This window comes from Rutidosis leptorrhynchoides, chromosome 3 (genome assembly GCF_046630445.1).
Source record: "Rutidosis leptorrhynchoides isolate AG116_Rl617_1_P2 chromosome 3, CSIRO_AGI_Rlap_v1, whole genome shotgun sequence".
Classification (NCBI taxonomy): Eukaryota; Viridiplantae; Streptophyta; class Magnoliopsida; order Asterales; family Asteraceae; genus Rutidosis; species Rutidosis leptorrhynchoides.
Window position 1 is genome coordinate 181252352 of NC_092335.1, and position 72089 is coordinate 181324440.

Below are 72089 nucleotides of genomic sequence, written 5' to 3' on the forward strand. Positions count from 1 at the left end.
AATTATATATATTTACCTTTAATTAACATTATAACTTATGGTATTATTACAACTTACACTTTAAAAATTAATGTTGACTATGTTTGACCAAAGTTGACTTTTGCGTTGACTTTCGGTTGACTTTGACTTTCAGTTGACTTTTGTTGACTTTCTAATTAAGGAAACTTCCCTAACTTAAAAACTTTCTAAAAATAGAAACTTTCTAAATATGGAAACTTTCTAAATTTGGAAACTTTCCAAAAATAGAAACTTTCCTAAAATAGAAACTTTCCAAAAATAGAAACTTTCCTAAAATAGAAACTTTCCAAAAATAGAAACTTTCCAAAAATGGAAACCTGCTAAAAATAGAAACTTTCTAAAAATAGAAAGTGTGTGACCGTACGCTGTTTCGATCAAACCGATGCATGTTGAGTGTTGTTCTATGTCTACTTGCAACATATACAATAGCTACCATACTAAGATTTGACCTAAGTTAGTTATTTATATCGACCTGCTTTATTTATAGGTCGGCGTTGTGATCATTCCTGATCACTTTACTTCTTTTGCTGTGATCATTCCTGATCACTTTACTTCTTTTGCTGTTCGCTTATTTGTGTGGTTACTTCGTTTGCTATTAAGGTGAGTTATAGTCCCATTTTTCTACTTTAACTCTTTTGGGATGAGAATACATGCAATTTATTTTATATTTTGGACACAAGTGAAAGTTGATTTAAATTATTCATTGTGAGTTGAACAAAAATATTCCCTAGTCTGGTAACTGTAATCACTGGTTTCTACTAGTGAACGCGAATCCTACGGATAGATCTATCGGGTTTGACAACCCCATTTCGAGCTAGTCGCGCTAGCAATTTATAATCGGAATGTTTAGTACTTCGTATTTTGTTGTAGATACACTTGTTCGGTGTATATTATTTATTGTGTTTGGCAAGGGTAAATAAAGGGTTAAGTGGTTACCAGGTGGCTCACGGAAAATGGAATAATGTTTTATTATATGTTTTCTAGCATATAATTTTGTGGTCCAACAAGGAGTTTTTATGTTTTCAAACATAAATTTTTATGGTTTAAATTAAATATTGTTTGTAATATTAAACCTATAATTCACTCAACATTTTTGTTGACAGTTACTCGCATGTTTTATTCTCAGGTTCATGATTGATTGCTTCCGCTGTGCTTAGAGATTCTGCATATTTATGATGGCAGCTTTCGTTAAACATTAATTTGCATTCTATTTTGATACATTTAATAATGGATGTTGTTGACTTTGTTTAGGTCAACTTTTGGTTAAGTAATAGTGTATGGTTTTTCTAAACTTACATATTTTGATAGGTTTCCTTTATAGGAAATCATTTTTAAATAAAGAATGCAAGGTTATTTATTAAATTCATATAGAGTTATGATCAAGCTGTGGGACCAAGATAACGATGGTCGTCAAGTGTACTTTGACGGGTCGTTAAAGTTGGTATCAGAGCCTTGGTTGTAGGGAATTAGGCTGCATTGATGTCGTTACCCGAGTCAATAGGGTGCATTAGTGAGTCTAGTCTACAGCCCGGCCTATAATATATTATTATATGTGATTATTTGTATCGTATTGGTATGTATATTGTTATCATACATACATTCCAATTATGTTCTGAATCCGGGAGGAACTCCCATTCCGACTTAAACGAACTCTCCGACTCATGCGAACTTATCCTTATAAGAACACCTTGGGTAGTGAAACCGAGGGATGTCATTCTTGACTTCTGAAATTCTCGACATTTCTAAGTCATCTGTTATGGTTAAGTATATATAATGTTTGAGTTATATTACGCGAGATGTCATTCTTGACTTCTAAATGCTTGACATTTCAATGTCAGCTATTATGTTTAGGTATATAACATTCTTGTTATATTACGTGCCTTTGTGCCGTTGTGCCTATGTGCTTTGGTTTTTGAACCGGAAAATGTCATTCTTGACTTTTAGAGATTCTTGGTACTTTGAAGACATTTTTATGTCATCGTTACTCATATCCATTACTTATGATGTTTTTATCTCTTGTGTTATCCTTAGCACATTGTTTAAGAAATTGTTTTAGAGAAATTGTGTGGAAATCTGAGGTTGATCGCGTGTCCTGACCTCATGTGGTGCTATTGGAATGGAACTATGAATTAGTGAAATATAATGGCGTCAGGCCAACGTGATTATATTACGTTAATTCATAAAGAAGTCCCAATATTGTGACATGAGGAATAGAAAGCGAGTCAAAGAAAATTTTTACACCACTCATAAATTCCGATGTATTACATGGGTAGGGAATATATTCATTATCTTATTTGTTGATATACGAGGAGCTTGTTTTAACCAGATTATCTATTTCATGCTCTATCTTTCATAACTCACTTGTTAGCAACAGCTTCGCTCGGGAACAGTTTTGGCCCAAGGACTTATGTCCTGATAATAGTCAAAACAACATTTAACTCATTGGTTTTGATGACCTCGTAACAATTGTTGGTCAAATGTCGCACGACGATTCAGGTCATTTACTCGATCTTTCACAATCTTACTTCATTTTGTAACCTCTGAAATACAGATACTCTGTTTATCATCGGGAGTTTTACACATTTGTTTAATTGGGTGGTTCTCGCGGATTTATGGACGAATAGAAGTAATGAAATATTTTGTCATGTATACAATTTATAAAATCGTATATGTACGTATGGATTCAAATGAATAAGTTTATCTTAACCTATTTTGATTAGTACATACTAAATTATACCTTCAAAATTATTTTAAAACGACACCTTTATTGAGTTGTTTAATTAAGTCAGATTATTTTATATAAAATGGTACACATTGTACGTACTTCTAAATTACTAAGAACTTCGTTCCGTTTATGTTGTCACATCAAACGTTTAAAGCTTTTTCAAAACTCCTTTGATTAATTTTATCAACTTTTCGCATTACCCTACAGAGTGTCTGGATCACAGTTCTTCTCATCCTCGGTTTAAGGATGAAACTTACCATTAAGTTCATTGATAGAAACTCTTACGCCACTTTGGATTCCGATTTTATAAAATTTGTTGGAAAGTCTTTGCGCTCATAAAATTTTCCCTCTTATGGTTGGACATGGCCGAAACACGGACCGATAAATCAATTTTCTGGGATACGCTCGGTAGTCACCCTATTGTAGAAAAGGCACTAGGTGGGTTTCTACCCCAACTGTTGTTATAGTGGGTATCATGGATATATATTACACTAGACCGTTTGAGGAGTTTCTACTCTCAATATTCGCTGTCAACCGCAACACCCTCGTAAACATCAATCCTAGGATTCAATACTTTGAGGTGCACGAAATTATTTTTGGAGATTCATCCCACCTGGAGTTGGCCATTATTTATAACCCATGATTCGCGTTCTTTTCATCCGCACATAAATTTAAGAATATGGATGAATCCTAGATTTCCTCACTCATTGTACAAGGAAGTACACTCTCGTTGAAATATCACACCTTTCGTACGTCTTCCTTTCGGAAATGTAATGAAAATTTACTTTGAAGTCCATGATCCTTGTTATCTCCTTTGAGAGAATTGCCTTAAATATCTATGCCACTTATGTGACTACTCCATATATTTCTTCCTTCATTGTTGCAACTATATTTCATTCGTCCCAGTTCGTCCCCTTGGGGAGCTCCTATTTTGTTTGTCAAGAAGAAAGATGGTTCATTCCGATTGTGTATTGATTATCGCAAGTTAAACAAGCGTACTATTAAGAATCGTTACCCTTTTCCGAGAATTGATGATCTGTTCGATCAACTTCAAGGTTCGTCCATTTATTCTAAGATTGATCTTCAATCTGGTTATCACCAATTACGCGCTAGAGAAACTGATATTTCGAAAACCGCTTTCCGTACCCGTTATGGTCACTACGAATTTCTTGTTATGCCGTCTGGATTGACTAACGCACCTGCTGTGTTCACGGACCTCATGAACCGTGTGTGCAGACCCTATCTAGACACATTCGTTATCGTTTTCATCAACGACATCCTTATTTATTCCAAGAGTGATGAAGAGCACGAAGAACATTTGAAGTTGGTGCTTGATTTGTTGAGAAAAGAAGAATAGTACGCTAAGTTCTCTAAGTGTGCTTTCTGGTTAAGAGAAGTTCAATTTCTTGGACATATTATTAGTAAACATGGAATACAAGTTGACCCTGCTAAGATTGAGGCGATTGAAAAGTGGGAAATTTCCGAAAACCCCCACTCAGATTCGTCAGTTTCTAGAGTTGGCAGGTTACTAAAGAATGTTCATTCAAGATTTCTCTCGTATAGCGGAACCTCTGACTGCTTTAACACACAAGGGGAAGAAGTATGAGTGGAAGGATGAACAAGTGACTGCTTTTCAAATTTTGAAGAAGAAGTTGACTACCGCTCCAATATTATCACTACTTGAGGGTAATGATGATTTGTTTATCTATTGTGATGCTTCGTGTCAAGACTTTGGTTGTGTTTTGATGCAACAAAAGAAAGTCATTGCTTACGCGTGACGTCAGTTGAAGATTCGTGAACAGAATTATACAACCCATGATGTAGAATTGGGAGCTGTTGTGTTCGCACTCTAGAATTGGAGACATTACTTTTATGGGGTCAAATGTACATTGTACACTGATCACAAAAGTCTTCAACATAACTTTGATAAAAGATAGTAGTATATGAGGTAGCGAAGATGGGTGGAATTGTTGAACGGTTTTGATTGTGAACTCCTTTAACCATTCCGGGGAAAGGCCAATGTTGTGGCCATTGCATTAAGTCAAAAAGAGAGAATTGAACCTCGTAGGTTTAGGGCCTTGAATATGACCATTTGAACAAACCTCGCAAGGCAGATTCTTGCAGCTCAATAAGAAGCCTTGAAGGAGAAGAATTTTGTAACGGGAAGGTCCGAGGCTTGAGTAAATAGTTAGAGGTATGAACCGATGGTACTCGGTATTTTGCGAGACATCTTTGGGTTCCGAAATTTTGTGATTTGCGACAACTTATTCTAGATGAAGCTCATAAATCTGGGTACTCTATTCATCCTGGTTCAGGAAAGATGTATCATGATCTTAAGGAGCTGTATTGGTGGCCTAATTTGAAAGCTGATGTGGCTACGTATGTGGCTAAGTGTTTGATCTGTGTTAAGGTTAAAGCTGAACATCAGAAACCGTCTGGACTTTTGGTGCAACCTGATATTCCCGAGTGGAAGTAGGAAGGTATTACAACGGATTTTATTACGAAGTTACTGAGAGTTGTGGGTGGTTATGATACCATTTGGGTGATTGTTGACCGACTCACACAATCAGCTCATTTCTTACCGATTAAGGAAACAGATTCGAAGGAGAAGCTCACTCATTTATATTTGCAGGAGATTGTTTCTAGACATGGTGTTCCCGTATCTATTATTTCGGACCGAGACAGTCGATTTACATCGAGGTTTTGGCAGTCCTTACAAGATGCTTTGGGGACTAAATTGGATATGAGCACCGCTTATCACCCACAGTCGGATGGTGAGAGTGAAAGGACCATCCAAACGTTGAAAGGCCTGTTGAGGGCATGCGAAATTGATTTTGGTAATGGTTGGGATAGATACTTACCGTTAGCTAAATTTTCTTATAACAACAAGTTATCATGCAAGTATTAAAGCCGCACTGTTTGAAGCTCTGTATGGTAGGAAGTGTAGGTCTCCTGTCTATTAGAATGAGGTTGGGGATGCTCAACTCACAGGTCCAGAAATTATTCATGAGACTACCGAGGAGATTGTACAGATTAAGGAGAGATTGAATACCGCCAGGAGTCGGCAAAAGAGTTACGCCGATGTTAGAAGGAACGATATTGAATTTCAGGTTGGTGATCGTGTTATGTTGAGGGTATCACCTTGAAAGGGCGTAATACGTTTTGGTAAAAGGGGAAAGTGAATCCTCATTTTGTTGGACCGTTTGAGATTATTGAGAGAGTTGGACCCGTGGCTTATCATTTGAAATTGCCACAACAACTCAGTACTGTTTATTACGTTTTTCATGTATCGAATTTGAAGAAGTGTTTGGCCGAGGCCGATGAAACTATTCCTCTGGAGGAACTTCATGTTGGTAAGCAACTTCATTTTATTGAGGAACCTGTTGAAATTATGGATCGAGAGGTTAAGACTCTTAAGCAGGGTAGAATTCCTATCGTCCGAGTTAGATGGAATGCTAGACGCGGACCCGAGTTCACTTGGGAACGTGAAGATTAGATGAGGCAGAAGTACCCGCATTTGTTCCCAGATGCCGAGTCAACCCCTGCACCTGCTTAAATTTCGGGATGAAATTTCCGTAACGGGAAGGTACTGTAACGACCCTACTTTTTCCGTTATCTTTTACCGTTAACTATTTAACGACCGTTAACTGTTATTCGTGCCACGTCATTTCTATGACCTATATTATTATTTTTGTAATAATATATTAATTATTATGTGTTATATGAATATTTGTATTCATATCTTTAATTGTACGTTTCTACGTGTCGCGGATTTCTATCCGGCGAATCTTTTCGGTTTTCAAACCAACTGTCGAGCTTTTGGGATTTCTAGTTCTAATTATTTTAAATATGATATTTTAATGTCATATGATCATATTTAGTGTTTATATATTTTATTCGTCGCGTATTTGTTATCTCTCCGAAAAATCAATCGCGTAGTAGCATTTTCGCATTTCAGGCTTCGTTCGAGCTTTCGGGCCACAAGCAATTGCAAGTAACATAAAAATGGGCCAAGAGGGACCCACCCATGTATGGGGGACGGCCTAAATCTCCCAAGGGAGGGGGAGGACTTGTTTTGCCAATTTCTTGAACTTGATTTAATCTTAAACCTAAATCACTACTTCATTTTTCCAAAACACATTTTATTTTTTTCTCTCTTCCTCTCTTTTTCTCTCCTAGGGCTGCCATTTTTCTCATCCTCATCATCTTCAATTGATCATCATCTAGAGCTTGGATCAAAGGGCTTTTAACATCAACGCGTTCCTCTCGTTCTCCTCTACATGTTCATATCCTTCAATTCTTGATTAGGGTATAAACCCTAACCCTAACTTTTTGATTTTTCTTTAATTTTACTGTTTTTATATGTTATATTTATAGTATGATGATTATATGTTATTGTATTGTTGATAATATGCGTAGAAATGCTCGTTAATTCATGTTTTCGGTTTGATTGATTTGGGACAGCGGTTTGTTTTATTGTTTCTGTAAACACAACTGATATAAAAGTAAAATTAAAGTGTCTAGATGAGTTCCTCTCATCAATACATTAATTTTAGACTCCGGATTCATGTTATTTCAATTCCCGGAACATAAGTTATGATCAAAATGTTGTTTAATTGAAATTAAAATATGAAAACGAATTGGTACAGGTATGGTCTGACTTTGTGACCATTTTTAGAGTCTTTAGGGTGTACTAGTGTGTTAGGATTGATGATTGGATGAACATTCATGTTCGGGTCATCGAAATCCGAGCCACGGATCACCCGTTATGACTAAAACATGTTTTTAAACGGATTAAAGATCCAAATTGAGTAATGGCTGTAAGTCACGACTTGGTGGCTGTTTTTGAGATGTTCTTGAGCACACTAAGGTGTCAGGTGGGTTGGTTAGGCGAAGATATATATAAGACTCGCCGAAAACTGATTCCCGGGGCTCAAGTTATGATCCGATGAACTTTTAATTAAAACTTATGGTTATGAAATAAGACTTATGATATGAATAATGATTTTCATTATTAATAAATTACTTATGATATATAAGTAATTATTTTAATTTAAGACTTATGATATACATATTTATTATATCATTTATTAATTAATTATGATTAATGAAACTTTAATTAAACTTATGATTAATAATACTTTTATTATTAATGAAAAGTACTTATGGTAAGTATTAAACTTATATTATGAGGTGATTATAATAAGACTTATAATAAGAATTAATTGATTATTTAATTATTATAAGATTTAATTATTATTTAATTATAATTTAATTATTAAATACTTATGATTTAATGATTATAATTAGAAACTTATGATATGATTAATAATTCATTATTAATTAATAATACTTATGATATGATTTAAAACCTATTATTAATTAATAATACTTATATTATGATTAATATTTAATTAATTAATTAAATACTTATGTTATATTAATTATAACATTTAAACTTATGTTAACTTTAAAAATTCATTTTAATTTAATTAAACTTATGTTATGATATAATTATACATATTTACCTTTAATTAACATTATAACTTATGGTATTATTACAACTTACACTTTAAAAATTAATGTTGACTATGTTTGACCAAAGTTGACTTTTGTGTTGACTTTCGGTTGACTTTGACTTTCAGTTGACTTTTGTTGACTTTCTAATTAAGGAAACTTCCCTAACTTAAAAACTTTCTAAAAATAGAAACTTTCTAAATATGGAAACTTTCTAAATTTGGAAACTTTCCAAAAATAGAAACTTTCCTAAAATAGAAACTTTCCAAAAATAGAAACTTTCCTAAAATAGAAACTTTCCAAAAATAGAAACTTTCCAAAAATGGAAACCTGCTAAAAATAGAAACTTTCTAAAAATAGAAAGTGTGTGACCGTACGCTGTTCCGATCAAACCGATGCATGTTGAGTGTTGTTCTATGTCTACTTGCAACATATACAATAGCTACCATACTAAGATTTGACCTAAGTTAGTTATTTATATCGACCTGCTTTATTTATAGGTCGGCATTGTGATCATTCCTGATCACTTTACTTCTTTTGCTGTGATCATTCCTGATCACTTTACTTCTTTTGCTGTTCGCTTATTTGTGTGGTTACTTCGTTTGCTATTAAGGTGAGTTATAGTCCCATTTTTCTACTTTAACTCTTTTGGGATGAGAATACATGCAATTTATTTTATATTTTGGACACAAGTGAAAGTTGATTTAAATTATTCATTGTGAGTTGAACAAAAATATTCCCTAGTCTGGTAACTGTAATCACTGGTTTCTACTAGTGAACGCGAATCCTACGGATAGATCTATCGGGTTTGACAACCCCATTTCGAGCTAGTCGCGCTAGCAATTTATAATCGGAATGTTTAGTACTTCGTATTTTGTTGTAGATACACTTGTTCGGTGTATATTATTTATTGTGTTTGGCAAGGGTAAATAAAGGGTTAAGTGGCTACCAGGTGGCTCACGGAAAATGGAATAATGTTTTATTATATGTTTTCTAGCATATAATTTTGTGGTCCAACAAGGAGTTTTTATGTTTTCAAACATAAATTTTTATGGTTTAAATTAAATATTGTTTGTAATATTAAACCTATAATTCACTCAACATTTTTGTTGACAGTTACTCGCATGTTTTATTCTCAGGTTCATGATTAATTTCTTCCGCTGTGCTTAGAGAGTCTGCATATTTATGATGGCAGCTTTTGTTAAACATTAATTTGCATTCTATTTTGATACATATAATAGTGGATGTTGTTGACTTTGTTTAGGTCAACTTTTGGTTAAGTAATAGTGTATGGTTTTTCTAAACTTACATATTTTGATAGGTTTCCTTTATAGGAAATCATTTTTAAATAAAGAATGCAAGGTTATTTATTAAATTCATATAGAGTTATGATCAAGCTGTGGGACCAAGATAACGATGGTCGTCAAGTGTACTTTGACGGGTCGTTAAAGTAACTCCCCCAGTTTCCTCTCATTATTCTGATTAGCAAGTTGACCAATTTGTTTCTCCAAATTTTGAAAAGCCGCTTGTTGATTTCGAAACATTTGATCGTTCTTCTCATTGTTTTGAGTAACAGTGGTAACAAGCTGAGTTTGAGACATCACAAGCTTCTCGATCATAGCTTCAAGGTTGGACTTTTTCTCTTCGGCTTAGGGTTTCTGAAAATACCCGGGAGCTTGATGTTGATATCCTCCACTAGAACCTGGCTGGAACCTCGAACCTTGATTACCTTGAGGATTATAGGGATTGTTGAAATTCCTATTAAACTGCGCACGTCTCTGAAACTGATTATTGTTCTGTTGACTAATATAAGCGATCTCTTCTTTCTGATTCATAGTCAAACCCATATCACAATCTTTTCCTAAATGTAATCCCCTACAATAATCACAACCAACCTTAATACCATGCATGTCCTTCTCCAACTTCTCCAAGTGTCCACCAAATTTGTCTAACTTAGCATTAATAGACCCATAATCATCAAACGCACCAGTGGTTTCGGTTCTCTTAACTGACGCTGAACTAGTTGACTCATGATATTGATGCCATTCGTGAGTGTAGGCGGCTTGCTTTTCAATAATCTCTAGTGCCTCTTCTTCTGTCTTATCCATCAAAGTCCCACCTGCTGCTTGATCAATACTCTGACGAGTTGGGATGTCACACCCCTTATAGAAAATCTGGACCTTTTGTAAATCATTCAACCTGTGTTGCAGACACGAGTGTAACATATTAGAATAACGGTCCCAAGCATCAAACAATGTCTCACTGCTCTTTTGTCTGAATTGAGAAATATCTGCTTGAAGTCTAGCAGCTCGAGACGCAGGAAAAAACTTTGATAAGAACTTATCTACCAACGTATCCCAAGAGGTAATCGCTCCTTCTGGTTGCTTATCTAACCAACTCTTAGCTTCTCCCTTAATAGTCCAGGAAAAAAGCCTCGTCTTGATCGAAGTATTGGCAACCTCATGCAGCTTAAATAAGTGGCAAACATCATTGAAAATATGAAGATGCTCGTTAGCATCCTCACCATCCTTTCCATGAAATTGGCAATCCGAAGAAATCAAACTCAGGATCGGCCCTATGATTTGGAAAGGCTGAGTGATGTTTGGTTGAGTAATCGAATTGCCTTGGCCCCCTCGGGTGGCCTTCAACTTTTTGCCATAGTCTAAGGACGATTTGGTTGATCAGCTTGGTCAGCCATATCTTCAGTCTCGAAAAGATCTAATGAAACGTAAGATTCTTCTTCTTCTCTTATTTCAGGTGGTGTATCGGGCACCACAGACTCAGAACTACTACCCAAATTAATTATATTAGAACTCGACGAAAAAGATGAATCCACTGTAGACTGTTGCTCTTGACTTAACGCTCTGAATAACTCTCTTTCGGGTTCTGCAAATGGTTGAAGAATCGGAGAATTAGAAGAACGCGTATGTGGCATGCACTACCTGTTATCTGCGAAATCACAACTAACAACTGATTAAACGCACCGATTCAACTGAGAATAAATGAAAAGAAATAATAAACTATAACTAAAACTAAACTAAGAACAGTTAGATAACAATCTTAATTTTTGACACAACTGTCCCCGGAAGCGGCGCCAAAAACTTGATGTGTAAAATCTAATATATAATTTATCTCTGGAAAATGCCGGTTTAAAGATTACTACACACTAACGGGCAGTGTACCCGATCGTGCAATAGTATAAAGTTGGTAATTCCGAAATCATTCCAAGGACAGTTTAAAAGTGAGAACTAAGATTGCAACTAATAAAAATAAACTAAGTTAATCTATGAAAATTGAAAGTACGAGATAATTTGTTTTGTGGCTATTTAACGATTAGCCAAATCAAAGATAGATTAAAAATAAAAGACAATATTTTTTGTGTTTTTAAGTTTATAAGAATTAAATGCAGACTCAACAAAAAGTAAAGATATTTGAATTCAATAGTTAAAAGAATGTTCGCCTAGATCTCCTATTCGCAGTGTCGGATGATTTTTTATTAAGCACTAGTTCAATTTATCAATACATGCAACTGCAGAGTCGGTTTACCCAGAGTTCTCTTTTAGCAAACACGTCAAACTAGGATTTATTGGCTTAGGGTTCCCTTTCACCAAAGACCTCTTTCATTTGTGACTTAGTAATTAACTAATTATAAGATTAAGATTCAATTGGTTACGCGTTCGCTCCACACAATTCACCCCTATTTTGTTCAATCTATGTTACCCAGTTTACCCCCTTGGTCCAGTAAGCACCCAATTGGTTAAGACAAATCAATTGAAAACTAGTGTACTAAATTGAAAGAGGGTTCCCTTTATTCAAACAAGATCACTAATCAAGCCTAGTAACAATAATCAAATCCCATAAGAATGGTTCTTAATCAAAACTCATAATTATCATGCATTAATCAATAAAACATTAAAGTATCATCCAAACACATACAAATATTCAATCTAGACAAACATTAAAAAAGCTTAGCCAATAATCATGGCTAAAACCAAAATCACAAATAAACAATTAAGAGTATTCATAATGATGATAAGAATTAAACCTAATGAAAATTGTGTTCTTGATTGATAAACGGATCGAGACGCGTTTCCAGAATGATTGATGCGTTAGAATGACCTTGGGATTCCCCAAAAATCACCTTGGTTCGTCAAAAAACTGCTGGAATTTGTCTGGATGCAAAAGTGATTATTCGGGTAAAAATTCGGCCTTTAAATAGGTAAAAATCTGACCCCGGCTGAAAGTGGAGCGGCGCTCCACATATGGAACGGCGCTCCACATATGGAGCGGCGCTCCATATGCTGTATTCTTGATCCTGGCCTTTTTAAAAGCTCTCGAACTGTTTTTCCTGCCTACTGGAGCGGCGCTCCATGTTTTGGAGCGGCGCTCCAGACCCCATTTTGCTAAATCGGACTGTAAAACTCATAAAATCACTCATTTTTGAACCAAACTCGAATCGAACCAACCTCTTTCACTCGTTTTCATAGAAAATCACTAAAACCATCAAATATCTTCAAAATTCATCTCCTTGGTCTTAGAACTTGAACTTTCACAACATTCACCGAAATAACACCAAATCGTATCCAAAGGGACCAAAATGTGCCCGATATCGCTAAGAAAAACGCGTACGAAATATGCTATATCAAAGAGCAAGTTTAAATATGGTCGGAAATTTCCGGGTTGTCACATTAAATTTCTCAGTTCGCCAAAAATCACAACCGTCAGTCATTTAATCCTTTTAACTCGACGATAGGGGTGGAAACGGAGTGGGGTGGGGGTGGGGCACGCGGCCCCAGTGAATTTAAAATTTTCAAGCCTAAAAATTTGTATTTTCATATTTTGCCTCTAAAGCCTCCATATTTTAGTCCCGAATAAAGCTTTCATATTTTGCCCAAAAGCTACTATATTTTGCCCAAAAAGTTGCAATGAATGTGAATGCTTTTAAAAAAATTCGCCACCGGTGAAAAAAATTCTAGTTCCGTCACTGTTCGATGACAAATTTGATTTAATGTTCTCTCTTACCTCTTAGACCACGTATGATAGTGGCGTTGATGTGGAGCGGATGAGAGTTACATTTAGCTTATGTCTGTGACGAGTTAAGTATGGTGGTTAGAATGATAAAGGTTGTTGAGAGCGTTTGTGGGTGATGTGGTAAAATATAATTGGAGGCTTGATTAAAAAGTTATGAAAAATGTAGGAAAAGTATTAAAAATAATCAAAATTGCTTCTTACTTCATATGTTTTACATCGACAAACATCTCAAAAAGATTAACCTCAAACACTCCACTACAGACGTTTGTGAGTGCCACATCAAAGACGCCCCATTATCCATAAATTTAATGAGTCAATTTTTTTCCCATACCTCTTACTATCAACTTTTTCGTATACGAACATCATTCTATACCTTTTTAATAACCCGACTTTTTCCGTTACTATCATTACTTGTCCGTTAAGTATTTAACGGTGATTACTTATACTTTATGTGTTTGATAGAATTAAATTCATATTTGATCCTAGTGGATTACTTGGATTAATATGTTATATTAATTTATGAACTTGTTTCGGATAACGAAATACCTAGAAAACGACACGATTAAGATAATCGCCTAGAAAGCTTTTCAGTTTACGGAACTCAGAAAAACGATAAAATAATTATTTTTAATAATTATTGACTTTATGAAAAATATATTTAATATATTATATATTTAATGAATTAAACTTGGTGGGATGCGTTTCAACGACTAGTTAACGTTCCGGAGATTTGGTACGGTTAACGGCACTCGAAATGGACCGCGCGCGTACAAGAAAATAACGAAACGAATGATATTTCACTTTTAATAATTATTTTATGTAATTATTATATTTTAAACATACTTTCAATTTGTTAGAATTTATAAAGATTAAGAACGCGAGAAATTAACGTTTATCGATCCGGTTTGCGTTTTCGGCTAATGACACTTAATGAGTACACTTAGGAAACTTGTCTAGCAACATTTGTGAGCCTATGGACCCCTTTAAAGGGCCATTCAGCCGAATACTTCCCCCCACCCCTTAGTGGATTTGTTTTGGGCTAAGATTATCACTAGTCTTTTAATTAGGCCCTAATGACTAGACTATAAAAGGAAATTTATCACTACATTCTACCCTAAACCCTTTTGGTCAACTTTTCCCTCTTCCCCATCCCCTATTCACATTGATCTCAGCCCCCAAGCACACCATCATCAAACTTCAAAATTAGAACAAGTCACGTGCTTCAAAGTTGTTGCTTTTGTCGTTCTACACGCGTACATGCTTGCAATTTGTGTTTTTAAGGTATAATTGATAACCTAATCTTATTAGATCCGATTTTTGTTCAATTACATGGTGTACAAGAGTCTAGTGCTCAATTGATTACGTTTAGAGTTATCGTTAATCGTTAATTTGCTCGATTGTTGTCTTTGTTATGAAAACCGAATTTGATGGTTATGAATTTTATTATGTTAGTTTATGTACTGATCATATAATGTATCTAGATGTATAGATCTCGAAAAATTAATAAATTTGGACTTTGGATTTGCATGATTTCGTTACCGGATGCTTAAGTTATGATTAATTAAAGTTCCGTTAGGGTTTCACATGTAATCCGAATTTTTTGAGTTGCATGCTTTGTGTTTTAGTTCATATAAAGTGTACCACTGTATTCCTTGTGAAAATTTTTGCAATTTAGACTTAAGATTTGCATCAAAAGGTTATATAATGCTCCCGTTATGTCAAAATGAAGATTTGATTTTTAAAGTGAGCTGAATCGGTTTTCAAAGTTACATAAAAATTTCTAGAGTGAACTAGGAATTGATTGATAGTTTGATATTCTGGAATATGTTATTTTAAGTGTTACTTGACATGTTTCATTTATATGAGAACTTGCGAGAACGTGATTTGCCATGAGATATATGCTCGTCTTTCAGATTTGTCCGGTTGATGATAATAAACTGATGAGTCTGTAAAGGTTTGCAAAACTGTACAAATTGGCGAAAGCAATGTTTCTGCTTATTTTATCACTAAAACTTTGAGATGTTTTAAGATGACTCCAATTGGCTGTTCATCAAAATCTATTTTATACATTTTTTGAGAAATGTTTAAAAACTGACGCGCGGGCAGAAATTGCTGTAACGAACTATGATTTGACCCTTTCTGATATGGGACTTTTATTTATCGTATGAGGCTTTGGCGGGACTTTTTAGAATCAATTTTAAGTGTAGTTATGATTTAAAGTTTTTCATGATTTAATGATTTATGTGATATGATCTATAGTTGAATCTTTCTACGACGTACGAATTTCTAAGGCATGCTTTAAGGTGCAAAAGTGCAATATGCTTAATTATGACTTGTAAAGTGATATTTGACCTAGGTTTGGCTTGTTGACCATGTTTGCATGACCTACTGATATGTTTGACTTTAGTTGACCACTTTGACCGAGTTGACTTTAGGGTTGACTTTGGTTGACTTGCTTGGATTAGTTGACTTTTACTTGTTCGTTGAGTCAGTCTGAGCACTAAGACTTTGCGTACACTATGGGTTGACATAGTTTGACCTATAAGTGTATACTTAAGATGATTTACTTGTTTAGGTTTCATTGTTCAGTCGAGATGGTTCGACAATCGTACATTTTGCTAAGATAATTACAAGTGCTTTTGCTAAGGTGAGTCTACAGTCCCTTTTTCAGCAACATTTTTGGGATGAGATAACATGCAGCTTTTGAAACTATTTCTTAAACTATTTTTACAACTATATTACATGTTAGGCATGAGTAACTTACCATGGATATACATAGGAGTTCAGATCAAAAATCCCTTAGCTTGATTATATTAGTTACTTTGTAAGCTCGACTTATAGGGACGGTACCGTTAGGTTTAACAAACCTCACCGCAACGTTAAACAGGTGCTTATATAGTTGTTACTCGTACACTTGATCGGTGTATCACCAGTATAGGGTAAACTAAAGACGTGTGCTCGGCTCACGCAAAGGTTAAAGCTTTATAATCAAGTGCTCATGATAAGTGTATATTATTACGAAGTTGTTCAGAAATCTCGTGGCCTAACTTACGATGAATGTTACTTAAAGATGATGTTTACAAAGTTAAAACTAGACATGGTAATGTCTACAAACAGATGAAACAAAAAGAACTTTTTGATGTCACTCACAGTTGAAATTTGACATCTTACAAATAGTTTATTACTTAGCATTTGCTATAAGCAACTTTTGAGATTAAACTTTAGCGATTAATTTTGATAAACGATTTTGAGAAATGACTTTCAACAAACGATTTATGGAAACTGTTTTATGAAACATACGAGAACTATTTACTCAAACCTGTAGATTCACTCAACTTTATGTTGATCCGTTTTGCATGTTTTATCTCAGGTATTAGTTGCTTCCGCTGTAGAACATTGCTGTTATGTAGAAGTCAAGCCAAGCATTGGGACCAGAGTTAATACGCCGTTAGTGGATTCTGATGGGGTATTACATTTGGTATCAGAGCTTTGGCTATAGGGAACTAGGATACATTAGTGTGCTAACCGTAGGGCGCATTAGTGGGTCTAGTCTATAGCCGTGTACTTAGAATGACTGTTATACGCCATGCTTGCACTGTTTGCTCTACTATGCTACCCGTAGGGCTACATATTAGATATCACATGCATATACGCATCTATACCCATAATGATATGGACTTGGACTAGATATGTGATGTCACGGATCACATACGTACACACGACGCGACACTTAAGAGCATTAAGTTGACTACACTATCTTGAACTTATGGAGTGATGTCGAATGGATATGTGAGATAGCGTAATGTAATGACCGGGATTACATTACGGTAACTCATATAGAAGTTCCGACATCACAAAATAAGGAATTGGGAGCGAGTCAAGTAGGTTACTAGGATAAACATCGTTTAGAACTTGAACCGTATAATCTCCAATATGTGTAGAAATTTACACTGTACGAATTAATTGCTATTATAACTTATAAGAAACGTGCAATCACGTCACAATTTATCACTAATTGAAACTGTTCGTCATCACCAAACACTACTTGACACTACGAAGACACTGCTAGAACATACTCATCATCTCATACCACTACTTATAGTTGCTTACTACTACACAATGCCGCCTCTCACTGCTAGTCTCGACCGCTCACCTACTTCTCACTCCTTATCATCACTAGTTACTACTTGACGCCACCCATTTCTACTTACCATACTAAATACTACTCAACACTACTAGCACTTCTATGATTTACTACTAGCTACTATGCATCACGACTCATTTCTGATATATCTTTAGAGGATGAATTCCTTGTAGCAGCTTACGCAATCTGTAGTAGATACTGTCTACTTGACTTCCGAATTTTCTATCATTCAGCCACCCGCGACTTCACGATTATGCTTTCCAATACAAGAGTACCAGAAGAGGTATTCACACATTTCCTTATAAAGGGTATTTCATTCTTCTCCCCCACCGATGTGGGATAAGTCTGATAATTCAGCTTACAATCAACATCAACTTCGGTGAAGTTCTTCACGAGTCTGTTCTTACTCAGCAATCATAATGTTTATATACTGTCAACATCGGTGTCGATAGAAACTTTATCGCTAGAGAATTCGGTCACAACATTTGGAATCCAATATCTGCCTTAGACAACGTGAACCCTATGGAACTATTAACTGGGAATAAAATGCATCATGATTGATGTCATTTTAGTTTAAGGAGGTCCTACTTTAAGAAGTTTGATCGTACACACCCATCATAAACGTCTCTCACCCGAAACTCACACCAAACTTTAATCGACGATTGCTCCTAATCCTTTGCAAATTATAAGCTAAGACCCATACCATTGAGCTGATAACAACCTTCTGTACCGAACAGTACTTTTTTCGACGATTAGAGAGCCATTACAATAGAACCTTGTGGTTGGAATAGACTAGTTATCTGACGACACAACTGAGGATGTTGCGACCAGAAGGCCATTCGAATTCCTTTTCCTAAAGGCGAATCAATGATGGTGTACGGAGAGAATATCAGTACACCGTTGTGTTACATTAATTGCTCGAAGGTCCAGAAGTACATGAGATAAGGATGTCTCGCAATTCTGGCACATGTGAGCAAAGTTGAATCAGCAGTTAAGAGACCCGAAGATATCCCAACCATTAGAAGTTTTCCTTAGGGTCCTTCCGAGGGAATTACCATGTCTTCTACCGCATAGAGACGTAGAATTCCAGATTGACTTAATGCCGGGAGTGGTGCCTGTAGCACGTGCACTGAATAGGCTTGCACCTTCAGAATGGAAAGAGCTGTCTAGTCAGTTACGAGAGCTTTTAGACAAAGGATTCATTCAACCGAGCTCTTCACCATGGAGAGCACCTGTGCTCTTTGTTAGGAAGAAGGATAGATCTATGAAACCTTGTATCAAGAATAGATAACCGCTACCGAGAATCAATGATCTGTTAGATCAGTTGCAAGGATCTGAATGTTACTCTAAGATGATCTGAGGTCAGGTTACCATCAGATGAGAGTAAAAGAGACAGATATACCTTAGAACACGCTACAGACATCATGAATTTACCGTAATGCCATTTGGATTGACGAACACACCAGCTATGTTCATGGATCTCATGAACCGTGTGTGTAAGCCATATCTAGACAAGTTTGTTATTGTGTTTATCAATGATATTCTGGTATATTTCAAGTATGAGAAGGAACATGAGCAATATCTTCGTTTGCTAGTATAGATACTCAGGAAGGGGCAACTGTATGCGAAGTTTTCGAAGTGTGACTTATGGCTGTGAAGATAGAAACGGTCAAGAAATGGGAGACTCCTAAGTCACCAACTCATGTTCGGCAATTCTTAGGTCTTGCCGGTTATTATAGAAGATTCACTAAGGGATTTTCTACTATTGCCCAACTGTTAACAGCATTGACTCACTAGGGTAAGAAGTATGAATGGACAGAGTTGCATGAAGCTGCATTTCAGTTGTTAAAAGAGAAGTTAATGACTGAACCGATTTTGCCTTTACCCGAAGGAACCGAGGAATTTGTAGTTTACTGTGACGCTTCACGACAGGGTTTTGGTTGCGTGTTGATGCAACGTACGAAAGTCATTGCTTATGGATCACAACAATTGAAGATACATGAGTTGAATTACACGACTCATGATTTAGAACTTGGTGCTGTAGTCTTTGCGTTGAAGATGTGGAGACACTATCTGTATGGTACTAAGTTTACTGTTTTCACGGACCACAAGAGTTTGCAGCATATTTTCGATCAGAAACAGCTTAATATGAGACAGAGACGATAGACCAAACTATTGAACGACTACGACTGCGACATTAGCTATCATCCTAGTAAGGCTAATGTAGTGGCAGATGCTTTGAGTAGGAAGAAAAGAGTTAAGCCTATTCGAGTTAGAGCATTGAATTTGACTATTCGAAGGAACCTTACTTCACAGATACATGATGCACAGTTAGGGGCATTGAAAGAAGAGAACGTTGCTACCGAATCGCTTCGAGGAATCGATAAGAAGTTCATTACTCGAGATGATGTACCCCGATATTTTATCGACAGAATTTAGGTACCGAAGTTTGGCAGATTAAGGGAACTAGTGCTAAAAGAGGCACACAAGACAATGTATTCTATTCACCCTAGATCCGACAAGATGTACCAAGAACTTAAGGCATTGTACAACTGGCCTAATGTGAAAGTAGATATAGCAACCTATGTTAGTGAGTGCTCAACATGTGCTTAAGTAAAAGTAGAGCATGAGAAACCATCAGGACTACTAACACAGCCAGAGATTCCCAGTGGAAATGGGAATGTATTACTATGGATTTCATTACTAAGTTGCCCAAGACTGTGGGAGGTTATGATACGATTTGGGTTATCATTGATTGTCTCACAAAGTCTGCTTATTTCCTACCGATTAGGGAAATGGATAAGATAGAGAAGTTAGCACAGGTTTACCTAAAAGAAGTGGTTCCTCGACATGGAGTGCCGATATCCATTATTTTAGGCAGAGAAAACAGATTTACATCTAGATTCTAGCAAGCATTACAAGAGGCAATGGGAACTCGTTTAGATATGAGTACAACATATCACCCTTAAATATGTGGTCAAAGTGAGAGAACCATCCAAACACTAGAAGACATGTTAACAGCATGTGTTATCGATTTTGGAATCGGATGGGATAAACATCTACCGTTAGCAGAGTTTTTCTATAACAATAGTTATCACGCAAGTATAAAGGCAACGCCTTTTGAAGCACTGTATGGCAGAAAGTGCAGATCAACCGTATGTTGGACTGAGTTAGGAGATAGTAAATCGACTGGCCCTGAGATCATACACGAAATGATAGAGAATATTGTGCAAATACAAGAGAGATTGAAAATGGCGCGAAGTCGTCAAAAGAGTTACGCCGATGTTAGAAGGCGAGATTTAGAATGTCAGGATTGGAGATAAGGTTATGCTCAAGGTATCACCCTGGAAGGGTGTAGTGCGTTTTGGTAAAAGAGGCAAGCTAAGTCCGAGATATATTGGACCGTTTGAGATTACCGAAAGAATTGGACCGGTAGCGTACAGATTGAAACTACCGCAAGAACTTAGCGAGATTCACGACACTTTTCATGTTTCAAACTTGAAGAAATGCTCATCGGACGAAAGTTTGATAATTCCTTTGGATGAAACACAAGTTGATCTTAAGCTTAATTTGGTCAAAGAACCTGTTGAGATTATGGACCGTGAGGTCAAACAACTAAAGCAAAACAGAATCCTGATCGCTAAAGTGCCGTAGAGTTCCAGAATTGACGTGGGAGCGTGAGGATCAGATGAGACAAAAGTATCTGCGACTGTTTCCCAAGGAGATGACTACAGCGGACGTGCACTAAAATTTCGGGACGAAATTTTTCATAACAGGTGGGTAATGTAACAACCCGACTTTTTCCGTTACTATCGTTACTTCTCTGTTAAGTATTTAACGGTGATTACTTATACTTTGTGTGTTTAATAGAATTAAATGTATATTTGATCCTAGTGGATTACTTGGATTAATATGTTATATTAATTTATGAACTTGTTTCGGATAACGAAATACCTAGAAAACGACACGATTAAGATAATCGCCTAGAAAGCTTTTCAGTTTACGGAACTCAGAAAAATGATAAAATAATTATTTTAATAATTATTGACTTTATGAAAAACATATTTATTATATTATATATTTAATGAATTAAACTTGGTGGGATGCGTTTCAACGACTAGTTAACGTTCCGGAGATCCGGTACGGTTAACGGCACTCGAAACGGACCACGCGCGTACAAGAAAATAACGAAACGAATGATATTTCACTTTTAATAATTATTTTATGTAATTATTATGCTTTAAACATACTTTCAATTTGTTAGAATTTATAAAGATTAAGAACGCGAGAAATTAACGTTTATCGATCCGGTTTGCGTTTTCGACTAACGACACTTAATGAGTATACTTAGGAAACTTGTATAGCAAAATTTGTGAGCCTATGGACCCCTTTAAAGGGCCATTCAGCCGAATACTTCCCCCCACCCCTTAGTGGACTTGTTTTGGGCTAAGATTATCACTAGTCTTTTAATTAGGCCCTAATGACTAGACTATAAAAGGAAATTTATCACTACATTCTACCCTAAACCCTTTTGGTCAACTTTTCACTCTTCCCCATCCCCTATTCACATCGATCTTAGCCCCCAAGCACACCATCATCAAACTTCAAAATTAGAACAAGTCACGTGCTTCAAAGTTGTTGCTTTTGTCGTTCTACACGCGTACATGCTTGCAATTTGTGTTTTTAAGGTATAATTGATAACCCTAATCTTATTAGATCTTATTTTTGTTCAATTACATGGTGTACAAGAGTCTAGTGCTCAATTGATTACATTTAGAGTTGTCGTTAATCGTTAATTTGCTCGATTGTTGTCTTTGTTATGAAAATCGAATTTGATTGTTATGAATATGATTATGTGAGTTAATTTACTGATCATATAATGTATCTAGATGTATATATCTCAAAAAATTAATAAATTTAGACTTTGAATTTGCATGATTTCGTTACCGGATGCTTAAGTTATGATTAATTGAAGTTTCGTTAGGGTTTCACATGTAATCCGAATTTTTTGAGTTCCATGCTTTGTGTTTTAGTTCATATAAAGTGTACCACTGTATTCCTTGTGAAAATTTTTGCAATTTAGACTTAATATTTGCATCAAAAGGTTATATAATGCTTCCGTTATGTCAAAACGAAGATTTGATTTTTAAAGTGAGCTGAATCGGTTTTCAAAGTTACATAAAAATCTCTAGAGTGAACTAGGAATTGATTGATACTTTGATATTCTGGAATATGTTATTTTAAGTGTTACTTGACATGTTTCATTTATATGTGAACTTGCAAGAACATGATTTGCCATGAGATATATGCTCGTCTTTGAGATGTGTCCGGTTGATGATAATAAACTGATGAGTCTGTAAATGTTTGCAAAACTGTACAAATTGGCGAAAGCAATGTTTCTGATTATTTTATCACTAAAACTTTGAGATGTTTTAAGATGAATCCAATTGGCCTTTCATCAAAATCTATTTTATATATTTTTTGAGAAATGTTTAAAAACTGACGCGCGGGCAGAAATTGCAGTAACGAACTATGATTTGACCCTTTCTGATATGGGACTTTTATTTATCGTATGAGGCTTTGGTCGGACTTTTTGGAATAAATTTTAAGTATAGTTATGATCTGAAGTTGTTCATGATTTAATGATTTATGTGCTATGAGCTATAGTTGAATCTTTCTACGACGTACGAATTTCTAAGGCATGCTTTAAGGTGCAAAAGTGCAATATGCTTAATTATGACTTGTAAAGTGATATTTGACCTAGGTTTGGCTTGTTGACCATGTTTGCATGACCTACTGAGATGTTTGACTTTAGTTGACCACTTTGATCGAGTTGACTTTAGGGTTGACTTTGGTTGACTTTTGTTGACTTGCTTGGATTAGTTGACTTTACTTGTTCGTTGAGTCAGTCTGAGCACTAGGACTTTGCGTACACTATGGGTTGACATATTTTGACCTATAAGTGTATACTTAAGATGATTTACTTGTTTAGGTTGCGTTGTTCAGTCGAGATGGTTCGACAATCGTACATTTTGCTAAGATAATTACAAGTGCTTTTGCTAAGATGAGTCTACAGTCCCTTTTTCAGCAACATTTTTGGGATGAGATAACATGCTGCTTTTGAAACTATTTCTTAAACTGTTTTTACAACTATATTACATGTTAGGAACGAGTAACTTACCAAGGATGTACATATGAGTTCAGATCAAAAATCTCTTAGCTTGATTATATTAGTTACTTTGTAAGCTCGACTTATAGGGACGGTACCATTAGGTTTGACAAACCTCACCGCAACGTTAAACATGTGCTTATATAGTTGTTACTCATACACTTGATCGGTGTATCGCCAGTATAGGGTAAACTAAAGACGTGTGCTCGGCTCACGCAAAGGTTAAAGCTTTATAATCAAGTGCTCATGATAAGTGTATATTATTACGAAGCTTTTCAGAAATCATGTGGCCTAACTTACGATGAATGTTACTTAAAGATGATGTTTACAAAGTTAAAACTATACATGGTAATGTCTACAAACAGATGAAACAAAAAGAACTTTTTGATGTCACTCACAGTTGAAACTTGACATCTTACAAACAGTTTATTACTTAGCATTTGCTATAAGCAACTTTTGAGATTAAACTTTAGCGGTTTATTCTGATAAATGATTTTGAGAAATGATTTTCAACAAACGATTTATGGAAACTGTTTTATGAAACATACGAGAACTATTTACTCAAACCTGTAGATTCACTCAACTTTATGTTGATCCGTTTTGCATGTTTTATCTCAGGTATTAGTTGCTTCCGCTGTAGAACATTGTTGTTATGTAGAAGTCAAGCCAAGCATTGGGACCAGAGTTAATACGCCGTTAATGGATTCTGACGGGGTATTACAACCTTAAAAGAGAGTTATTATCATGTAATAAATGTTTTCAAAATCCCCTTAATCACCGTTAGATTAGAAAATTACGTTACAATACCCTTTAATCCAACGATTATTAATCAATCACTAAAATATTAAGTAATAAATCAATTTTACATACCCTATATCCCTAAAATACCCCTTTTAATTATAACACTCGGAGAAAATTAACAAATAAAGGGGTTCAGTAATATTAACGTCATAAAAAAACAAACCCTACTTCATTATCTAAAAAAAATGGGCAGGGAAGAATAAGAAAGAAGATGCTGGATTACAAATGCGATGGCGGAAAGGAAAATTAATCTGCTGCGGAGCATTTTGTAGGGTTTATATGGGGATGAATTTGGAGTCAGCAGAGCTACTTGATGCTATTAAGCAGGTCTTTATTGTGTAATTGACATATGCCTTATGATATATGTTACTTGCAATAGTTATTTATTTTGACGTTTTGATGTGCAGGTTTCTGTTGTGGTGAATGTTGCTTCGAAGGATAAAACATAGGTATGTGTGTATAAATTTGTGTATCTATTTTATTATTATTACAAGTTTAAAGTGTGCTAAATAATTTGAGTGGTAAATAGATCAGATTAGGGTTGGTAATGGGGTAATGGCTAGGTTTTGGATTAGTAAATGGCCAGTACAAGCTAAATTATGTGTATGCATGTTGCAAATTCTTAACACTTACGGCAAGATGAAATTCTTTGTAGAATAAAGCACTTGTATTTAGTATGTACAAGTTCTTAAAGCACTTGTAATATTTTTAACATAAATTATTAAACACATTGATCAAGTAAACACATAAGTTTAATCGTTCACAAGATTCTAACAACATTCTACTCATGCTAGGAGCACATCCGAGAACTTGAGGAAGAGGTAAAGCTGCTAAAGAATCTCTCACATTCAAACATTGTGGTAATAATCTAATACTTATTATCTTTCTTTTAATTGAATAGCAATACAATAAAATAGCCTCATAGACTTATCCATTTTGTTATATTTTTTATTTGTGAATTTGGCAACAAAGAGTTAGCTAGGAACTGCTAGAGAGGAGGAATCATTGAATATCTTCCCGGAATTTATCTCGGGTGGATCTATATCTTCACTCCTTGGGAAATTTGGATCCTTCCCTGAATCTGTAAGTACCATAACTTTGAATATTAATTGATGGTCTCTTTTTTATAAAAAAAAGTTTACATGAGATGTTCGAAATGGATTGTAACTTATAATCTGGTTATCTAAAGTCTCAGAGTGAATAAAGATTGTTTAGCAAACAATAAATCTTAGAACTTTGGAAGATTCCTTTTAAATTTTTAGAACTTTGTTTAATATAAATCTTTACTATTACTTGCATTTGAAATGTTTTAGAACCCACTCCAACTGCACTAGGCTACTGTTACATGCTTATAGATGAAACGGTAAACTACATAATCCAAAAACTTACTTATTCATACTTTCGCTGTTTAAATGCGTTGAACTAATGCAATACCAATTGACATTTGAGACAGGTAGATGCAATTCAAGGAAATATGAGCGCTATTGATATGAGATATTTCATTGACATCTTAGACCTAGAAACAACATATAAAATCTCAGAGTTTATTATCAAACCATCTCTCAAATGGTAACAGACAGTTCCCGACTCAACATGTGTAAGATTTTGCAAATGCACCATATTTGAAATTATTCCTAAAAATGGTTTCCTACAACAAGTAAGGTGTTCTTGGAAGTAAGGTGTAATGATTGTAAAATCACTAATCACACTAACCCTAACCCTCTCATTCTTTATAATATATATATATATATATATATATATATATATATATATATATATATATATATATATATATATATATATATATATATATATATATATATATATATATATATATATATATATTGAGGTTTTTTACAAGCCCGCCAAGTGTTAAGTTTTTAAAATAAGGATTGAAAGCAAATCATCCAATTGTGTTTGTACTTGGAATTGTTGCTTAGTCATTAATTACAATACTTCATCTAATTTGTTTTCATTTTGTAAAAAATCTTTTTATATTTATTTACAGGTAATTTGGGAGACAAACAATGGCTACAGGACAACTATTCTCCAGTACAACACAAGAACTGTTCTATAACTATAAGCAGTTACAATCAGAGTTGTGGCTATGATTACATACGCAAGATCACACAACAAGGTAAGAAAGTTTGGTTGCTATTCATATCACCTTTTAAATTCATATTCAAGCTAAAACATCTATCTTGATCCAAACTGTAAGTGCTGATATAAAAGAATATGTTAAAGCTCTGCCATCTCGGACTAAATTATTTTGGTATGTATACACTGACAGTTTGATTATTTAGAGGCAAGTTGGATGGGTCATGTAATGGGTCAAAACAAGTTCAGATTGAAACGGGTCATATTTATCACGAGTTTGATTTTTTCCCCTAAAATTAATGTACGAGGTTTACAAGCAGAATCTTGGACGAGTTTCAGCATGTTTGACCGTTCTTCATTGTGTGGTTTTGTTGACAAAGACTTTCTTTTTGGCCTATGCTTTCTCCACTTGAGCTTGGTCAGTGACAGGATCCATTGTGGGACTTCACAACCAGAATATTTCATTACATTTGCTATGTTTTTCAGGTTCCATTATGAGGCTTCTAGCCTCACCACTCCTAGATGCTCTTCCAGACCGACCTAAATAGAGTAGCTATTGGCCAAAAATCACGTTTTTATCCCCCGATATTAGGCCCTAAATCAATAATGTTTCAAGCTTTATCAGCAAAATTATCGCTTTTTCAGTTGATTTTGTAGATTAAATAATTATGAAGGCAATGCAAAAAGAATCAAGTAAAACGGAGCTAAAACGAAGATTCTAGAGCGAAAACGGTGAAAGATAAAAAAGAAGTTACGATCCAGCAAATCAGCAAGCCAAACGGCCTGCCAAATGGGCTGCCAAACGGCCTACCACTATGGCAAATGGCCTGCCACACGGGTCAAGAAAACGGGCATCATAAACGGTTGATCTGATAAAACGGCCCCAGCAACGGCTTGCCAAACAGCCTGCCAGCCGTTTGCTGGCAAATTCCAAGTCTATTTAAAGGGCTCTTTCCATCCATTTCAACACACACTCAAATTTTATTTCACTTTATATTTTCAAGCTTTTTAGTTTGTTTTTAGTAGTAGCTAGCTTAGCTTTTAATTTCCGAAGGATATCCCGGCGAGTCCCTGCGATCTCGGGCAGATTTCTTCAGCATTTTCAGGTTTTTATCCGAAACACTTGTCTTTTGTATTAAACATGTGTTCTTACCTTTTATGTTTAATAATGCGTTTTGATATTACCATGATAGCTTAACTAATCTGTATGTTGCGAAGATAGAAGTTTGGGTTAGCGTAATTATGTTAATTTAGTACGGTTACTGTCGTAATACTGAACTTGTGAGTCTGATAGATTTGTATGCTAGCATCCTAAAGATTGACCAACCTAGGTTGTGATCAGGACTTGTCCACCTATATGAACTTAGCTACTTCATAGGATTAAGACCCCTGGTTATACTGTATCTGAAGATTCTATGAACTCGGTATGGTCGGAGTTCCCGAGAGGCATCTAATGTGCTTTTAGGACACGGAACTTAGGAATTGAGACGTGAATGACCTAGTATGCCTATTGACTGTTCTAAAGAGACCTCTTAGGAGCTGTTAAGATCTAGTTAGTGCCTTCACTGTATGACCCAAGTCTATTGCATGTTCTTGTTTGATTGTTGCCCTAGGACTAAGTCATAACAACTGTCTAGGTATCTATTAGGTTTCTATCTGCTTTACTTTCAGTATATCAACTGTAATGTTGTATAATGTTTGGATTGATATGATCTCATTAGTATGATGAAATGGTTGTTAGTTTTCATTTAAGGTTTTGCCAACTTAAACCGACGGACTCCTTCCGTTTGTGATCAATGTTCAATCAACACGGCACGTTGTTATTCGGTTAACTAAATTGATAACGAGGGTTAGGATTAGAGCTCAACTCACTAATAAACCTAGTACTTTATTGAGGATAACCTCCAAGGTATAGTTACCTTTCAATTATACAACCAAGTGACATACTTTTCACTACTCAACGAGAACTCCGAGAGTCTAGAGATAAGTAGGTCTGTGTAATTGGCTCATCCAACCAGATCTACACCATTCCAAACATAGCCTTAACCTAAGCATAATTACCTTTCCCTAACCCAAAACTAATATCTTGGTCAATATTTCCCTGATCTGCATACTCCGAATATCCTTCCACTTTATTTACTTTTCCGCAACTAGGACCATTAGCTTAAACCAACTACTATCCTTTATCTAGGTAATTTAAATAAAATACAATTATCCAATTGATCTTCAATTCATTAATCCATTCAAAAATACGAACCTAGGTTAACTTACACCTTCTACACCTTAGAAAGTAAATGAAAATTTAGGCCCTGCACAATATAAATAAACAAAACCACTGTATGCTACCTTGATCAACTGAATCTGACGTCGTACGTCCTAATGACACCGCACGAATAAAACCGTCCATTTCGGTCGTATCTTTGTAGCCATATCAGTAGTTTTCTGGCGCCGCTGTCGGGGAATCGGATATTTTGATTGAGAAAGATTTTGAACAGACAAAAGTATTATTTGGTGGTGTCTAAGAAAGACAATTATACACGGACTTGGTTGTTAGATTTTCCTAACAGTCTCCAATTATATTGGAACCAAAAGGATCCTGCCTCTCCATATTCGGCCTGGCCACCTAGATACGAAGTAATCTGTAAGAAGTCCTATCAGTTGAAATATCCGATTAGGTTAGCGGCCAAATTTCAAGAGAAATTGTTTTTATTAGATTATCGATCCTTTTAGTCAATTAATATTTTCTAAAAGTTACTTTTCAAGTCTTTTTAAATAGAAAATCTAAAAATGGAACAACAAAACACCCCTGCTTCTATGCATAAGTCATGCTTAAAGAAAAGAGGAGGACCAATCACCTTAGGAACGAAGGAATTCTTGAAATCAGTTCACACATGATATAACTGGTCAGTATGATCTGTAAATTTCAAGGATTACTGACTGACGATCTAAACTTTCATTTAAACAAATTTATCAGTCTGGTTGACTCTTTTAAGAAGGAAGAAAACAAGGAAAACATTTTGAAACTTCATCTTTTTCAATATTCTCTGTCTACATGCGCTTTGGCATGGTTTGACGAACTTAACCCGAATTCAATACATTCATGGGAGCAACTAGCCACCAAGTTTTTAAACAAATTTTATCCACCCTCCCTGCAAACTTGTTTAAGAAATGACATCACAAACTTTTCTCAAAAATAAAATGAGTCATTGCGTCTAGCATGGAATAGAGTAAAAGTGATGCTTAAAAGATGTCTGAATCATTCGTTAAGTCGGGCAGACATAATCTGTACGCTTTACAATGGTTTGACCTCTCCTAGACATGGCCTCGTAAGGCAATTTCATGTCACGAACAGTAGACGAAGAATGGAATCTCTTAGGTACAATATTTGCACAACATGAATATTGGAGCAATGAAGCTGCTGAGAAGGATGACGTCTTCGCTCATATGGTAAAAATTCTGGAAATCAGGTTACAAGATCTTACCCTAACTCTTCAAAGTTTACCAATTCCTAAAAATTTCGATTCTACCTGAACCAATATAAGGTATCCTTACCCTAGATGGGCACATAAACAGCAAAATAGCTCGGACCTTAATATAATCTTCCCATTACACCAACCTACTCTCCACTCTAAGGAAATTTTGGTAGAATTTATGAAAAAGCAATACACGATAAACCTTCAAGTCATTGAATGTCAAAATAAGTTCGACACTTTGATAAAGACTTTTGAAGAATTAATAGTCAATTTTCAGCTTACGCTCAAACGTTTAACCACTAAAGTTGATATAGAGTGTAGTGAGTTTGATGCCCTAGTAATCACTAGAGGTGGGAAGGAAACAACTATTAATATACACATACAAGATTTTTCCGATAAGGAACCTGTGTCAATTGACCCAGTTGTCAATCCACCGGAACCTGTCTCTCCTAAAGCCCCGAAAATTATTTCGCGCGCCCGCATACCTTTCCCAGGTAGGCTTAGGAAGGAAAAACAAGAACCGCAATTCGCTAAGTATTGGGATATTATCAAGAATCTGCATTTGAATGTACGACTATTAGATGCTTTAGTAGAAATGCCAAACTGCGCTAAATTTTTTAAAGAACTACTTTCAAACAAATAGAGATTAAGAGAGATAGTTAGCTTACCTTTAAGTGAAGAATGTTCGTTAGTGTTACAACATAGTATTCCCCCTAAGTTAGAAAATACAGGAAGATTTATGTTACCATGCTACTTGCAAGATGTCCAAATTAGCAATGCATTAGTAGCCTTAGGAGTCAGTATAAACCTAATGCCCTATTCATTATTCAAAAAGCTAGGATTAAATGACTTAAGGCCTTCCAGAATGACTATCCAAGTCACGGACAGATCAGTTAAGATTCCTCGAGGAATAGCTGAAGATGTCTAAGTCAGAGTGGATAAGTTCGCATTTCCCGTTGATTTTGTCATTATGGATATTGAGGAAGACACGAAGGTCCCACTCATACTTGGAAGGCCATTCTTAAATATTGCCAAGGCCGTAATTGATGTGCATGAGTAATCATTGAAATTAAGAGTTGGAAGGGAGGAAGTCACATTCAATGTTGACCGTCTCATGAATCATCCTCGCGAAGAAGATCTAAATCTCACTGAAACTTTTCAAGAACTCGTTAATAAATACCTAGAAGAAATCATGGCTATATGTAGTCAAGATCAAATTTTTAAGGATCTGTTCTTTACACCTCCTGAAGGAAATCTCGATATCCATTCAGCCATAAACCTTAGTTAACATAAATCTCCCCTCTCCGAAAGTAATTTTCTTGGCAAGACTATCCAGGTAGCACCACTAGGACAAGGCATTCCCCTACCTCTATTAAGGAGAAGGTCGAATGAAGAGATAGATTTCATTCCTGTATTTCAGGAACAACAGTCAAAAGAGGACTGTGTTGAAATTCCTGAACCAACCTTCGAAACTAAGGAAGACGTTTCTGAAGAGGAAGCATTAAGAAGGAAAATTTTTGAGACCAAAGAACAGATAGCATCAATGACCGCTATTAAAGAAGAATCAGAATTCCAGGAAAGATATGACACGTTAGACCGAAAGGAAATAGCTAGAATAAAGCCATCTATCGAGGAACCTCCTGATTTGGAGTTGAAGAAGTTACCTGACAATTTGGAGTATGCATTCTTAGAAGGAGAATCGAAACTCCCCGTAATCATCTCGAAAGATCTCACGCCACAAGAAAAGTCGAAATTGATTCAGGTTTTGAAATCACATAAGAAGGCAATTACTTGGAAGATCTCCGATATAAAAGGAATCAGTCCCAACTATTGCACCTACAAGATCTTTATGGAAGACGATTTTAAACCATCAGTTCAGAGGCAAAGAAGGGTCAACCCCATGATTCAAGAAGTCGTCAAGAAAGAAGTAATCAAACTTCTGGATGCCGGTCTAATCTATTCCATTTCTGATTCACCATGGGTCAGTCCTGTTCAAGTGGTACCCAACAAGGGAGGGACGACCGTAATTCAAAATGAGAATAATGAACTCATTCTAACACAAAAGGTCACCAGTTGGAGGGTTTGCATAATTATCGTAAACTAAACGATGCAACCCGAAAAGATCATTTTCCAATACCATTCATTGATCAAATGTTGGAACGTCTATTAGGAAATGAGTACTATTGTTTCCTTGACGGTTTTTTCAGCTACTTTCAGATCCCCCTCAATTTTAAGGAGCAAGAAAAGACAACTGATGTTATGCGAGGTGTATACGAAATAGTTATATTTTTATTGCGAAATACTATTAAATACGATACAATTTTACACAAGTTATTTATTTATTTATAGAATGGATATACCTAAACCTTGCTGCAACACTTATAGGCAGTGTATCTAATAGTAGAGTGGTGTAGTTTTTAGTAAGTCTGATTCATTCCGCAGGGAGCTAGCCAAGTTTAACGCTATATTTTTAAAACTATATTTGTGTGTGTATATATATATATATATATATATATATATATATATATATATATATATATAAGTAATATTATTATTATTATAAAAGGGGATTTTACCTTTTAATGACCGGTTTGTCGATTTTATGTCTTAAGTCACAATTAAAACCTAATGTAAAATATTAAAAATAAATATAACTTAATTTAAAGCGTAAAGTAAATGACGATAATAAAATTGCGATAATTAAAAGTGCGATAAATAAAATGACGATAAATAAAATTGCGATAATAAAAAGTACGATGAGATATAAAATAAAGGAATTATGCTTATTTAAACTTCTGTAATCATGATGTTTGACGTATTGATTTTAATTTATTACCATGGGTTAATTGTCCTTTGTCCTGGATTATTCGATATGTCCATACGGTTTTGTCCATAATAGTCCATCGGTCATAATTATAAAGTGCGAGGATCTTCGTCAAATTAACCTTATATCCGAAGTCAAATATTTCAACTAATTGGGGATTCGAACTGTAACAAGGTCTTAATACTTTGTTTAATGAATACACCAGGTTATCGACTGCGTGTAATCCAAGGTTTTACTACTTTGTTAACAATTACACCAATTACCCTTGAATGTAACCCACCCCTGTTTTAATGAGTCCATTAACTATTAATCCATCCCTGAAAGGACCCGTTCATATACATTATAAACGATTCACAATAGTTGATTACTTCGCGAGGTATTTGACCTCTATATGATACATTTTACAAACATTGCATTCGTTTTTTAAAGACAAACTTTCTTTACAACGAAAGTTGACGGCATGCACACCATTTCATAATACATCCAACTATAATTAGCTTAATAATAATCTTGATGAACTCAATGACTCGAATGCAACGTCTTTCAAAATATGCCATGAATGACTCCAAGTAATATCCTTAAAATGAGCTAATGCACAGCGGAAGATTTCTTTAATACCTGAGAATAAACATGCTTTAAAGTGTCAACCAAAAGGTTGGTGAGTTCATAGGTTTATCATAACAATCATTTCAATATATTAATAGACCACAAGATTTCCGTTTATAAATATATGTACACTTGCAAGTGTATAAAAGTATTCTATAAGTTGTAGGCACCCGGTAACAAGCCTTAACGTTCATGTTTTACCCTCTGAAGTACACCAGATCAGGTGTGTTTAAAATAACCTCGAAGTACTAAAGCATCCCATAGTCAGGATGGGGTTTGTCAGGCCCAATAGATCTATCTTTAGGATTCGCGCCTACTGTACATAGACAAGTAGTTTAATGTTACCAAGCTAAGGGTATATTTCTGGTTTAAACCCACGTAGAATTAGTTTTAGTACTTGTGCCTATTTCGTAAAACATTTATAAAAACAGCGCATGTATTCTCAGTCCCAAAAATATATATAAAAGGGAGCAAATGAAACTCACAATACTGTATTTCGTAGTAAAAATACATATAACGTCATTTAATAAGTGCAAGGTTGGCCTCGGATTCACGAACGTATCAATATTGAGATTCAATATTGCAGGAAAGTACGTAGACGCAACGGAGATGATAAACACTAGATTGACCTCACGAGCATACCCATGAACCATACCCATCACCTCCATAGCTATAACCCATAATTTCCTTAGCTTCGACTCATTCAAAAAAACTATTTTGAAATCACTCGGACAGCACTACGTCGTAATATTTTATGTATACTAATAATATCTTGAAATAATACAGAGCAAATATATATATATATATATATATATATATATATATATATATATATATATAAATCAATTGAGAGAGTTTAGAGAAATATATTTTCAAGTTTCTATGAAATAATGAAACCTATTGAATTCTATTTATAATAGATTTTTGAATTATAAAAGTGAATTATTAAAGTATGAATTATTAAAGTGAATTATTAAAGTATGAATTATTACAGTGAATTATTAAAGTATGAATTATTAAACTATGAATTATTAAAGTGAATTATTAAAGTATGAATTATTAAAGTAAATTATTAAAGTATGAATTATTAAAGTGAATTATTAAAGTTAAAGTAAAGTAAAAGTAAAGTAAAGGTAAAGTTAATCAGAAACAACTGAATATGAGGCAGCGTAGGTGGATTGAATTATTGAATGATTACGACTTTGAGATTCGTTACCACCCGAGGAAGGCAAATGTGGTAGCCGATGCCTTGAGCAGGAAGGACAGAGAACCCATTCGAGTAAAATCTATGAATATAATGATTCATAATAACCTTACTACTCAAATAAAGGAGGCGCAACAAGGAATTTTAAAAGAGGGAAATTTAAAGGATGAAATACCCAAAGGATCGGAGAAGCATCTTAATATTCGGGAAGACGGAACCCGGTATAGGGCTGAAAGGATTTGGGTACCAAAATTTGGAGATATGAGAGAAATGGTACTTAGAGAAGCTCATAAAACCAGATACTCAATACATCCTGGAACGGGGAAGATGTACAAGGATCTCAAGAAACATTTTTGGTGGCCGGGTATGAAAGCCGATGTTGCTAAATATGTAGGAGAATGTTTAACGTGTTCTAAGGTCAAAGCTGAGCATCAGAAACCATCAGGTCTACTTCAACAACCCAAAATCCCAGAATGGAAATGGGAAAATATTACCATGGATTTCATCACTAAATTGCCAAGGACTGCAAGTGGTTTTGATACTATTTGGGTAATAGTTGATCGTCTCACCAAATCAGCACACTTCCTGCCAATAAGAGAAGATGACAAGATGGAGAAGTTAGCACGACTGTATTTGAAGGAAGTCGTCTCCAGACATGGAATACCAATCTCTATTATCTCTGATAGGGATGGCAGATTTATTTCAAGATTCTGGCAGACATTACAGCAAGCATTAGGAACTCGTCTAGACATGAGTACTGCATATCATCCACAAACTTATGGGCAGAGCGAAAGGACGATACAAATGCTTGAAGACATGCTACGAGCATGTGTTATTGATTTCGGAAACAGTTGGGATCGACATCTACCGTTAGTAGAATTTTCCTACAACAACAGCTACCATTCAAGCATTGAGATGGCGCCGTTTGAAGCACTTTATGGTAGAAAGTGCAGGTCTCCGATTTGTTGGAGTGAAGTGGGGGATAGACAGATAACGGGTCCAGAGATTATACAAGAAACTACCGAGAAGATCATCCAAATTCAACAACGGTTGAAAACCGCCCAAAGTCGACAAAAGAGCTACGCTGACATTAAAAGAAAAGATATAGAATTTGAAATTGGAGAGATGGTCATGCTTAAAGTTGCACCTTGGAAAGGCGTTGTTCGATTTGGTAAACGAGGGAAATTAAATCCAAGGTATATTGGACCATTCAAGATTATTGATCGTGTCGGACCAGTAGCTTACCGACTTGAGTTACCTCAACAACTCGCGACTGTACATAACACTTTCCACGTCTTGAATTTGAAGAAATATTTTTCTAAAGAAGATCTCACTATTCCGTTAGATGAAATCCAAATTAACAAAAAACTTCAATTCATCGAAGAACCCGTCGAAATAATGGATCGTGAGGTTAAAAGACTTAAGCAAAACAAGATACCAATTGTTAAGGTTCGATGGAATTCTCGTAGAGGACTCGAGTTCACCTGGGAGCATGAAGATCAGATGAAGAAGAAATACCCGCATCTATTTCCAGAAGATTCGTCAACACCTTCAACAGCTTAAAATTTCGGGACGAAATTTATTTAACGGGTAGGTACTGTAGTGACCCGAACTTTTCCATGTTTATATATATATTAATTGAGATTGATATTTACATGATTAAATGTTTCCAACATGTTAAGCAATCAAACTTGTTAAGACTTGATTAATTGAAATATGTTTCATATAGACAATTGACCACCCAAGTTGACCGGTGATTCACGAACGTTAAAACTTGTAAAAACTATATGATGACATATATATGGATATATATATATATATATATATATAGTTAACATGATACTATGATAAGTAAACATATCATTAAGTATATTAACAATGAACTACATATGTAAAAACAAGACTACTAACTTAATGATTTTTAAACGAGACATATATGTAACGATTATCGTTGTAAAGACATTTAATGTATATATATCATATTAAGAGATATTCATACATGATAATATCATGATAATATAATAATTTAAAATCTCATTTGATATTATAAACATTGGGTTAACAACATTTAACAAGATCGTTAATCTAAAGGTTTCAAAACAACACTTACATGTAACGACTAACGATGACTTAACGACTCAGTTAAAATGTATATATATGTAGTGTTTTAATATGTATTTATACACTTTTGAAAGACTTCAATACACTTATCAAAATACTTCTACTTAACAAAAATGCTTACAATTACATCCTCGTTCAGTTTCATCAACAATTCTACTCGTATGCACCCGTATTCGTACTCGTACAATACACAGCTTTTAGATGTATGTACTATTGGTATATACACTCCAATGATCAGCTCTTAGCAGCCCATTTGAGTCACCTAACACATGTGGGAACCATCATTTGGCAACTAGCATGAAATATCTCATAAAATTACAAAAATATGAGTAATCATTCATGACTTATTTACATGAAAACAAAATTACATATCCTTTATATCTAATCCATACACCAACGACCAAAAACACCTACAAACACTTTCATTCTTCAATTTTCTTCATATAATTGATCTCTCTCAAGTTCTATCTTCAAGTTCTAAGTGTTCTTCATATATTCTACAAGTTCTAGTTACATAAAATCAAGAATACTTTCAAGTTTGCTAGCTCACTTCCAATCTTGTAAGGTGATCATCCAACCTCAAGAAATCTTTGTTTCTTACAGTAGGTTATCATTCTAATACAAGGTAATAATCATATTCAAACTTTGGTTCAATTTCTATAACTATAACAATCTTATTTCAAGTGATGATCTTACTTGAACTTGTTTTCGTGTCATGATTCTGCTTCAAGAACTTCGAGCCATCCAAGGATCCGTTGAAGCTAGATCCATTTTTTTCTTTTCTAGTAGGTTTATCCAAGGAACTTAAGGTAGTAATGATATTCATAACATCATTCGATTCATACATATAAAGCTATCTTATTCGAAGGTTTAAACTTGTAATCACTAGAACATAGTTTAGTTAATTCTAAACTTGTTCGCAAACAAAAGTTAATCCTTCTAACTTGACTTTTAAAATCAACTAAACACATGTTCTATATCTATATGATATGCTAACTTAATGATTTAAAACCTGGAAACATGAAAAAACACCGTAAAAACGGATTTACGCCGTCGTAGTAACACCGCGGGCTGTTTTGGGTTAGTTAATTAAAAACTATGATAAACTTTGATTTAAAAGTTGTTATTCTGAGAAAATAATTTTTATTATGAACATGAAACTATATCCATAAATTATGGTTAAACTCAAAGTGTAAGTATGTTTTCTAAAATGGTCATCTAGACGTCGTTCTTTCGACTGAAATGACTACCTTTACAAAAACGACTTGTAACTTATTTTTCCGACTATAAACCTATACTTTTTCTGTTTAGATTCATAAAATAGAGTTCAATATGAAACCATAGCAATTTGATTCACTCAAAACGGATTTAAAATGAAGAAGTTATGGGCAAAACAAGATTGGATAATTTTTCTCATTTTAGCTACGTGAAAATTGGTAACAAATCTATTCCAACCATAACTTAATCAACTTGTATTGTATATTATGTAATCTTGAGATACCATAGACACGTATACAATGTTTCGACCTATCATGTCGACACATCTATATATATTTCGGAACAACCATAGACACTCTATATGTGAATGTTGGAGTTAGCTATACAGGGTTGAGGTTGATTCCAAAATATATATAGTTTGAGTTGTGATCAATACTGAGATACGTATACACTGGGTCGTGGATTGATTCAAGATAATATTTATCGATTTATTTCTGTACATCTAACTGTGGACAACTAGTTGTAGGTTACTAACGAAGACAGCTGACTTAATAAACTTAAAACATCAAAATATATTAAAAGTGTTGTAAATATATTTTGAACATACTTTGATATATATGTATATATTGTTATAGGTTCGTGAATCAACCAGTGGCCAAGCCTTACTTCCCGACGAAGTAAAAATCTGTGAAAGTGAGTTATAGTCCCACTTTTAAAATCTAATATTTTTGGGATGAGAATACATGCAGGTTTTATAAATGATTTACAAAATAGACACAAGTACATGAAACTACATTCTATGGTTGAATTATCAAAATCGAATATGCCCCTTTTTATTAAGTCTGGTAATCTAAGAATTAGGGAACAGACACCCTAATTGACGCGAATCCTAAAGATAGATCTATTGGGCCTAACAAACCCCATCCAAAGTACCAGATGCTTTAGTACTTCAAAATTTATATCATATCCGAAGGGTGTCCCGGAATGATGGGGATATTCTTATATATGCATCTTGTTATTGTCGGTTACCAGGTGTTCACCATATGAATGATTTTTATCTCTATGTATGGGATGTGTATTGAAATATGAAATCTTGTGGTCTATTATTATGATTTGATATATATAGGTTAAACCTATAACTCACCAACATTTTTATTGACGTTTTAAGCATGTTTATTCTCAGGTGATTATTAAGAGCTTCCGCTGTCGCATACTTAAATAAGGACGAGATTTGGAGTCCATGCTTGTATGATATTGTGTAAAAACTGCATTCAAGAAACTTATTTTGTTGTAACATATTTGTATTGTAAACCATTATGTAATGGTCGTGTGTAAACAGGATATTTTAGATTATCATTATTTGATAATCTACGTAAAGCTTTTTAAACCTTTATTGATGAAATAAAGGTTATGGTTTGTTTTAAAATGAATGCAGTCTTTGAAAAACGTCTCATATAGAGGTCAAAACCTCGCAACCAAATCAATTAATATGGAACATTTTTAATCAATAAGAACGGGACATTTCAACAGTAACCCATGCGATCGCATGGATTTAACTCCTCCAGGCCATGCGATCGCATGGCCGTCATTTCCTGCTCACCAAGCAACAAAAACGTGGGCTGCTCGTATTAATATATTATATAATATAATATATATAATTTAATATAATTATATATATATTATATTATATTCTTGTGTATAGTTGACTTGTACTTTCAGCGCCGTTGCGTCGCGCGTTGATAGTTAGTTCATGTCCAGGTCCCGGATTTTCGAACGTCCTTGCGTACTATTTAATATCTTGTACTTTGCGTTTCGCGGCTCGTACTCTTGTAATTTCTAGACGTTTCTCATCAATAAATTGAACCTCTTGGATTGTACTTTGTACTTTTTAGCGTTTTGGTCATTTACGTCTTCAATTCGTTGAATCTATCTTTTGTCTTCACCTTTTAATATTTAAACGAATATCACTTGTAAATAGAACAATTACACTAAAAGCTTGTCTTTCTTGAAGGATAATGCTATGAAATATATGTTCGTTTTTAGCATTATCAAATATTCTCACACTTGAGCGTTGCTTGTCCTCAAGCAATATAGAACTTTGAATAAAAACATACTTGAATCACTTCTTTATTCTTCACACTTTGTACATCAGTGATTTCTATACGGCAGTATGAATAATGATAGTAACGTTGTGGTTTACAGTCCCACATGACTATGAAAATTTAGATCCTTTAAGGAAATTGGATCTTTATGAAAACTTTTGATCTTTTGAAAATTCAATCTAGCTTTTACCCTAGATAAGTTTTCCGGAATAAACCTTCACCGGTGTTTGCAAAATGTTTGTGGGTTTTTTGGGTTTCAGATTTGAAAATTTTAGCTTAAAACTTGCGGTTTTGTGTCACCCATTTGCTAACCTTGTATTAGGAAAGCAACACGTCCAGTTTACTTGCTCCGTATATTACCTTTTGGTAAACTACCGTCCGGTTGTAAAGGAAAGCATTGAACAAGCAACTGTTGAGGCATTGTCCCGTGACATGCTTTTGATTATGGTCTATATCATGTTGGATGCAATTACTATGCTTTGAAGGAACAATAGTAAAGATCACCCTATAGTTTTTTGGTCTGGCACAAGGTCCTGTCTTCGACCATGCTATGCAACCACCGTTCTTAAAGTTGACACCCGATTTGGTTCACGTGACCTAATGAATTCCAGATGAATTCCTAGGATTTTACGTTCAATGGTAATGAACGCATTGAAAATGGGTTTTTAGAAAACAAATCGGTTTGTAATTTGATCAAAATATTTTCTCGTTCAAGCTCGAGTTTAGATATCATCGAATTCCATGAGTTTGAATTCTCAATCTTTAAGGTCAATCACAAGGATTGAGTAATATCAGGCTTAAAAGCTGATTTTTAATCTTTAAGGAGATTATCCTTTCTGGGGATCTGATTCATTAGTCTTATAAGCTAATTTGCATGGTGCCCCCCATTGTACGAGACAGATCCTCTCATGGTTAGGATAAGTCTGACCACTTGGCGACCCTTTTTGATGCTGAGGTCCGTGGATTTCCAGATGATTTTCTAGAAAACTTTTCAAGGTTTTTCGTAGTCTCTACGACTGGTCTGGATGACAACTTCCTGACCTAAATCAAGAAGCGCGTGTCTTTTTCTCGGAAAACTGTACTTCCTTATAAATTCTATTTATATTACAATAAACTGGGTAAAACTGATTAATATTGTCTAAAACAAAAGTATTTTCAATTATTTATACAAAAATATGTGATATATGTTCTAAATAACTTGGTAAATTTTTCCCACACTTGGCTTTTATTTTTCTTTCTTTGTCTTTTTATTCTCCTCTATTCCATTTTAAATGAATTCAAGCGTTTTGGGTTGTTTCTCAATTTATGTCCTTTTCGAGGTAACAATAATTTCGGTGTTAACACCTAGTTTTATCGTTCATAAATATGTATAAACATGATTTTGAGTTCATTTAGTTAAAAAATTTTAAAAATTTTACTAGAAGTGGGTAGTCAGTATATAAGACTAGGGCTGTTCTTTATTATCAGAGAGAACTAGATTCTAATACAACTACTGCGTTACTAGTATTTTAATGGGGGCTATTAAACCAAGTGTATAAGTCAAAAAATTTTAAAACCGAAAGAATTTAATCCCTTCCCACACTTAAGATCTTGCAATGCCCTCATTTGCAAGAAATCAATAGCAATTTAAATTATTGAGGGTGATTAGCGTAGAAAAATGATTAAATTTTACTAAAGTTTCCAAACATATTGGCGTTTGTTTTGAATGATAAATGGTGCACTTCATTTGTTCATTCCGTCTATCGTTACATCACACTTGTTTTTCGTTTTGTCGTCAAAATTAATAGCTTTTGCTGAACTTAATGCCAGTCTTTGAAAATGTGTTGTTTTACCCTGTTATGTACATGAGATAAAATACATACAATACAAATATAAAAATGCATGGTAATTTGAAATGGGACTTAATATCCCACTTTCAAATTACAAAAATGAAATATTAGTACAAAATAATAAAAATATTAAACATTACATTAAAGTATCAAAATGTTAAATGTTTAGCATAAATAGATAAAAATAATAAAAGAGAAGACATCACCAATGGAACACTATTAATTTGGATAGGGGTTCCAGTTCATATCATCCTTCGGGTTCCATGGTTGGTGATAGGTGTTCTGGTAGGCTTGATTGGGGTCGTACAGGTCATAGGGTGGTCGCATGTCGGGCTGATGTGGTGGATAGTAAGCAGGCCGAGTCGGGATGTAGTTATTTGGTACCTGATATGATAGCTGGCTCATGATTTGGTGCTGATGAACTTGCCAGCTATCGTGTTGGCGTCGCCTGGAAGTCTCATACTCATTCGCGGCTTGCCACTGCTCATACCGATGATGCATATCCTGGTTATTCATTTCTACTTCATCTACATGCTGGAAGACATCAGTATAACTATCCCTAATGACATCCCTAATGTCATCTGCTTCCTCCATCTCCTCATCCGAACCCCTCTCTACCTGTGGATTGGTGCCATGATATGGTATTGGCATATTATGCCTCCGTTTTAGTACCTTGGCACCGTATAAACCTGCAAGCCTATGCTCTCAGCTTGTTCCTCAATCTCCACCATCGGACCCCCATGTTCTTTATCTACACCTAAGTACTCTCCAATGAGAGTAACAAAAATACCACCCCCTTATAATACTTCCTGCTTGCATACCCTCAACCACTTTAGATAAATAGTGGCCTACGCAATAAGGATAACAAAGCTCCTCGGGTCCCGAATACACTTAAGGTAAAATAAATCGTTTAGGGTCATTTTTTCTTTGTTTCTACCCCATTGTGTAATTGAGTTCGCTAAGAATCTATGTATTATCCGGAGCTCTGCTCTATCAATATCTAAGTAGGTGTGTCTTCTACCCCGCGTAAATTCCCTAAATTTTGACATACGCCTCCATATGGCTTTAGCGTCAAAATTCCTATCTACTCTTTCACCTTCAGTAATTAATCTATTACAATCAGGTGTAATAATCTAGCCATGTCCAAAATGGACATTCTATACATTGTACCTCCTAAAAGAAATCTAATAAAACTTTTATCTCCTATCATAGTAACTTCATTATTTAACTCTATAGTGCTAAGCAATTCAACACACCATTCTCTATATATAGTTCTATGCGTAGTAAATAAGCGGATCCAATCGTTAAATGTAGAGCTACCATACCTCTGGACTAGTAAATCCCTAACCGATTCGGCTAGGTGAACCGCTTCCAAAGGCTCCCAATCGATTACCCGAGGTATTTCAATATTTTTGCGGTAAAGAATGTGCATGTTCTTTTGAAATTTTGGGTATTCTGTCCAACAACGATCGAATCTTAGGTTGGGATGTAACTGTTGGTCATCGATAAGTGGGTGCACAATCCTCGGGTGAGGCTGAAACTGACGATAATGAGCATAAAACAGTGGTTCCAGCTCATAATAAAGCATGTGTTGATCATTATGTTGTTGTTATTCAGGTTGTGGTTCCGGTAGTTGTTCTTGATCAGGTTCTTGTTCAGGTTCTTGTTCATGATGTATAGACGATGATGCACCATCTGTATCTGTATTTCTCTGTAAAACACATTAAACACAAAATTTGTGCATCTAAATATGCATTAGTGTTAGCAAAATAACAAATTAAAATAATTACAATAACATGTTTAATCCATATTAAACTTATACTCATTTTCATATTTTTATCAATTTTACAATTTTTCAAATAAGCATATATGAAAAGGTATACAAAGTTCATAAGCATTCAACTCAAATAACATGTTAAAATAACCATTACTAGCAATTAAACAAGTTTCAAATGGCATTTACATCAATTTAATCAAGTTCATGAATTTTAGACTTAAAAATCCACTTTGATGCTCAAAAATCATGTTTAAGATCAAAGTTTGGATCATTTAGCAACCTAAACATGTCACACTACTTAATTTAGCACTAATCCATAACAAAAATCGGCCATAACCTGTTTATATCAAAAAGCCCCAAATTACTCAAGAACACAAACCCTAGATTTTTAAAAATTTTGAAGTTTAAGGCTTCAAATCATGACAAATAGCATCAATCTAGGTTATACAAGCATAATATACTAACAATTTAACTCTAATTAAGCTAGAAATTATCAAAATTAAATTAGGTAAAATAGTTGTAATTATCACTAAAACTGAGAAATTTAAGAGTTTAAGGGTGAAATTTCTACCTTTTTGCTTCCCCATCTGAAGAAAGACATGATTATAGCGGATTATAGCACTAAATTTCGTTGAATTTGGTTGAAAAATGATGATTTGGGTGATTATGTGTGTGGGTGTTCGTGTATGAGTGTGTGTGATTGTGTGAGACAGAGAGCAGGTCGCTGGCTTTTGTTTCTGCCCAGATTTTTGCCTTCATGCTATCGCATGGATCTGTAGGGTATATCCCATGCGATCGCATGGGGTCCTGACCTTTTTTTTTAAATTTAATTTAAAACCTTTGACTTATAAAAACAAAAATGAAATAAATTTAAAATTTTGTTTCCTTTTATTTTGAGGGCGTTTCGGTACGTTGACCTAGTTCATCCCTCGACAAAATTTTAAAAATTTGTCTTTTTAAAGCGTTGTTTTAAAAGCTAAGGTTTTTGGATTTTTTAATGTTTTTGGCATACTTTAGATCGTTAACATTAAAAATAATGATAATAAAATTTTTCGTCCCGCCTTCGGGTAAAGCAATTTCGGTTCAACGACCTAGTCTTCAACTCACGACGAATTTTAAAAATCATATTTTTAACTTAATGAAATAAAGTACACTTTTGTTTTTAAATTCACACCAAATTTAAAATGCATAAAATTAAAAATTCATATAAATATCTTTAATATTTTTATACATTAATTTTACAAACTTATATTGAAAATATTAATTTTTAAAATATTTAAAAACTTTAAATATATTGGTTTTAAAAATTTACAATAATAATTTAATATTAATTTAAAAACAAGGTAAAAATTAAAAATCTTTTTGGTCTTTTATCCCACTTTAATCAATCAAATATTATCAAAAATATACGTCCCACTTTTGAGTAAAGTAATTTCAGCTATATTACCTAGTTTTACTCCTGACGAATTTCTGAAATATTTTGAATTGATTGATTAAAGATATTTGTACCTTATGAATAAACGGTAAATTTCGCAGTGATGTAATAAATTTTTGTATGATATCAATAATTTCGATCTTGCATACCTAATTTTATTGAATATCAATTTAATACTTTATAGCGAACGATTCAGCGTTTATTATCAAAAGGTTAAAAGCAATAAATAAAAACTGTACATACTTACCTGTGAGATAGAATTCTCAGAGACCTACTTTAGCCGACTCATAGGAGAGTCGTGTGATTTGGTTTTCCATAGCTACATAGGCGTAACTTCGATTCTTTGGTAACTTTTCTTCTAAACATATGAACGGTCCTTCTCTACATAGAGTAACAAATTCGGTATTTGAATATGTTTGATTGTTCGAACATTTACCTTCGTGTGACCATTTTCCGTATTTATGACATCTTTCAAGGTGTCGTGCTCTTCTTTTTGTTGCGGATTTTGATTTTTCTTTACCAAAATGTGTCTTATGATGATTCTTCCTGAGTTCTTTCCTCACTTCGTCCATTTTTCCTCTTATGAATGATACCAGTTCACTCGGGAAGATGTTATTATTACGTTTAGTAATCATAGCGTGTAGTAGTAGGCCATGGTTCAGATCAAAGGAATTCTTCATCTCGTAAAACCTAAAAGAAATAAAAATTTAGAATGGAAGGAGAAGACTAGTTCTTTAGGGTCTGCTAGGGAAAGACCATTCGGATTCCATTTTTGAGAACTACACAAAAACAGAAAATCTAACTCTAACAGAAATATATATAATCCTTAAAAGACTTGATTCTCCCTAAACTTGGTTAGCTGTGGTGTTGAAATTGTGATTAACTTCATTGTTATCTTCAATTGGATCATCAACAATTTGCATATCTCTGACTTTGGCTTCAAGCCATTGATTGATTTCTTCTGTAACATTCACAAATTCAATTAACATTGCCTTTTATTTAGGTGACAAATTGGATACTAATTGGTTACATAACTTAAAGTTCCCCTTAATCCTAGAATCTTGAATCCGTTTATAAAGTTTCTTCGTTGAACTATTAAAAATGGGTTCATCTAATTTCGTATCAACAACGGGGTTCTTTGTTATCAGGTCATCATTGGTTGTTGCTTCATCTTTTCCACACTTAGGCATTTTTATTGGTTCAACAGTTTTGGTTGGTGGAGATCTAAACTTTCGGTTCACAAAGGTAACCGATTTGTCACCATCCCTAAGTGTCATTCTACCTTCTCTTACATCAATGAATGCTTCGGTGGTTGCTAAAAATGGGCGACCTAAAATTAGAGGAATATCAAGGTCTTCCTCTATATTAATAACTATAAAGTTTGCAACAAAGGTCAAACTTCCCACTTTAACAAGTAAATTATTGGTTATTCCAACCGGGTGTTTAATGGTTTGATCAAATAATTGAACACCTATTCTGGTTGGTCTTAATTTACCCACACCTAATCTTTTGTATAAGGAAAGAGGCATAACATTTGCACTTGCTCCTAAATCTGCGAGCCCATTATACATAGCACCATCATTAAGCAAGCAAGAAATGATAAATTCACCTGGGTCTCCCACTTTAGTAAGTAGAGTTGGTTTGTTAACCTTTTTCGGGTGATCTTTTCTTGGTTCTTTTACTTCTACTTGAACTTCTTGTTCACAATTTTCTTCGTTTCTTAGAATGGGAGGTTTATATAGAAATTCTTCTTCATCGCTCCAATTTGAAGCTTCCCCGTCTTCCAATTTTGGTTTTTCATATGTTGTTGATAACATATTTATGTTTTCATTCTGAGGGTTTTCTTGAGTAGTGAAATTATGATTGACTTCATTGTCAACTTCCATCGAACCATGTATGTAATGTTTAACTTTGTGACCATTAACTTTAAATTCAATCCCATTTGAATTTATTAACTCTATTGTTCCGTATGGGAAAACTCTTTTGACTATGAATAGTCCAGAACATCTTGATTTCAATTTTCCAGAAAATAGCTTGAATCTTGAATTGAAAAGAAGAACTCTGTCTCCTTCTTTAAATTCTTTTGAACTTATGATTCTTTTATCATGCCATTTCTTCGTTCTTTCTTTATAGATTAACGAATTTTCATATGCTTCATGTCTTAATTCTTCTAATTCGTTTAGTTGACTTAACCGTAGACGTCCAGCTTCATGCAAATCAAGATTACATGTCTTCAAAGCCCAAAATGCTTTATGCTCAATTTCTACTGGAAGGTGACATGCTTTTTGAAATGTCCCGTTCTTATTGATTAAAAATGTTCCATATTAATTGATTTCGTTGCGAGGTTTTGACCTCTATATGAGACGTTTTTCAAAGACTGCATTCATTTTAAAACAAACCATAACCTTTATTTCATCAATAAAGGTTTAAAAAGCTTTACATAGATTATCAAATAATGATAATCTAAAATATCCTGTTTACACACGACCATTACATAATGGTTTACAATACAAATATGTTACAACAAAATAAGTTTCTTGAATGCAGTTTTTACACAATATCATACAAGCATGGACTCCAAATCTTGTCCTTATTTAAGTATGCGACAGCGGAAGCTCTTAATAATCACCTGAGAATAAACATGCTTAAAACGTCAACAAAAATGTTGGTGAGTTATAGGTTTAACCTATATATATCAAATCGTAACAATAGACCACAAGATTTCATATTTCAATACACATCCCATACATAGAGATAAAAATCATTCATATGGTGAACACCTGGTAACCGACATTAACAAGATGCATATATTTAAGAATATCCCCATCATTCCGGGACACCCTTCGGATATGATATAAATTTCGAAGTACTAAAGCATCCGGTACTTTGGATGGGGTTTGTTAGGCCCAATAGATCTATCTTTAGGATTCGCGTCAATTAGGGTGTCTGTTCCCTAATTCTTAGATTACCAGACTTAATAAAAAGGGGCATATTCGATTTCGATAATTCAACCATAGAATGTAGTTTCACGTACTTGTGTCTATTTTGTAAATTATTTATAAAACCTGCATGTATTCTCATCCCAAAAATATTAGATTTTAAAAGTGGGACTATAACTCACTTTCACAGATTTTTACTTCGTCGAGAAGTAAGACTTGGCCACTGGTTGATTCACGAACCTATAACAATATATACATATATATCAAATTATGTTCAAAATATATTTACAACACTTTTAATATATTTTGATGTTTTAAGTTTATTAAGTCAGCTGTCCTCGTTAGTAACCTACAACTAGTTGTCCACAGTTAGATGTACAGAAATAAATCGATAAATATTATCTTGAATCAATCCACGACCCAGTGTATACGTATCTCAGTATTGATCACAACTCAAACTATATATATTTTGGAATCAACCTCAACCCTGTATAGCTAACTCCAACATTCACATATAGAGTGTCTATGGTTGTTCCGAAATATATATAGATGTGTCGACATGATAGGTCGAAACATTGTATACGTGTCTATGGTATCTCAAGATTACATAATATACAATACAAGTTGATTAAGTTATGGTTGGAATAGATTTGTTACCAATTTTCACGTAGCTAAAATGAGAAAAATTATCCAATCTTGTTTTACCCATAACTTCTTCATTTTAAATCCGTTTTGAGTGAATCAAATTGCTATGGTTTCATATTGAACTCTATTTTATGAATATAAACAGAAAAAGTATAGGTTTATTGTCGGAAAAATAAGTTACAAGTCGTTTTTGTAAAGGTAGTCATTTCAGTCGAAAGAACGACGTCTAGATGACCATTTTAGAAAACATACTTCCACTTTGAGTTTAACCATAATTTTTGGATATAGTTTCATGTTCATAATAAAATTCATTTTCTCAGAATAACAACTTTTAAATCAAAGTTTATCATAGTTTTTAATTAACTAACCCAAAACAGCCCGCGGTGTTACTACGACGGCGTAAATCCGGTTTTACGGTGTTTTTCGTGTTTCCAGGTTTTAAATCATTAAGTTAGCATATCATATAGATATAGAATATGTGTTTAGTTGATTTTAAAAGTCAAGTTAGAAGGATTAACTTTTGTTTGCGAACAAGTTTAGAATTAACTAAACTATGTTCTAGTGATTACAAGTTTAAACCTTCGAATAAGATAGCTTTATATGTATGAATCGAATGATGTTATGAACATCATTACTACCTTAAGTTCCTTGGATAAACCTACTGGAAAAGAGAAAAATGGATCTAGCTTCAATGGATCCTTGGATGGCTTGAAGTTCTTGAAGCAGAAACATGACACGAAAACAAGTTCAAGTAAGATCATCACTTGAAATAAGATTGTTATAGTTATAGAAATTGAACCAAAGTTTGAATATGATTATTACCTTGTATTAGAATGATAACCTACTATAATAAACAAAGATTTCTTGAGGTTGGATGATCACCTTACAAGATTGGAAGTGAGCTAGCAAACTTGAAAGTATTCTTGATTTTATGAAACTAGAACTTTTGGAATTTATGAAGAACACTTAGAACTTGAAGATAGAACTTGAGAGAGATCAATTAGATGAAGAAAATTGAAGAATGAAAGTGTTTGTAGGTGTTTTTGGTCGTTGGTGTATGGATTAGATATAAAGGATATGTAATTTTGTTTTCATGTAAATAAGTCATGAATGATTACTCATATTTTTGTAATTTTATGAGATATTTCATGCTAGTTGCCAAATGATGGTTCCCACATGTGTTAGGTGACTCACATGGGCTGCTAAGAGCTGATTATTGGAGTGTATATACCAATAGTACATACATCTAAAAGCTGTGTATTGTACGAGTACGATTACGGGTGCATACAAGTAGAATTGTTGATGAAACTGAACGAGGATGTAATTGTAAGCATTTTTGTTAAGTAGAAGTATTTTGATAAGTGTCTTGAAGTCTTTAAAAAGTGTATGAATACATATTAAAACACTACATGTATATACATTTTAACTGAGTCGTTAAGTCATCGTTAGTCGTTACATGTAAATGTTGTTTTGAAACCTTTAGGTTAACGATCTTGTTAAATGTTGTTAACCCAATGTTTATAATATCAAAAGAGATTTTAAATTATTATATTATCATGATATTATGATGTACGAATATCTCTTAATATGATATATATACATTAAATGTCGTTACAACGATAATCGTTACATATATGTCTCGTTTCAAAATCATTAAGTTAGTAGTCTTGTTTTTACATATGTAGTTCATTGTTAATATACTTAATGATATGTTTAATTATCATAATATAATGTTAACTATATATATAACCATATATATGTCATCATATAGTTTTTACAAGTTTTAACGTTCGTGAATCACCGGTCAACTTGGGTGGTCAATTGTCTATATGAAACATATTTCAATTAATCAAGTCTTAACAAGTTTGATTGCTTAGCATGTTGGAAACATTTAATCATGTAAATATCAATCTCAATTAATATATATAAACATGGAAAAGTTTGGGTCACTACAGTACCTACCCGTTAAATAAATTTCGTCCCGAAATTTTAAGCTGTTGAAGGTGTTGACGAATCTTCTGGAAATAGATGCGGGTATTTCTTCTTCATCTGATCTTCACGCTCCCAGGTGAACTCGGGTCCTCTACGAGCATTCCATCGAACCTTAACAATTGGTATCTTGTTTTGCTTAAGTCTTTTAACCTCACGATCCATTATTTCGACGGGTTCTTCTATGAATTGAAGTTTTTCGTTGATTTGGATTTCATCTAACGGAATAGTGAGGTCTTCTTTAGCAAAACATTTCTTCAAATTTGAGACGTGGAAAGTGTTATGTACAGCCGCGAGTTGTTGAGGTAACTCAAGTCGGTAAGCTACTGGTCCGACACGATCAATAATCTTGAATGGTCCAATATACCTTGGATTTAATTTCCCTCGTTTACCAAATCGAACAACGCCTTTCCAAGGTGCAACTTTAAGCATGACAATCTCTCCAATTTCAAATTCTATATCTTTTCTTTTAATGTCAGCGTAGCTCTTTTGTCGACTTTGGGCAGTTTTCAACCGTTGTTGAATTTGGATGATCTTCTCGGTAGTTTCTTGTATAATCTCCGGACCCGTAATCTGTCTATCCCCCACTTCACTCCAACAAATCGGAGACCTACACTTTCTACCATAAAGTGCTTCAAACGGCGCCATCTCAATGCTTGAATGGTAGCTGTTGTTGTAGGAAAATTCTGCTAACGGTAGATGTCGATCCCAACTGTTTCCGAAATTAATAACACATGCTCGTAGCATGTCTTCAACCGTTTGTATCGTTCTTTCGCTCTGCCCATCAGTTTGTGGATGATAGGCAGTACTCATGTCTAGACGAGTTCCTAATGCTTGCTGTAATGTCTGCCAGAATCTTGAAATAAATCTGCCATCCCTATCAGAGATAATAGAGATTGGTATTCCATGTCTGGAGACGACTTCCTTCAAATACAGTCGTGCTAACTTCTCCATCTTGTCATCTTCTCTTATTGGCAGGAAGTGTGCTGATTTGGTGAGACGATCAACTATTACCCAAATAGTATCAAAACCACTTGCAGTCCTTGGCAATTTAGTGATGAAATCCATGGTAATGTTTTCCCATTTCCATTCTGGGATTTCGGGTTGTTGAAGTAGACCTGATGGTTTCTGATGCTCAGCTTTGACCTTAGAACACGTCAAACATTCTCCTACGTATTTAGCAACATCGGCTTTCATACCCGGCCACCAAAAATGTTTCTTGAGATCCTTGTACATCTTCCCCATTCCAGGATGTATTGAGTATCTGGTTTTATGAGCTTCTCTAAGTACCATTTCTCTCATATCTCCAAATTTTGGTACCCAAATCCTTTCAGCCCTATACCTGGTTCCGTCTTCCCGAATATTAAGATGTTGCTCCGATCCTTTGGGTATTTCATCCTTTAAATTTCCCTCTTTTAAAACTCCTTGTTGCGCCTCCTTTATTTGAGTAGTAAGGTTATTATGAATCATTATATTCATAGATTTTACTCGAATGGGTTCTCTGTCCTTCCTGCTCAAGGCATCGTCTACCACATTTGCCTTCCCCGGGTGGTAACGAATCTCAAAGTCGTAATCATTCAACAATTCAATCCACCTACGCTGCCTCATATTCAGTTGTTTCTGATTAAATATGTGTTGAAGACTTTTGTGGTCGGTATATATAATACTTTTGACCCCATATAAGTAGTGCCTCCAAGTCTTTAATGCAAAAACAACCGCGCCTAATTCCAAATCATGCGTCGTATAATTTTGCTCGTGAATCTTCAATTGTCTAGACGCATAAGCAATCACCTTCGTTCGTTGCATTAATACACAACCGAGACCTTGCTTTGATGCGTCACAATAAATCACAAAATCATCATTCCCTTTAGGCAATGACAATATAGGTGCCGTAGTTAGCTTTTTCTTCAACAACTGAAACGCTTTCTCTTGTTCATCCTTCCATTCAAATTTCTTCCCTTTATGCGTTAATGCAGTCAAGGGTTTTGCTATTCTGGAAAAGTCTTGGATGAACCTTCTGTAGTAACCAGCTAGTCCTAAAAACTGGCGTATGTGTTTCGGAGTTTTCGGGGTTTCCCACTTTTCAACAGTTTCTATCTTTGCCGGATCCACCTTAATACCTTCTTTGTTCACTATGTGACCGAGATATTGAACTTCTTTCAACCAAAATGCACACTTTGAAAACTTAGCGTACAATTCTTCCTTCCTCAATACTTCTAGCACCTTTCTCAAATGTTCACCGTGTTCTTGGTCATTCTTTGAGTAAATAAGTATGTCATCAATGAAAACAATGACAAACTTGTCAAGGTATGGTCCACACACTCGGTTCATAAGGTCCATGAACACAGCTGGTGCATTAGTTAAACCAAACGGCATGACCATAAACTCGTAATGACCGTAACGTGTTCTGAAAGCAGTCTTTGGAATATCATCTTCTTTCACCCGCATTTGATGATACCCGGAACGTAAGTCAATCTTTGAATAAACAGACGAGCCTTGTAGTTGATCAAATAAGTCATCGATTCTCGGTAGTGGGTAGCGGTTCTTGATGGTAAGTTTGTTCAACTCTCGATAGTCGATACACAACCTGAATGTACCATCTTTCTTCTTGACAAACAAAACAGGAGCTCCCCACGGTGATGTGCTTGGTCGAATGAAACCACGCTCTAAAAGTTCTTGTAATTGGCTTTGCAGTTCTTTCATCTCGCTGGGTGCGAGTCTGTAAGGAGCACGAGCTATTGGTGCAGCTCCTGGTACAAGATCTATTTGAAATTCAACGGATCGATGTGGGGGTAATCCCGGTAATTCTTTCGGAAATACATCGGGAAATTCTTTTGCAATGGGAACATCATTGATGCTCTTTTCTTCAGTTTGTACTTTCTCGACGTGTGCTAGAACAGCATAGCAACCTTTTCTTATTAGTTTTTGTGCCTTCAAATTACTAATAAGATGTAGCTTCGTGTTGCCCTTTTCTCCGTACACCATTAAGGGTTTTCCTTTTTCTCGTATAATGCGAATTGCATTTTTGTAACAAACGATCTCTGCTTTCACTTCTTTCAACCAGTCCATACCGATTATCACATCAAAACTCCCTAACTCTACTGGTATCAAATCAATCTTAAATGTTTCGCTAACCAGTTTAATTTCTCGATTCCGACATATATTATCTGCTGAAATTAATTTACCATTTGCTAATTCGAGTAAAAATCTAATATCCAAAGGCGTCAATGGACAACTTAATTTAGCACAAAAATCTCTACTCATATAGCTTCTATCCGCACCCGAATCAAATAAAGCGTAAGCAGATTTATTGTCAATAAGAAACGTACCCGTAACAAGCTCCGGGTCTTCCTGTGCCTCTGCCGCATTAATATTGAAAACTCTTCCGCGGCCTTGTCCATTGGTGTTCTCCTGGTTCGGGCAATTTCTAATAATGTGGCCCGGTTTTCCACATTTATAACAAACTACATTGGCATAACTTGCTCCGACACTACTTGCTCCGCCATTACTCGTTCCGACACCATTTGTTCCTTTCGTTCTATTAACCCCTGGTCCGTAGACCTCACACTTCGCCGCGCTATGACCATTTCTTTTACACTTGTTGCAAAATTTGGTGCAGAACCCCGAGTGATACTTTTCACACCTTTGGCATAGCTGCTTCTGATTGTTGTTGTTGTTGCGGTTATTATTGTTGTTGGGATGATTGTTGTAGTTGCTGTTGTTGTTGTTGTTGCTGTTGTTGTTGTTGTTGTTGTTGGGCCGTTTGTTGTAGTTGCGATTGATGTTGCGATTGTTGGGATAATTGTTGCGATTATTGTTGTTGTTGTATTGGTGATTCTTATCACCATTTTCCTCCCACTTTCTTTTGACTTGCTTCACATTGGCCTCTTCAGCAGTCTGTTCTTTAATTCTTTCTTCAATCTGGTTCACTAGTTTGTGAGCCATTCTACATGCCTGTTGTATGGAGGCGGGCTCGTGTGAACTTATATCTTCTTGGATTCTTTCCGGTAATTGATAGTGCTCCAAATGAACATATATTTAGTAGCAATATCGTTCCAATATGTAAAGTTTTTAAATGTAATTTCCTTATTTTTAGTTGTAATAGTTAAATAAATAAGTGCGAAGACGAAAGACGCAAATCGCTCGAAAATGAAGATTTAAAGACAAAAACAAAGATTTGAAAGACCAAAACGTCCAAAAAGCTCAAATGTACAAGATACAATTAAAAAGGTTCAAATTATTGATGAAGAACGTCTAAAAATGACAAGAGTACAAGTTACAAAACGCAAAGTACACGATATAAAATTGTACGAAAGGACGTTCGAAAATCCGGAACCGGGGCATGAACCAACTTTCAGCGCTCGACGCAACGGTGTAAAAATTACGAGTCAACTATGCACAAGAATAAAATATAATATTTAAATAATTCATAATAAGAATAATATTAAATAATAAAAAGTTGTTAATTGAGCATAGTTAAGGGGTCATAAGTGAAAATTTCAATTTACAATTCGCCTATAAAAGGCTATGTAAATCGATGAAATAAGGGAGACCTTTTTCTATTCGATCTTTTTTTTCTATCCTTAATATCAAATATCAATATCTATATTCTATATCTCTATCATAATGTTAACTTAATAAGATATAACAATAATCTTAATTTTAATTTTAAATTATGATAATAATAAGATTTATGATAGAGATCGTTTGAGTGTGTAAGTCGAAATTCTGTCCGTGTAACGCTACGCTATTTTTAATCATTGTAAGTTATGTTCAACCTTTTTACATTAATGTCTCGTAGCTAAGTTATTATTATGCTTATTTAAAACGAAGTAATCATGATGTTGGGCTAATTACTAAAATTGGGTAATTGGGCTTTGTACCATAATTAAGGTTTGGGCAAAAGACCGACACTTGTGGAAATTGAACTATTGACTATTAATAGATGGGGGGTATTGTCTAATTGAGTGACAACTCATTGGAGTCTGTCGAACCTATCTTCAAATTAATTAACCTAATAATTAATAATGATTATGGTTGTCCTATTTAGTGATGTTCATATGGAATCTGTTATAATCATTTAATTAATCAATTGGGTTGGGTAATTGATTATTCATTCTGATCAAGTGGATGAATTAATATTCATAAACTAATTAAAACAGGGGTGGATTACATACAGTGATAACTGGTGTAATTGTTGACAGAAGTGATAACTGCGTCACAGTTTAAATCCTTAATCAGTTGGAATATTTGACTTCGGGTATAAGGGTAATTTGACGAGGATACTCGCACTTTATATTTATGACCGATGGACTATTATGGACAAAAACCAGATAGATGTATCAAATAAACCAGGACAAAGGACAATTAACCCATGGTAATAAATTAAAATCAACACGTCAAACATCATGATTACGGAAGTTTAAATAAGCATAATTCTTTTATTATATTTCTCATCGTATCTTTATTTACTGTCATTTTATTACTCGCAATTTTATTTTCTATCATTTTATTTATCGCAATTTATTTTACGCACTTTAATTTTTGTCATTTATTTTTACGCTTAAAATCGACAAACCGGTCATTAAACGGTAAAACCCCCATTTTATAATAATACTACTACTTATTTATATATATATTTTTACAAATAAACTTAATAATATAGCGTTAACTTCACCAGCTCCCTGTGGAACGAACCGGACTTACTAAAAACTACACTACTCTACGATTAGGTACACTGCCTATAAGTGTTGTAGCAAGGTTTAGGTATATCCACTCGATAAATAAATAAATAAAACTTGTGTAATATTTCGTCGCATTTTGTAGTAAAAATTAATAATATTTCGTACACCCCGCTGCACACATCAAGTTTTTGGCGCCGCTGCCGGGGAGCGCTAAAACGCTATATTTTTAATTATAATAATAATTTAATAAATATAATAATATAATAATATTGAAATAAAATATAATAATATAATAATATTGAAATAGAATATAATAATATAATAATATTGAAATAGAATATAATAATATAATAATATTTTAGAATATATTTTGAATCGTAAAAGTTTTAAAAAGTCGTATTTATTAAATACTTCAGGGGTATATTATGTAACTTGTAATTAATAATTTCTATCATGTCGCTTTCATGTGAATAGTAAATTAATTAATTTCTTTTCATTTACTATTCATGAATAGTAAATGAATTAAAAAAAAGTTTTGAAAAAAAAATAATAATTATAAAAAAAAAGTATTAATTTGTAAAAAAAATCATTTTTTTTTTAAAAAAAAAAAAAATTTGTAAAAAAAAAAAACGTTTTTTTTTTAGAAAAAAAATTCGTTTTAAAAAAAAAAACGTAAAAAAAAAAAAAAAAAAAAAAAAAAACTTAAAAAAAAAAAAAAACGTAAAAAAAAACAAAAACGTAAAAAAAAAAAAAATTATTAAAAAAAAAATATATATTTTTTAAGATTTTGTCTATAAAAAAAAATTGTTTTTTTTTTAGTTTTATTACCTTTAGATTTTTAGACTATAGTCGCAACTTTTAGTATTAAGTTTAGTTTTGCCATAGTTATTTTTACTTCTAGAATTTTTAGGCTTTGCAGTAAAATCCCTTAAGTGCTTATTCCTTAGATTAAGTTTTAGGTGCTTTAGAATTTTACGACGCCGTATTTCGCACTACTTTCTTATTTTTATTTTTCGACGCCTATTTTTCGACCTTTTTCGACGCGCAATCTTTTTCTTTCTTATTTCTCTCCATTCTAGTTTTTAGGACTTAGATTTTTTTCTACTTCTTCTCTAAATTTCTTAAAATTACGAAAATTTATTTTAAGTGGTTAAATTGATAGACATCAAAATTTTCTGGTTCGTAGTAATAGTTGGATTTGTACGTGGACCGGGTTATTGGAGCCAAACAGTACTCAATTATATTGAGACCAAACGAATCCTGCCCCTCTGCTGCATCTTTTGGCTATTCGAAACGTGGGCAAAATCAGAAAAGTCTATTGATTGGACAACTTATATAAGTTTTTCTTATTTTTATAACTAATAGGATATTCTGTGAATGCACCGAGCAAAACGTTCACCACCTTTCATACGTTCACCACCTGTAACTCGATCAAGACATCTAGCAAATATTGTCGCCGTTGATTTTTCTTTAGAATCGTCATCTAGTCGAACAAGAACTCCAACTCAAATTTCCGATAATCCATCTTTTGAACCCGACTTCACAATTAAGAACCCGGAGCATATTCAAGGACAATTCCAAGATCCTGAACCACTAATTATTCCTCCTGAGCCACAAACCATTAAATCAGAATCCTCTAGTGATTCGTATTCAACAAATTCAATTATGGAAGTAACGAAACCTCTAAGTATGGAAGATCGAATGAGAGCCACACGCACGGGCCAAGGTCACGCCATTATTAAGCCAGAAGTTAATGCGCCAGATTATGAAATCAAAGGACAAATTCTACACATGGTAACTAACCAATGCCAATTCAGTGGTGCACCGAATGAAGATCCTAACGAACACCTTCGTACGTTTAAAAGAATTTGTACACTATTCAAAATCCGAGAAGTGGAAGATGAGCAGATCTATCTCATGTTGTTTCCCTGGACTTTAAAGGGAGAAGCCAAAGATTGGTTAGAATCGTTACCTGAAGGGGCGATTGACACATGGGATGTTTTAGTTGAAAATTTTCTTAAACAATTCTTTCCGGCATCCAAAGCCGTGAGACTTCAAGGAGAAATTGTTACGTTCGCGCAAAAGCCAAATGAAACTCTATATGAGGCGTGGACAAGATTTGGAAAGTTGTTGAGAGGATGTCCTCAACACGGTTTAGACACTTACCAAATAGTACAAATATTCTACCAAGGTGTCAACGTTGCTACACGAAAAGACATCGACATAACAGCTGGTGGTTCCATTATGAAGAAAACCGCAACTGAAGCTTACAAAATTATTGATAACACAGCCTCCCACTCTCATGAGTGGCATCAAGAAAAAGATATTTTTCGTTCATCTAAAGCGGCTAGAGCCGATTCTAGCCATGACTTTGATTCCGTTTCCGCAAAAATAGATGCTTTCGAAAGACGAATGGAAAAGATGAATAAAGATATTCACGCAATACGAATCAGTTGTGAGCAATGCGGTGGACCACACTTAATGAAAGACTGTCACATTGAACAAACGATGGAACAACGTGAGAATGTTGTCTACATGAACCAAAGGCTGGAAAATAGTTATCAGAATAATTATCAACTGCCAAGGCCAAACTTCAATCGAAATCAAAACATTCTTTACAATCCAAAAGGACCCGACAATAACTCGTATAACCAACAAGGTCCGAATAACCAACCAACTCAAAACAACACTTTCAATCAACAAAGACCTAGCTTGTATAAACCACCACAACAACCCGAAGAGAAAAAGCCAAATCTTGAAGAAATGATGGCAAAGCTGATTGAATCTCAAACACAATTCATTACATCTCAAACCCAAACGAACGAGAGGTTTGATCAGTCATTAAGAACTCAACAAGCTTCCATTTTGAATCTTGAAAAACACGTAGGTACTCTTGCTAGCATGATGAGTGAGAGGGAACAAGGAAAGCTACCGAGTAATACTGAAGTAAATCCTCGGAATGAGAATGTTAATATGGTTTCAACGAATTCTGAAAAACCAGCACCAGAAGATGGGAAGGTTTTAGATGAGAGTAACAATGAAGAAGTTACACCACCACCACCCGAGTATGTAAAGCCAATGGTGGCACCATACAAACCACCCATCCCGTTTCCAAGAAAAGGAGTTGAGTATGAGCAAGTGATAGGTAATAAAGATTGTGATACCTCTGGAAAGAAGAAGAAGAAAAAGAATAAGAAAGTACAAGAAACAAAAGCCGTAGAAGTAAACCCGGTGAATACAGTTCCACCAAAACCTCCACCTAGGGTAGGTGATCCGGGTGAATTTATTGTTCCTTGTCTACTTAGTGATTGTGTCATGTATGATGCACTAGCAGATTTAGGTGCGAGTGTAAGTGTTATGCCTCTTTCCTTATATAAGAGATTAGGTGTAGGTGAGTTAACTCCAACGGATATGAGTGTTCGACTCTTTGATCAAACCATTAAGCACCCAGTTGGAATTGCTGACAACCTACCCGTTCAAGTAGGCAATTTAACCTTTCTAGTCGAATTTATTGTCATTGACATAGAAGAGGACCCAAACGTTCCTCTAATTTTAGGTCGACCATTCTTTGCGTCCACCGGGGCGTTATTTGATGTAGGAAATGGAAGAATGACACTTAAAAGTGGTAACAAATCAATCACCTTTATGATTCGAAAGTCTAAATCTCCACCAACTGAAACCGTTGAACCAGTAAAAATGATTGGTAATAACCATGTTGTTTTACCAACTCCAACGGTAGTGCTTAGCAATAATAAAACGCCTAAGTGTGGGGAAAATGAAGTAAAACCTAATGATGACTTGATAATAAAGAACCCCGTTGTTAATACGAAATTAAATGACCCCGTTATTAACAGTTCGATGAAGAAACTTTTTAAACGGGCTATCGATGCTAGAAGTAAGGGGAACTTTAAGTTATGTAACCGGTTAGTATCCAATCTGTCGCCTAAAGAAAAGGCGAAACTAGTTGAATTTTGGGATATTACGGAAGAAGCCGGGCACTGGCTTAAAGAAAAAGTCACAGATAGGCAAGTTGATTATGGACCAAGAGAAATTAACGATGAAGTTAATCACAATTTTGACACCACGGCTACCTAAGTGTGGGGAGATTCAAATGTTCTAAAAAGAAAATGCTATCTAGAGTTAGTTGTTCTGTTCTCGTGTAGTTCCGAGAATGGAACCCGATTGGTCTTTTCCGCTAGCAGACACTAAAGAACTAGTTTTCTCCCTCCATTCTGAATTTTTGTTTTGTAGTTTTTTTTATGAAATTAATATGCATTTTAATTTAAGTTTTTAAAAACAAAATTTACTTTAATTCATTAAGTTTAAAAAATGATTTCTAAAATTCGTCGTGAGTTAAAGACTAGGTCGTTGAGCCGAAATTGCTTTACCCGAGGGCGGGGCGACAAATTTTGTTATCATTTAATTTTATTGATCTAAAGTATGCAAAAAAAAAAAATATTATATTAATTTTTGAACGTAGGGGTTATATACCAAAATTCAAAAATATGTATATATGTTTGTATTTTATGTTATGTACACAACAGGGTAAAACAGCGCACTTTCAAAGACTGTCATTAAGTTCAACAAAAAGCTACTAATTTTGATGACAAGGCGCAAAATATCAAATGTGATGTAAAATAATATGCTTACAAACTGGGTATTTTTAATCACTTTTCTACACTAATCACCCTCATGAATTAATAATTATAGTCTGATTTCATGCAAATGAGGGCATTGCATGATCTCAAGTGTGGGGAAGGGTTATAAATTCTCTCGGGTTTACACTTAGTTTATTTGCCAAATTTTGTGAAAATTTGAAAAATTTTCAACTAAATGAATTTAAAATCATGTTTATACATATTTATGAACGGTGAAAACTAGGTGATAATACCGAAATTATCGTTACCTCGAAAAGGACATAAATTGAGAAACACCCTAAAACGCTTGAATTCATTTAAAATGAAATAAAAGAAAATAAAAAGGCAAAGAAAGAAACTAAGTGTGGGAAGAATGTACCAAGTTATTCAATTTAAAACATATATCACATATTTTTGTACAAGATTATTGCAGGTACTTTTGCTTTGGACGATACTAATCAGTTTTACCCGGTTTACTGTAATACATTTGAAAGAAAGATGGATCTACACGATGAATCAATTCCATCATTAAAAGGAAGTAAAGTCTTCCGAAAAAGACACGCGCTTCTTGATTTAGGTCATGAAGTTGTCGTCCAGACCAGCTGTAGGTTGACGAAAAACCTAGAAAAGTCATCACTAAAATCAGCAGGAAATCCACGGACCTCAGCATCAAACAGGGTCGCCAAGTGGTCAGACTTATCCTAACCATGAGAGGGTCTGTCTTGTAAAATGGGGAGGGCACCGTGCAAATTAGCTTGATAAGACTAATGAATCAGATCCCCAGAAAGGATAATCTCCTTAAAGATTAAAAATCAGCTTTTAAGAGTGATATTACTCAATCCTAGAGATTGACCTTAAAGATTGAGAATTCAAACTCATGGAATTCAATGATATCTAAACTCGAGCTTGAACGAGAAAATATTTTGATCAAAAATACAAACCGATTTGTTTTCTGAAAATCCATTTTCAATGCGTTCATTACCATTGAACGTAAAATCCTGAGAATTCATCAGAATTCATTAGGTCACCTGAACTAAATCGGGTGTCAACCGTAAGAACGGTGGTTGCATAGCATGGTCAGAGACAGGACCTTGTGCCAGACCGAAAAATCATAGGATGATCTTTACTATCGCTCCTACCAAGGATAGTTCTAGCATCCGACACGTTAAAAGACCATAATCATCTGCATGTCACGGGACATTGCCTTAACAGTTTCTTGTTCATCGCTTTCCTTTACAACCGGACGGTAGTTTACCGAAAGGTAATATACGGAACAAGTAAACTGGATGTGTGCTTTTCGATACCGGGATAGCAGTGGATTACACGAACCTAAATGTTTTTAGCCAAAATATTGATCCACAAATATATTTTGCAACACCAATGGTGGATCAAATTAGAAAACTTATCTAGGGTAAAAGCTAGATTGAATTTTCAAAAGATCAAATGTTTTCATAAAGATCCTATTTCCTAAAGGATCTAAATTTTTATAGTCATGTGGGACTGTAAACCGCCTTTCAAATGTGCACTTTGCTTTGGAAACCGAAAGTAAATCGGCTATTTGATTGCAAGTGTCGTTGACCTAAACCCAAGGTAACTGTGGATGACACACCCACCTTTAACCATCATTACTGTCATTGTTTATACCGCTATATCAAAATCACTGATGTACAAAGTGTGATGAATAAAAAAGTGATTCATGTATGTTTTTATTTTAAGTTCTGTATTGCTTGAGGACAAGCAACGCTCAAGTGTGGGGATATTTGATAGTGCTCCAAATGAACATATATTTAGTAGCAATATCGTTCCAATATGTAAAGTTTTTAAATGTAATTTCCTTATTTTTAGTTGTAATAGTTAAATAAATAAGTGCGAAGACGAAAGACGCAAATCGCTCGAAAATGAAGATTTAAAGACAAAAACAAAGATTTGAAAGACCAAAACGTCCAAAAAGCTGAAATGTACAAGATACAATTAAAAAGGTTCAAATTATTGATGAAGAACGTCTAAAAATGACAAGAGTACAAGTTACAAAACGCAAAGTACACGATATAAAATTGTACGAAAGGACGTTCGAAAATCCGGAACCGGGGCATGAACCAACTTTCAGCGCTCGACGCAACGGTGTAAAAATTACGAGTCAACTATGCACAAGAATAAAATATAATATTTAAATAATTCATAATAAGAATAATATTAAATAATAAAAAGTTGTTAATTGAGCATAGTTAAGGGGTCATAAGTGAAAATTTCAATTTACAATTCGCCTATAAAAGGCTATGTAAATCGATGAAATAAGGGAGACCTTTTTCTATTCGATCTTTTTTTTCTATCCTTAATATCAAATATCAATATCTATATTCTATATCTCTATCATAATGTTAACTTAATAAGATATAACAATAATCTTAATTTTAATTTTAAATTATGATAATAATAAGATTTATGATAGAGATCGTTTGAGTGTGTAAGTCGAAATTCTGTCCGTGTAACGCTACGCTATTTTTAATCATTGTAAGTTATGTTCAACCTTTTTACATTAATGTCTCGTAGCTAAGTTATTATTATGCTTATTTAAAACGAAGTAATCATGATGTTGGGCTAATTACTAAAATTGGGTAATTGGGCTTTGTACCATAATTAAGGTTTGGGCAAAAGACCGACACTTGTGGAAATTGAACTATTGACTATTAATAGATGGGGGGTATTGTCTAATTGAGTGACAACTCATTGGAGTCTGTCGAACCTATCTTCAAATTAATTAACCTAATAATTAATAATGATTATGGTTGTCCTATTTAGTGATGTTCATATGGAATCTGTTATAATCATTTAATTAATCAATTGGGTTGGGTAATTGATTATTCATTCTGATCAAGTGGATGAATTAATATTCATAAACTAATTAAAACAGGGGTGGATTACATACAGTGATAACTGGTGTAATTGTTGACAGAAGTGATAACTGCGTCACAGTTTAAATCCTTAATCAGTTGGAATATTTGACTTCGGGTATAAGGGTAATTTGACGAGGATACTCGCACTTTATATTTATGACCGATGGACTATTATGGACAAAAACCAGATAGATGTATCAAATAAACCAGGACAAAGGACAATTAACCCATGGTAATAAATTAAAATCAACACGTCAAACATCATGATTACGGAAGTTTAAATAAGCATAATTCTTTTATTATATTTCTCATCGTATCTTTATTTACTGTCATTTTATTACTCGCAATTTTATTTTCTATCATTTTATTTATCGCAATTCATTTTACGCACTTTAATTTTTGTCATTTATTTTTACGCTTAAAATCGACAAACCGGTCATTAAACGGTAAAACCCCCATTTTATAATAATACTACTACTTATTTATATATATATTTTTACAAATAAACTTAATAATATAGCGTTAACTTCACCAGCTCCCTGTGGAACGAACCGGACTTACTAAAAACTACACTACTCTACGATTAGGTACACTGCCTATAAGTGTTGTAGCAAGGTTTAGGTATATCCACTCGATAAATAAATAAATAAAACTTGTGTAATATTTCGTCGCATTTTGTAGTAAAAATTAATAATATTTCGTACACCCCGCTGCACACATCAGTAATCCTTTCACAAACGCGTCGATCTTCTCTTCCTCATCTTCGAATGCTCCCGGACACAATAGGCACAATTCTGTGAATCGTCTTTCGTACGTGGTAATATCAAATCCTTGGGTTCGTAACCCTCTAAGTTCTGTCTTGAGCTTATTGACCTCGGTTCTGGGACGGTACTTCTCGTTCATCAAGTGCTTGAATGCTGACCACGGTAGTGTGTACGCATCATCTTGTCCCACTTGCTCTAGATAGGTATTCCACCATGTTAACGCAGAACCTGTGAAGGTATGCATAGCGTACTTCACTTTGTCCTCTTCAGTACACTTACTTATGGCAAACACCGATTCGACCTTCTCGGTCCACCGTTTCAATCCGATCGGTCCTTCGGTTCCATCAAATTCTAAAGGTTTGCAGGCAGTGAATTCTTTGTAGGTGCATCCTACACGATTTTCTGTACTACTAGATCCAAGGTTATTGTTGGTATGTAGCGCAGCATGTACTGCGGCTATGTTTGAAGCTAGAAAAGTACGAAATTCCTCTTCATTCATATTCACTGTGTGTCGAGTAGTCGGTGCCATTTCCTTCAAAATAGTCAAATGGAACAAGTTAATCATACAGAATATTAAGAGTAGTTAATAGTATTTCGTAGCATAATATGAACTCATTTATAAAAGCTTTTTCTTCATATTAGCGTTTTATAAGTTTAAATTCGGGTAGTACCTACCCGTTAAGTTCATACTTAGTAGCTAATATACAATTCAACTACTACAATTCTATATGAAAAACTGATTATAATAATATTTCGCGTTCAAACTTTTACACAATATTTTACAAACTTACAATACCGCTTATTTTACATATAGCATGAAATATAGCACACAATAAATTTGATACAAGATGGTTGTGAAGATAATTCTAGCTAGTACACAAGTCGTTCAGCAAAGGCAATAAAGACACGTAATTCATACGTCCAGAAACAAGTCATGCATTCTGGTTTTACTAGGATTACTTCCCATCCTTGGTCTTGTGGAACATAACCGTTATGGCCGTTGATAAGACAGCGTGTTGTAACGTCATCAAAGGGATGAGGGTTACGTAATGTCCAACAGTCCCGTAACAATCTAAAAACCTCATTTCTTACCCCAATTACCGACTCCGTCACTTGTGGGAACATTTTGTTTAATAGTTGTAGCCCGATGTTCTTGTTCTCACTTTGGTGAGAAGCGAACATTACTAATCCGTAAGCATAACATGCTTCTTTATGTTGCATGTTAGCCGCTTTTTCTAAATCACGAAGTCCAATATTCGGATATATTGAGTCAAAATAATTTCTTAACCCATTGCGTAAAATAGCATTTGGGTTCCCCGCAATATATGCGTCAAAGTAAACACATCGTAACTTATGGATTTCCCAATGTGATATCCCCCATCTTTTGAACGAAAGCCTTTTATAAACCAAGGCATTCTTGGAACGTTCTTCGAATGTCTTACAAACTGATCTCACCTTAAATAGTTGTGCCGAAGAATTCTGACCAACTCTAGACAAGATTTCATCAATCATGTCTCCGGGTAGGTCTCTTAAAATATTGGGTTGTCTATCCATTTTGTGTTTTTATACTGTAAAATAGACAAGAGTTAGATTCATAAAAAAAAATACTTATTAATACAAGCAATTTTTACATATATCATAAAGCATAAGCACACTATATTACATGTATTACACCACACGAATACAACTATCTTATTCCGACTCGCTTGTTTCTTCTTCTTCGGTTTTGGTTCGTTTTGCCAAGTTTCTAGGGATATATGATGTTCCCCTAATACGAGCCGTTATTTTCCACATTGGTTTAGAAAAACCTGGTGGTTTAGAGGTTCCCGGGTCATTGTTACAACTTAAGGACTTCGGGGGTTGACGATACATATAAAGTTCATCGGGGTTGGAATTAGATTTCTCTATTTTTATGCCCTTTCCCTTATTATTTTCTTTTGCCTTTTTAAATTCAGTTGGGGTAATTTCTATAACATCATCGGAATTCTCGTCGGAATCTGATTCATCGGAGAATTGGTAATCCTCCCAATATTTTGCTTCCTTGGCGGAAACACCATTGACCATAATTAACCTTGGTCGGTTGGTTGAGGATTCTCTTTTACTTAACCGTTTTATTATTTTCCCCACCGGTTCCGATTCTTCTTCCGGTTCCGATTCTTCTTCCGGTTCCGATTCTTCTTCCGGTTCCGACTCTTCTTCCGGTTCCTCTTCGGGAAATTGTGAATCAGTCCACGAATCATTCCAATTTACATTTGACTCTTCATTATTATTAGGTGAGTCAATGGGACTTGTTCTAGAGGTAGACATCTATCACATAATATCAAACACGTTAAGAGATTAATATATCACATAATATTCATATGTTAAAAATATATAGTTTCCAACAAAAATGTTAAGCAATCATTTTTAAAGAAAACACGGTCGAAGTCCAGACTCACTAATGCATCCTAACAAACTCGATAAGACACACTAATGCAAATTTTCTGGTTCTCTAAGACGAACGCTCGGATACCAACTGAAATGTCCCGTTCTTATTGATTAAAAACGTTCCATATTAATTGATTTCGTTGCGAGGTTTTGACCTCTATATGAGACGTTTTTCAAAGACTGCATTCATTTTAAAACAAACCATAACCTTTATTTCATCAATAAAGGTTTAAAAAGCTTTATGTAGATTATCAAATAATGATAATCTAAAATATCCTGTTTACACACGACCATTACATAATGGTTTACAATACAAATATGTTACAACAAAATAAGTTTCTTGAATGCAGTTTTTACACAATATCATACAAGCATGGACTCCAAATCTTGTCCTTATTTAAGTATGCGATAGCGGAAGCTCTTAATAATCACCTGAGAATAAACATGCTTAAAACGTCAACAAAAATGTTGATGAGTTATAGGTTTAACCTATATATATCAAATCGTAACAATAGACCACAAGATTTCATATTTCAATACACATCCCATACATAGAGATAAAAATCATTCATATGGTGAACACCTGGTAACCGACATTAACAAGATGCATATATTTAAGAATATCCCCATCATTCCGGGACACCCTTCGGATATGATATAAATTTCGAAGTACTAAAGCATCCGGTACTTTGGATGGGGTTTGTTAGGCCCAATAGATCTATCTTTAGGATTCGTGTTAATTAGGGTGTCTGTTCCCTAATTCTTAGATTACCAGACTTAATAAAAAGGGGCATATTCGATTTCGATAATTCAACCATAGAATGTAGTTTCACGTACTTGTGTCTATTTTGTAAATCATTTATAAAACCTGCATGTATTCTCATCCCAAAAATATTAGATTTTAAAAGTGGGACTATAACTCACTTTCACAGATTTTTACTTCGTCGAGAAGTAAGACTTGGCCACTGGTTGATTCACGAACCTATAACAATATATACATATATATCAAAGTATGTTCAAAATATATTTACAACACTTTTAATATATTTTGATGTTTTAAGTTTATTAAGTCAGTTGTCCTCGTTAGTAACCTACAACTAGTTGTCCACAGTTAGATGTACAGAAATAAATCAATAAATATTATCTTGAATCAATCCACGACCCAGTGTATACGTATCTCAGTATTGATCACAACTCAAACTATATATATTTTGGAATCAACCTCAACCCTGTATAGCTAACTCCAACATTCACATATAGAGTGTCTATGGTTGTTCCGAAATATATATAGATGTGTCGACATGATAGGTCGAAACATTGTATACGTGTCTATGGTATCTCAAGATTACATAATATACAATACAAGTTGATTAAGTTATGGTTGGAATAGATTTGTTACCAATTTTCACGTAGCTAAAATGAGAAAAATTATCCAATCTTGTTTTACCCATAACTTCTTCATTTTAAATCCGTTTTGAGTGAATCAAATTGCTATGGTTTCATATTGAACTCTATTTTATGAATCTAAACATAAAAAGTATAGGTTTATAGTCGGAAAAATAAGTTACAAGTCGTTTTTGTAAAGGTAGTCATTTCAGTCGAAAGAACGACGTCTAGATGACCATTTTAGAAAACATACTTCCACTTTGAGTTTAACCATAATTTTTGGATATAGTTTCATGTTCATAATAAAAATCATTTTCTCAGAATAAAAACTTTTAAATCAAAGTTTATCATAGTTTTTAATTAACTAACCCAAAACAGCCCGCGGTGTTACTACGACGGCGTAAATCCGGTTTTACGGTGTTTTTCGTGTTTCCAGGTTTTAAATCATTAAGTTAGCATATCATATAGATATAGAAAATGTGTTTAGTTGATTTTAAAAGTCAAGTTAGAAGGATTAACTTTTGTTTGCGAACAAGTTTAGAATTAACTAAACTATGTTCTAGTGATTACAAGTTTAAACCTTCGAATAAGATAGCTTTATATGTATGAATCGAATGATGTTATGAACATCATTACTACCTTAAGTTCCTTGGATAAACCTACTGGAAAATAGAAAAATGGATCTAGCTTCAATGGATCCTTGGATGGCTCGAAGTTCTTGAAGCAGAATCATGACACGAAAACAAGTTCAAGTAAGATCATCACTTGAAATAAGATTGTTATAGTTATAGAAATTGAACCAAAGTTTGAATATGATTATTACCTTGTATTAGAATGATAACCTACTATAATAAACAAAGATTTCTTGAGGTTGGATGATCACCTTACAAGATTGGAAGTGAGCTAGCAAACTTGAAAGTATTCTTGATTTTATGAAACTAGAACTTTTGGAATTTATGAAGAACACTTAGAACTTGAAGATAGAACTTGAGAGAGATCAATTAGATGAAGAAAATTGAAGAATGAAAGTGTTTGTAGGTGTTTTTGGTCGTTGGTGTATGGATTAGATATAAAGGATATGTAATTTTGTTTTCATGTAAATAAGTCATGAATGATTACTCATATTTTTTTAATTTTATGAGATATTTCATGCTAGTTGCCAAATGATGGTTCCCACATGTGTTAGGTGACTCACATGGGCTGCTAAGAGCTGATTATTGGAGTGTATATACCAATAGTACATACATCTAAAATCTGTGTATTGTACGAGTACGAATACGGGTGCATACGAGTAGAATTGTTGATGAAACTGAACGAGGATGTAATTGTAAGCATTTTTGTTAAGTAGAAGTATTTTGATAAGTGTCTTGAAGTCTTTCAAAAGTGTATGAATACATATTAAAACACTACATGTATATACATTTTAACTGAGTCGTTAAGTCATCGTTAGTCGTTACATGTAAATGTTGTTTTGAAACCTTTAGGTTAACGATCTTGTTAAATGTTGTTAACCCAATGTTTATAATATCAAAAGAGATTTTAAATTATTATATTATCATGATATTATGATGTACGAATATCTCTTAATATGATATATATACATTAAATGTCGTTACAACGATAATCGTTACATATATGTCTCGTTTCAAAATCATTAAGTTAGTAGTCTTGTTTTTACATATGTAGTTCATTGTTAATATACTTAATGATATGTTTAATTATCATAATATAATGTTAACTATATATATAACCATATATATGTCATCATATAGTTTTTACAAGTTTTAACGTTCGTGAATCACCGGTCAACTTGGGTGGTCAATTGTCTATATGAAACATATTTCAATTAATCAAGTCTTAACAAGTTTGATTGCTTAGCATGTTGGAAACATTTAATCATGTAAATATCAATCTCAATTAATATATATAAACATGGAAAAGTTCGGGTCACTACACTTTTCCCTAAACAAGTTTAAAAGGGGTGGTTCCTATTGGAGTTTTGTAGGCTGTTCTAAAAGCCCATAGTGCATCTTCCAATTTCGTGGACCATTCTTTTGGATTTGATCCTACGATTTTCTCTAAAATACGTTTTAAAGCTCGGTTGGTATTTTCAACTTGTCCACTTGTTTGTGGATGATAAGCGGTTGAGAATTTATGAGTCACTCCATATCTTTTGAGAACTTTCTCAAGTTGATTATTACAAAAATGAGTACCCCGATCACTTATTAAAGCTTTCGGTGTTCCAAACCCTGTAAAAAGACATTTTAAAAAATTGACTACAACTCGTGCAACGTTAGTTGGGAGAGCTTGTGCTTCCGCCCATTTAGATACATAATCAATGGCAACGAGAATGTAAAGATTATTATGAGATTTTGGAAATGGACCCATAAAGTCAATACCCCAAACGTCAAATACTTCACATACTTGAATGACATTTTGTGGCATTTCATCACGTTGACTTATTTTTTCGGCCCTTTGACATGCATCACAGGATTTACAAAGAAGGTGTACGTCTTTGAAAATTGTAGGCCAATAGAATCCAGCGTCGTAAACTTTTCTTGCTGTAAGTTGAGGCCCATAATGCCCTCCTGTTGGTCTTGTGTGACAATGGTTTAAGATTTGACTAGCTTCATCTCCGAATACACATCGGTGTATTATTCCATCGGGACAACTTTTAAACAAATGTGGATCTTCCCAAAAATAGTGTTTTATATCACTTAAGAATTTCTTTCGTTTTTGGTACGACAACCCTTTTTCAAGGAATTCACATAATAAGTAGTTTGCATAGTATGCAAACCATGGAATTTCATTATAATCAATCTTCAAAAGATATTCATCAGGAAAGTTGTCTTGTATTGCCGATTCGTTTAGAACTTCTAATTCGGGATTTTTAAGACGATAAAGTTGATCGGCTACGAGGTTTTCTGCTCCCTTTTTGTCTCGAATTTCAATATCGAACTCTTGTAAGAGTAAGATCCAACGGATTAATCATGGTTTGGCATCTTGTTTCGAAAATAGGTATCTAAGAGTAGAATGGTCGGTATAGACCACCATTTTAGCTAAAACGAGATATGAACGAAATTTGTCAAAAGCAAAGACAATAGCAAGGAGTTCTTTTTCAGTAGTTGTGTAATTAGTTTGTGCTCCTTGTAACGTCTTACTAGCGTAATAAATAGGTTGAAATCGTTTTTCAATCCTTTGTCCTAAAACGGCTCCCATTGCAAAATCACTTGCATCGCACATAAGTTCAAACGATAGATTCCAAATTGGAGTTATCATGATCGACACATTAGTGAGTTTTTCTTTAACAATATTAAAAGATTTGATGCATTCATCTGAAAAGATGAATGGAGTATCCTTTTCTAGGAGTTTATTCATAGGAGTGGCAATTTTAGAAAAATCTTTTATGAAATGTCGGTAAAAACCGGCATGCCCTAGAAAACTCCTAACTCCTCTAACATTGGTGGGATGTGGAAGTTTAGCAATTACATCTACTTTAGCTCTATCCACTTCAATTCCTTCCTTTGAAATTTTATGACCAAGAACGATGCCTTCTTTAACCATGAAATGGCATTTCTCCCAATTAAAAACTAGATTTGATTGTTCGCATCTAATAAGCATTCGTTCAAGATT